Source organism: Amborella trichopoda, chromosome 2, assembly GCF_054954075.1.
Source record: "Amborella trichopoda isolate Santa Cruz 75 chromosome 2, AtrichopodaSantaCruz75HAP2 v2.0, whole genome shotgun sequence".
NCBI classification, from domain to species: domain Eukaryota; kingdom Viridiplantae; phylum Streptophyta; class Magnoliopsida; order Amborellales; family Amborellaceae; genus Amborella; species Amborella trichopoda.
This window is the reverse complement of record NC_142337.1, coordinates 60338461-60409289: the sequence shown is the minus strand read 5'-3', so window position 1 is coordinate 60409289 and position 70829 is coordinate 60338461. Positions and strand designations below refer to the sequence as shown.

Here is a 70829-nt window from a genome sequence, read left to right as displayed (position 1 = left end):
AAAATAATAGTAAAACAAGCCAAAAGGATTTTCTACTCCTGGGGGAGTATACTATCTATTTACTTCTTTGTGCAAAACACACATTTGATATATTTTTTAGGTCTCAATTTTTTAGATGTAACATCTACAACCCATATGATAATATCGGTAAAGTAAAATTCTGAAATAAGCTCTTTATGTAATAGAAAAATAATAATGCATCAGAATTGATACAGATCTTCCAAATTTTGAAGAGCGAGATCTAAATGTTGTAAAACTAAAAATTCAATTTTTTTTTAAAAAATAATCATCGGGCGATTATTATATGGTTTCAAAAATTTAGACCAAAAAAATCTTGTTAAATAGGTTTTCAAACAAGGAAGTAGAATCACAATATATTCCATACCCCATGGAAGCACAATATACACGCCCCCGCAAAACAATACTCTTTGGCGACACTGGAGTTTAAAGCGAATCAATTCTTTGGAGCAAGAAGGATTTATAAAAAATTGGACGATCTCTTTAATTTTGATTGTGATTTGTATAAGGCTGAGGCCCTAAACAATCAAAGTAAGGCCCACTTTTGTATAGCATTGAAAAATGTTGTTCAATACTGAAAATCTTTATAATAACCTAAAAATTTATTTTCATTATACTTTAAAACTTAAAAAAAAATAGGAGGGAAATATAGACTTACTGATTATCTCCAAAATATATAACTTATGTATGTCTCATTGGTGCCATCTACGAATAAGAGTTTGTGAAAATCGCATGTCATTAAACACTTCTTTATATTTATTTAGTTGAGATGAACAAATGGTTTGTGAATGAGGGGCATATGTTGGCAAATACTATCATCATAATCATAGCTTTATCCAATTATTTGGAGAAGGGCTCGACTACATAAATACTAGTATGTTATTCTACTTTCTCATGGGTCATACCCTCAGTAAAGCCATAAGTCCTCATATATTTTATCATTACTTTTAACTATGTCATTTTGGGCCTACCATTTATCCTTTTTTAGTCTTCCACTTGAATTACCTTGCACCTCATAACAGGTATTGTAATAGGTCAGTGTTGCATATGACCAGTCCACCTAAATCTACTTAATCTGATCTTATAGCTTATTAGAGCCACACGTAAGTTCTCTCAAATGTATTCATTTCGAATTCTATCTTTTTGTCTTTCCCCTCATCTATCTCAACGTCCTCATCTCAGCTACACTCACAGATCTATGGATATGTTGTTTCTTGACCACCTAATATTTTGCACCATAAAATACTTGGTCTCAAATCTTTCTTATAGAACTCCTTTAACTTCATTGGTATGCGGCGATCACATAAACCTCCAGTTGTACAACTCCACTTCTCCCACCCAGCTCTAATTTTATATACGACATCTTTCTCAATCTCTCCATTTTCCTAAATTGTTCACTCAAAATATCGAAATTGCGCTCTTTTTTGCATTTCTTGGTCAATCTCAACTAAGTTTGTGAAGATCTTCTATAAACTTCTTTAGATATACTTAAGTTTGTGAACATATGGTTATGTTGTGTAGGTTATAAATTATGACAATAAGATGCCTTAAGAATGTGACTTAGGATCTGCATAAACTTTCCTCGAAGGTAATCAGTAGTTATGTTAATTTTTTTTTTATCGATGCTGAGTTTCCATTGTTTCTTCACTATTGGACTTTATGGTGATATTTGGAGAGGAAGATATATTTGTATATTATTTGAGGGAGTACATCACTGTGTAAGAAAAATCGAACAGGAATAGTTAACCGGAGAGGTTCAACTAGCCTAACCGGTAAACTGACCGGTTCAATCAGCCCAACCTGGCAAAAGTGTTAAAAAAAAAAAAAAAATACAAAAATATTAACAAAAGATAAATTGCATATTTAAAACATTATTAAATAAAGCACATCAAAATATAGTTGAAAATTAACCAAAAAAAAAAAAAAGGATTTTAAAAAAATAGATTTGTGCACAAGGGTATTATTTTAATTTTTCAAAAAGAAGGAAAAATATAAAAATAAGTATTAATGGCCAAAACAATTTCCAATATTTTCCAAAATAATAAAAACCATTAAAATATGCATTACAAACAAAATCCCTTATTTTTTGAAATTTTATGTATTTTGTTTTGAATTTTTTTAAAAATACCCGGCTGGTTCACCAAAAACGGCCAAAACTTGAACCCGTTAGTGGGCGGTTCAGGTGGTTAGAATTCTAACAGCCCAATTTTTCCAATGTTGTACGTCACACACTTTGGGTGTGTATGGTACATGGTATACCATGAGGCCATATACTGGCTGCTTCCAATGAAGAGAGATGGGAGATGGTGGAAATTACCCGTAGTTCTTGGCGACAGATATTCACTGGTTACTGTTAATCTCCAATGGATGGTGGATTGCTCAGTTGTGCACCATGTACCAAGCACTGCTGGTCAGCCAGTGTATGATACACTTTCCTCAATCTATAGATGTAGTACTTCTTGTTTTTGATAAAACATTGAGTTGTAGCTCTGGAAGCAACAAACAGCAAGCCTAGAGGCCCATCCCCTTGGAGATGTGGTATTTATTGAGGATACTATATCTCTGACATTTTCTCCACTATATGATACAGTTTCAAATTTTCAATGATGACTAATGCTTCATCTTAGTCATCGATCTTAAAAGTGAAAATCTCTCTGGAGAATTTATAAAATTTGAAAACAGAAAATCTTCGATCAGAATGAATGACGACAAATCAAAGGAACAGTGTTACATCCGAGTAAATGGGAAGAACAAAAGTACTTGTTAAATCCATCCTTTTACTCAACTATTTTCTCACGAATTCTTTTTTTTGAGATATGGAGAAAGGAAAGAAGCAGCATCAATCAAGGATTAGCCCTTTGGTTCTCTTCTATGTATGGATGTTGTCGTTAAAGCTCTATTTGAGTATTGCATGTCATGCCCATCTGCAAGTTCAGATGCATTGTAAACTATGGAAACTAGTAGCTCTCTCACAAATTTCTTCCGCTTCTATTTATTTGCACCTTGATTTTCTACTCATTGCTTAGGAAACAATGTACTCGGTAGATCCATGCATATGATATCATAATTCATTTTAGCATGAATCCCACACGAAATGTGTACGACTTCTATCCCTGCTGTCAATTGTGTACAGTGGACAGGGTGAGATGACCTAACTCCATTGAGAGCCTCCATTATGGTTCATTGCTATCCATGGCAGGCCATCGAGGATGGAGATTGGGGTCCTACAAGTTTTGTAGTGCACAACCATATACAGTGATCAAAATTGTTAAACCAGGCTTAAAAGTCATACATAATGGAGAAAGTGGCATACATTTTAAAAGTCCACATACATGTAATCCGAATGTTTCAGCACTCTCAACAAAGCCAAGATTTCAAATTCCTTTTTACACAATCAATGGGGTTCTTCGTGTTCATTGGTGATCACAAACTGGTTCAACTTCTGTGCAGCAGCCTCTAAGGTGGCACTGCTCTTACAAAAAGCAAACCTTACATACCTCTTTTCATAATTCTGATATGGTTTTGGCATCTCTCCTGACACCAATGAATCTGAAGAAATGCCTTTTCTCAAAACTCTTGACTCATGGAAAAACCCGCATCCTGGGACAGCCGCAACTCCAGCTTTCTTGATTAATTCTGCAACAAAATCTACCTGAAGGAATGGGAATGTGCATATTTAATATCATTTGAGTCAAACAAGATCAGTAACAATAGAAGTCTTCTCAACCAAAAAGGAAAAATGCAGATTACTGCCCAAAACTCGTTTTGCAAGTTATGTAGCACGTAGCAACAAAATTACAATCCAGAAAAGGATTGTTAACATATTATGCATTGCTAATAACTAACAATGCACATGATGTGCTGTTACTATTTTCAAAAAAGGAAAAACAATGCTCATGATGTGTAGCCCCACCTCTGTAGAAAAATTGCAGACTAGTAGTCCCCAAGAATTCTGGAATAATTCCTTATGTCTTGAAATTTAGAAGGAGAAATTCCTCTCTGGACGCTACTGAAGAAACAACAGGAGTTTTTCAAAGAATCTCATTGTTACCATTTGGAATACCCAGCAGGGAGATTTACTAAGTTTCTTTTTCTTTATTTCTGTTTCACAGTTAAAGTTTAATGATTAAAGTTTATACTGATTCAAATTTGGGATTATTGCATGGATCCATTTTTTTTTTTTCAGAAAGATATTGATAAAAGTGAATCGATGGGGAAATTAAGAATCCCCATCTCATGAATCATACAAAAATGTACTATTTTCATATTCAAATTAAAAACAAATTCAAATGAAATATTCAAAATGAAACCCCTATATCTTGTGTTCAACCTCTTCTTCCTAAAAATTTTCATTTTTACAGTTAAGTTCTTTTTTTCGTCATTTTTTTTTTTTTTGCTGAAATCACCCCTTGTTTAACCCTTGGATGGTCGAACTAATTTATAGTTTTAAGTCCAGAAGCACCAATCCTTATGACTAGCTTAAGTTCGACCAAGAGTTGAACTTGCTTAAGTTCGGCCTTTCAAATGTTGAACTTACTTGAGTTCGATCTTTAACGATAAAGCTTAACAACAAATACAATTACTTCGACCGTTTAAGGGTCGAGCTTCTTAAAATTATAAGAATAGGTAAAATAGAACAAGATGATTTGAAATTGTACCAATGTCATTTATATAGTGGCAAAACTTGGCATTTCCACTTGGGTATCTAAGTTTGTTGAGAAAGGAAAACAAGCCAACCCACCCTTGTTTTGTTCAATTTTATGCCCAGGCTTTTCGATTTGGTCTAGTGATAGTAAAGAAATCAGATTTGCATAAGGAAAATCAACTTACAAACCTGCTGAAATTTTGAATTTGCATAACCAGGTTTGCATAACGAAAATCAACTTACAAACCTGCTGAAATTTTGAATTTGGTTCACACAACAAACGAGGCCAGCTTACTTCTTTTGCGCTTCTTGCATTTACCCTACAATGATGTATTCGAGGCTAGCTTAAGTTTGACCCATGAGCCAACCATAACCAGTTTCACCCTTGAAGGGTCGAACTGGCTTCTGGACTTTTTAGAAGCGAACGGTTGAACTTAAGCAAGTTTGATTGTTTGATAGTCGAACTTAACCGAACTGGGGCTAATTTTGGCAATTAAAAAACCAAAGGGAAAAAGGGACTTCACTGTAAAATTGAAAAGTTTTTGGACCATTTTTAAATTTAAAAAAAGGAAAAGGATCCGTACAATAATATCACCAAAAGTTTTGTACATCTTTTGCAAGTAGGGAATAAAAAAAGTTGATGCTCTTGAAGTTTGAATATAACCATGATGTAATGAAACAAACTATTGCAAAACGCCCCAGGAACAACAAAGGAGACTGCTTTCTCACTCAACACTCAACATCTCTGTAGTCCCTTTGCAAGAAACATGGATGGATATCCTGGTTTTGTCGTTGAACAGAGTCATTGACTACATATCTGGAAAAACTTGCATATATGAATATCGTTCGTGAAGTTAAGTATGAAGTCGCTTATTTGCAAAATATGGAAAAGCTTGCATTTATGAATGTCGCTGATGAAGTTAACTATGAAGTCACTTATTTGCAAAATATTTTACAAGAAATTAAGCTGTATCATATTTTTAACCGATTCTCTATACCGTACACATGAACCAGTAGCAAAACATCAGTGCCAATCAGGTCAGACTAGAAATTTAGAAAGCTGAATTGAAGCATGTGATGATTTTTATTATGATTACATAACTGATAGTACTCAAATAAGGAAAGAAAGATATTAAATTATTTATCATTTAAAGGAAATCGGACTTCTGATGACAATCCACCAAGTGCTTCCATGATGTATGCATGAAACTATGCGAAAAAAAGAAGTATAAGAAAAAAAAAGTTCAAGTCCACCGAGAGCTTACATCAGGGAGTACGCAATGTTCAGGAAGTTCTGCAAATACAAAAAAGGAACCCTGAGGCTTGAAGTGAACTTTGAAGCCAGCTTCTCTCAGAATCTTCACAATTGTGTCCCTCCTTTCCTCATATTCCTTTTGGGGGCGACAGTTATAATTACAATTTATTCTGCAAAATAACATGTGGGCATAAAGAAAATAACAAATTAAATGTGCTTACAGTTTTCAAGTGCTCAAAAAAGGATGGAGAGCTCCTTAGGGCAATCAAGGCAGCCTCTTGGAAAGGAGCAGGGGCTGAGTCAGTGAGCTTCACATGAATATTCTTGATTGCAGATGCAATGGGAGTAGAAGCAATCGCCCAGCCAACCCTCCAACCTGTTAATTATGAATTGTAAGCTTACAAATGATCTGTAATACAAATATTCGTGGTTTTCATAGCCTAAAACTATGCATTTCAAGATATTAATGGTACAGTTTTACTAGCAGTGAAGTTTTACTCTAAGAATCCACTTATACAGCTCGGGGGCAGCAAGACTAATTGGAAAGCACGATGGTTGCAGATTGGAAATTGCCTGCAATCGATTGGGAATCACCATTCTAGAAATGGGTGAGAAATCCTACATAAGAATTTTGTCTCTAATTTCCAAAATCTATCTGAGGTTCTAAAATTGTGGCCACTGAGTTTAGAGACTGTAAGGAAATAGTTCCTATGCTTGAGTATAAGAAATTGGGATGTATCATTCAAAACTATATATAACTAAAACATATCATTAACATCTTTGGGATGCTGGCAATCTTAACAACATGTTCGTCTTATTTGTCATTTGAGACCAAAAGTAAATTCAAGAAAGGGTGTTATCAATATCATGCAGGTACCTGTGACACTATAAGTCTTGGATAAGGAAGAAGTGATAATGGTCCGTTCTGCCATTCCTGGAAAAGAAGCAAGGGAAATATGCTTGGCCAAGTCAAACGTTATGTACTCATATACCTGCAAATTTTAACATTAAAGAAAGTAGTTAAGGACATTTATGGTAGGCAATTACAGCCATGGTTCCTATTGCTTAATTCAAGATGGTCCAATGAGGAAAACAAAGCAGATGATTGTCTAGGTTACAATATGGTGACTAAGAATGACAAACTAACAACTATCCACAACATGATAAACTACTTCTTTATGGTGAACTTGTACTATGCCAAGTAAACATGATAATGCAAAACCCCCATCTGAAGACAAAGACAAGGAGATCTCATCGAATAGTTCGTTAGTTTGTTACCACACCACAGCCATCTTCCTAACTTCCAAAATATTAATAGTTTGGATATATTCAAGGAATTTGTACTAGAAGAACAAATGTGTGTTATAAATCACATATAGATCTACTCGATAAAAATAAATAAAATCTACATGCATAATTATTCATAGTATGGTAAATCCTAAACGGGTCAAGTCGACCCGATCCAGGTCCAGGTCTGGACCCCAACCCTGGACCCGGCAGGTCAGGTCCGGGACCAACCTGAACCTATTTGGGTAGTGTCCAGGTCTAGGTCAGGGTCGACCCTATCTGGGTAGGTGGTAGGATGGGTGTGTCTATGTGTGTGTGTGTTTGTGTGGCCTACGCGCATATCTATTCATAATATTTGCCTCCAAAGTTATGTAAGGTTTACCCACCATGCTTTCCCTAAATACTCTAGGCAAATCATGATTTGTTCATGGCTAAGTCCCTCGAAAACAACTAATATTGGAATTTCATTGTAGTTACTAGTTATGTAATTTAACCATATGAAGAAGGTATATATGAAAAAGCTACCAATAAGTTGTCACCTAAAATGTATAGTAATTTCAGTTATGCTTCTAGATCTCAAATTTTGATTGGACAGTTAACAATGTATGTTGCTAGTTAAGTTTTAATTTTTTTTCTATAAATCGGATCAAACTATAATTTCAGGTGTGTGCTATAGATAACAGGGTGCAGAAAAAATATAAGTAAATATTTTCCAAGATTTAAAATGACCAAAATAGCATTAAAATAGATCAGGGGTATTTTAGTTCTTTAAGTTTTCGAAATATTTGGTTTATATTTTTCTCTAGTGTGTGATGGTGTCAAGTATATATGCCTAAAAAAGTCAGCCTAATCTAGTTTGTAGAAAAAGGATTAAAATTCAAATAGTACAATAAAATCTCAACCATTTGATCTGGAAGCAGAACCTAAATTACTATTTATTTAATGTGGCAGCCTATTGGTAGCTTTTCCCATATATGTATGCATGCATGGGTGTGTATGCGTGTGTGTGTGCATGCAAGTATTTTCGTGCATCTATGACCATTGGAAAAGGACCCATCTGGGGCTGTTTCCGGGTTGGGGCCCATCTGGCCCATTTGTAGGCCCATGCACACATCTATTCTTCATAATATTTGTCCCTTATATTATGTAAGGTTTACCCCCCATGCTTGTCCTAAATACTTTGGAAAACTCATGATCTGTTCATGGTTAAGTTCACTCAGCAGCAACTAATTGGAATACCCTTCTATTTATGTAATTTGACCATACTGAACGTAAATAAGTGAATTTCTTCAACTAGTTTACCAATTATACTGTTGAAAGATAAATAAAGCAAAGAAAATATCATGCTTTGTTGTTAATGTCATGCAATATATGTTGCGGCAAGGACAATAAAGCTAGGAGTACTCATACTTCATCTGTTATGGCCAAGCAATCCTTGTCGCAGCAAACTTGAGCAATAGCTGCCAGCTCATCAGTAGTGAATACTTTGCCTGTTGGATTGTGTGGACTGTGTCATCTTCTGTTAGTTACTTGCTACAAAATTTATTTTTTGAGAAATGGTTAACTAAACATGCTACAATATTGAATCCAGCTCTACATGTTATAGAGTTATTGAACCCTGAAGACAACATAATTCGGTCTGTTCAGTTTTTTCCTATTTCTTTTTATATTTTTTTGATAAGTAACATGTTCCGAAAATTAAGTTAGTCTTGATTCATAAAAGTTGAGTTCAAAACTCCAGCCTTCCGGTTGCACAAAAAGGTTAGAACCATTTTCTTCAGCATCGTTTTCCATTCATCACTAAACATTATGTACAGAAAGAAAAAAGGAAAACCAGGGATTGCTAGGGAAGATAGGCTCAGTTATAAACATACATATTGGTTGGGATGCACCCACGAGATAAACTTAACAAGCAGATTTTGGCCATGATGAACATTTATAGTTTTTTTCTGACAAGAATGATGAACATTTATCTTCTCATTCAGCAAACAGAATAATAACAGTTTTAACAGACATGCTTACCCCTAGTGCAGGACTCAAGTACACATACGCATGTCATTTATCGAAATAAGTAGTGTACTAGTTATTAAAATCTTTGATCTTTCCAAGGTCATCATAATCTCAAAATTAGAGCATGAACAAAATGTAGTTGGGCGTGTTTGTGAGTATATTTGATCACTCATTTGCTGTGTCTACCCAATCTCAGGCATGTGATACCTCCCATATTCATGATGAAAGCATCAGACATCAATCACATGTCATACTTCAAATTTTGTATGTTGTAACTACTCCCAGCTCTCCTTAGAAACTCTAAAAGTATAGCATGGCTGCTTGTAAACTCAAGAACTTATGGGAAAACTATAAGACTCATGAACTCCTATAAATAAACAATGCAACACATATGCACGAGAAAGGTATAAAGCATTAGTACATGCTTCATAACATGTAATTTCAATTAAGCAATTAACTAACCTGTTCACATTGATAAAGAGAGAACTGACCTGTTCACAACTATTGCTTTTGTCCGTGAAGTAAAAGACCCAACAAACAACTCCAAATTCAAAGTCCAATGAGGTGGATCCAGTGGTACATACACCTTAAATCATGGCAAGCAATGAGTGCTCTAAATATAACCACAAGAATATGATACTGAACTTTAAAAAGAACAACTGATGACTCACAGGGACTCCTCCAGCCATAGTTATACATGCCCCATATGTTTCATAAGCAGGATCAAACAACAAAACTTCATCACGCAGGTTGATTGCTGTGAAAGTGAAGTACAAAAAGAAAAAAAAGGCACAAAGTTAGAAGATGCAACCAATGCTATGCATTCTTATTTGAGAGCTCATATTAAATAAGGTTCTCAAACCCATATCACATTAGAGAAACATTTGTTGTACTTAAAAAATAAATGTTTCTAAAGAACCAATCTGTTATTTCTGTCAAATAACGTACTTGCAAATACGGCTGCAGCAAATGCTTCTGATTGACCACAACAAATGGCAATGTTCTTATGAGGATCAACATCTATACCATGTTTTTGTTTTATCATCTCAGCTAGTTGGTCACATATACCCTGCACATGTCTGGGATGCATCTTCAGATGAAAACAGTTCCTTCATGAATCAAGCTTCTCAACAGCAATCACTATAATGACATGTGTGCATGCACGACACGCTTAATACTTAACCCATGTGCAAGAAGATGTAGGTGGACAATGATGCCCATGTTTTACCAGTAAATTGCATTATATGACACATGCTTGGATGCTAGTTTGGGATGAACTAATGAGATAGTAAAGGAAAGACAAGGAACAATGGTGTAAGAAGGAAAAATCATGAAACATTGGAATAGTATAAAACCTATCATAGCCAACTTTTTTAATAAGAAATGTCTCACACATAAAATCAAATAATGGGAAAATCTGACACATGCACTAAATGGGCAAAACTTCCAAAGTAATACTTTTCAGTTTTAACCAAAATTGAAAGCTTATAACCAGTGTTCTGAAATTGGTGAAAACGGTCGAATCTGGATTTTTTATTTTTCTTTCACCCATTTTGGCCTGTGTTTGGTCATACATAGTTTGTACTGTTGGGTACTCTGGATTGTAAAATCCCTCTCAAAGGAAGAGGAATACAAAATGGGATTTCATCAAATTCCCACATTTCAATACATTCCCTATTTTCCCCATAGTTTCTATAATTTGTTATTTATTCATGATTAGATAGAAACAAAGAGAAGAGAGAGAGCCAAATTCCATTGCAAATTGTATTGGGCAGGAGACCAATTTTCAGCTGGTGTAATTCTGAAAACCAAAACAATCGCCTACATAAATCCAGATACATTCATACTCGAAACTGCACTTCAAGTAGCATATATTTAATACCCATCAATCCCTTTAGCGTTTGGGTTCCCAAAATAAAGACCATAAATTGACTGAAAAGCATCACCACCAACTACAGATTCAAATTCTGTAGAAATGGAAAATGGGTTACTAAATTTACTCAGTAAGATTCAAGATGACATAGAATTTGGGGAAAGATTGGTGAAACCTGTATTGGTTGTAGTCTGCATTGATAGCATTAATGGCTGCAAGTTTAATATCATGGGGTGCTGGAAAATCAGGAAAGCCTTCTGCAAGGTTAATGGCGTTGCAGCGCTGAGCAAGATGGGATAGCTCTTGAATGGGCGATGGTTTTAGAGATAGAGAGAACTTTGAGAGCTTTCCCTCCATTAAATGGTGGAACTCTTTAGTTTGAAACCTTCAACTTTGTACAGATGATGGCTAGAGCGAGAGACGAGAGATTTCAATGCAAGAAATGGTAGCCTGTGATTTTATCATAATCACCGTCCAATAGATTCACTGACGTTGATGGAGCACGCGACAAAACATGATACTTTTCATTGTATCATCACCGTTTAGCTTGATGATTGGATGGCTACCAATTAGAGGCAATTTTTTTTTTTAAAGAGTTAAAATCGAACTTCGATATAATGTTGCTAATGTCAATTGCTAATGACTCAAACCCAATTATCAATAAGCAATATTCAATATTAAATATTGCAAGAGTCTATTATATACAATTCATTGCCTTACTAAAATGCCCTTTCTATCCAAAATTCACTTTAGAGATGATTTTCACAATCTATTTCGAAGATGGATTTTGGACTCAAAATCTATGTAGTTGGTAGATATGGATTTTGGACCTAAAATTAAATAGGTCAACAATCTAGGCAATCAAGATCTTAAATTTAAAAATAATTTAAAAAGTTTGTACAAGGAATCAAGGTTATTATTGTAAAAGTAAGATGCATATAAAAAATCCATAGAAAAAATTGTTTTATACTAGAAAACCCTCTAATTAATCATCTTGATATTGAAATGTGTTGATATGACAAAAATATTTTTAAGTCCTAAAAATAGTGCATTTTCTAACATGTTATCTTGGGTGCTTATAATTATACAAGTTTTTATGTTTCTCCTACATCATAAAAATTTTATCCTCTCCCTACCATCCAGTCATCTAATTTTGATCAAGAGAGCCTCTCACCGTTTGATCTTAGATCCGACGTCTCAAAGTATTTTATTTTTAATTTTTTTTATACAAATTGTATGAATATGAAATTTGGTACGTGTCATCTTCTCATAGGGGCACACATATAAAAATTCTTAAAAATAATTTTTCAGTAAAATATAATGAACAAAAAACCCCTTGAAACTTTCAAGGATAGTTTGATCATTTTATTTTATTGAAAATAATTTTTTTATATTTTTTGCTAGTGCGAGTTTAACAGAGGAATGGATGTCAATAATTTGGTGTCAAAATAGTTTATAGAAAAATAAAATAAAAATAAAATAAAATAAAGGCGTGATATTATGATTGGAATAATCTTAGTCCTCCATTCATAATGGACGGTTGAATAAAAGGGAGGATAGAACTTCTATGCCTAAAAAAAGCATAAAAAGCTTAGCCTTAAATTTATAATTGAGCGAGAAAAGAATTTTCAGGCATCCGCAGGAGTTTTTTAAACTAAAACTGCAGCCGTTTGCTGATGTGCCTTATTTTAATTGTTTTAATGTTGATGCCTTACAATTTTTATGATTGTAAACTTTGTTGGGTCGAGTTTTTTATGAGTCCGTTGAATCATATATTCATGTGGTCTTCCCTCTATAGTCTATCTTAGACATGGATTTCAGAAACAAGTTTTTGGGGATCCGTAGTCTCCATCAGGGGGCTAATGAATATGAAAAACAAATAATTTTTGAAACTTCAAAGTGTTTTTTTTTGTGTCCTTTAAATTTCTTTTAGGCCGTTAGTTTTAAGGATATATGTTGAGTCAAATAAATGTTTGATGCCTACCACTAATGCATCAAATACTTTCTCACGGTAGTAATGAAACCCAAGATGTTATATTGTGGTGACCCACCACCCTGGCGACAAGTCTTTCATTCTAATTCTTTTAATATAATACCTTTTAGGTTTAATTTTGAAATTTATTGTATTTCCATTTGATGGCTTACATGCTTACTCTACATCTCCTCTTACCGTTCTCCTCTTAATTAAGACCAATAATATACATGTGTGTTGCACGTGTACTAAATATTAATTATTAAAATAAAGTTTAAAGCTTAAGTTGGCATATATTTGATTGTAGACAGATATAGTCAGAAACATGAGAGAATGGTGAGATAGTCCAAGAATTATCGATTAGAGTTGAAAATTCAACATATATTAAAAAGGTATGTTTCAATTCATTTAGGTATTAATTTTCTCATATACAAAATTATCATTCTTGCATAATGATAGTTATACAATAACTATATCATTTTATATTTTGTAATAATTTAGTGATCATTATTGAAAATTATAATAAAATTAACTTATTTTTGTTACTATTTATAACTAAATAGTTATCATTATAGTATTAAATATATTTATTACCAGGATATTATTATTTTTTAAAAAAATACATCACTTATATGATCTATATATCAAAAAAATAAATTGCTGCAATTAAAGGATGAGTATCATGTAAAAAATGAAAATTTGTTTATGCAAAGATGATGATGCACATTCACTCATTTTCATGAAATTTTGCATGGGTCCGGGCATGGCAACTAATACATTTTATTAAGGTTTATTTTATCATCTATGTAAGCACCTCACATAACTTCATTGCATATGTAGAAGTACAATTGATTTTCAGAATAAAAAATTATATCAATATTTGCATACACTTAAGATCCACATAAGCAATTAAAATTATTTGGTTCTTACATTAAACACTACACACTTCTAATCAAAAGCAATACCAACAACTCTAATATCCAACCGAACAACTCTAATATCCAATGAGCTGCCAAATGAAGATTCATCTAGGTTCTCTCTCAAAGGATCCAATGATGCTATATACTTCTTTTGTGTTTCCTATATGGCGTCTAGCTGGGCTTCATTTATGGGTTCCTGAAAAAGAAAAGAAAAGAAAAAAAAAACATAAATCCAAACAAATTCAATATCAAAAGAAAATAGAAATTAACATATCTATTTAGAGGGGAAAAAAAACATGATTGTCTTGGAGAGAAATAGCATAGTCACATTTCTTGTGTGTGAAACACGGGTTAAAAGTACAGAGAGAGAGATGAGTGCATTATCAATGGAGCAAGACAGAAAAAGTTGTGGTGTGCATGAGAGAGGGAGTGAAGAGAGAGAGTTGTGGTGTACATGAAACAGAGAGTTGTGGTGTGCATGAGAGAGAGTGTGTGAATGACGTGGGTAGGAGAATTGTGAAGGAGAAGAAAAAGTAGGAAGGAGAAACATGGGAGAGAGATGTGAGACTCGAAAAGACTAATGTAAAATATGGGCAGGGAAAAGAAATGTGGGAGGGAGCGAGAGTAAACCATGAAGAGAGAGTGACATGAATTTACTTAGATTTGGGAGAAAAAACGATTTACTTAAATTAGAGAAAGAAAAGATAATGCATTACTACACTAAAAACCTAGTTACCTTGAAGATGAGGTGTCATCATACTAAAAAAAAAAAGAGTTATCTATTTTATGTCTATGCATGTAGGGAGGGGAAGTGAGAGAATGAGAATGTGGAACGTGAGAGAAAGGAAAAGAAAATTAAGTTTACATTAATTGAGGAGAGAGAATATGAGGTATTATCAGATCACACCACTAAAGGAGTTACCTATTGAATGTATTTTCAAGTATGTAGGATGGACAAAGAGAGAGATAATGGAGAAATGTATAAGAGATTGAGAGAAGATGAGGTGTCATCACACAATCAAATGAGTTACGTATTGGTATGTATTTGCATGCACGTATGATGGAGATAGAGATATTGTATCTATTTGCATGCATATAGGATGGAGATGGAGATAATGGAGAAACATGGGAGAGATGGAATGAATAGTAAATTAAAAAAAATTAAGAGAAATAAAATAGATAGAGAGAGTGTAGAAATGTGGGAGGGAAAGAGGAGTAAGAATTGTGTTTTGCGTGGTTTAGTAAAAAAGCATTGCATGAATAATCAAATAATCTTATAAAATTCTAATAAGGAACCACCGAATCAGAATAATATATAGCAAATCACTACTCAATTTTTTGTTGTAAATCTTTGTTCTATATTGCTAATCTTGAACATAATTTGGCTTGAGCGACATAATTGGGATAAATTACTGGCCAGGCTGGGGCTATGCAATATTAAATCCATCTCTTATGCAATTTTAGAAAATATTCAAAATTAAAAAACGAGTCTCCTTCATGGCTACATGCTTAAGCGTTTTGGGTAGGGAGGAGACAAAGAGTCTTAAGCTTAGTTTCAGAATGAGAGAGAGACTTAAGCTTAGTCTCGGAATATTTGACTTAGGAATTGAGAGAGAGAGAGAGAGAGAGAATTTATACAAGAGGGGGGAAGTTGTATACAACAAGACTATTTGTATAAAGAGGTTAAAATGACCCCTAGTTATCATATGTGAAATCTAGCCATTTTCAAGGTACCACAAAGTTTAGTTTTTTTTAGAAATAACTTTGAGTGCGATCTCATATGTGAAATTTAGCCATTTACAGGGTCCCACAAAGTTTAGTTATTTAGAAATAACTTTAAGTGTGATCAATGCCGCCTAATTTCTCATCCAATCACTAAAATTGGTCATCCCCTTGTACTAAGTGTTATACATATAATTTTCCCTAACCCATTCAAATAGTTTCAACCATTCTTTTCTTTCAATGGATATCTTGGAAGTTCATGGCACAAACGACAACAGCCAAGGAAACTCTAAGGATCCACTTTAAAGTCACCAAATTGAGTATTTTCATTGAAACTGAAAGCCAATTAATTAAACTTCAATTCATTGAAACTACTCCATGGAAAGTACCAATTAATTGAAACTTAATCTCATGGAAAAGCTTTTCGTTTATGGAAAGCCATAACTTCTATATGCTCATATAGGCTGCGAGTTTATATTAGGAAAAATTGGGCTATTCAAATTCTAACCGCTCGGTTAGCCCAGTTAATTTGGAACCAGCACTTAGCCGGTTTTAGTTTTTGTGAACATGTCGGTTATTTTTTACAAAAAATAAGGAATTTTATTTGCAATAAATTTTTAAATATTTTTTATTATTTTGACAAAGATTTGAAAATAATTTAGAATATTTTATTTTCAAAAAATTTCAAAAATACCCCTAAACACTGTCAATATGTGGACGTTGCATGTAAGCCGACTTCAATCATACCTCACACTCACTAACGGGACTTCAATAATATCTCACACTCACCAACGGAAACTGTGCGCAGTAATGGGAATCATCATCTCTCTCTCGTATGAAAATAATGTTTTTCTCTCCAAAAAACTTGTTTACCTTTCCTCTAAACCAGCTATTTCCTTTTCCTTAGGTTTCTTACACGTTTCTCGTTTTGAAATGTTGGGAAAATAAAATGTGTAACTGTTCCTTATGTAAATTAATGCACACGAAGCTCCATCACAGGGATGATAATCTTTTATTAATTTAATAATAACTATCCAATAAACCTCATTTATTATATATTTATTATGTTGTCCCCCACACGTATATATTCACCCACGACCTAGTTTCTCTCTGAACCTGTTAGAGAGAGAGAGAGTGACGAATTGAAAGAGAAGTCCATTAATCTATTCTGCAACCTTCCATTTTTTCTCTTTCCATTTTCACAACCTTCCATTTTTTCTCTTTTCATTTTCAACTGTTTTTACAGACTCTGCAACCTTCCATGTTTTCTCTTTCCATTTTCAATTGTTTTTACAGAGAGATGTATACGGTTGAGCCTGAAGCCGTATTTTTTGAAAATCCACGCATGATCGATTGGTATTGTGAAGACTTATTGCTTGAAGATCCACACATTTTACAGCAAAATAATCTCAGATGAGAAAAAAAGTAACCATCCATATCGTCTTCTTTCTTGGTTCGCTTGTTTTTTATTTTTGAATCGAAGGCTTTTTCCTACTTTTGATTGCAATTTGAAGTGTTAAGTGCGGTGCAAATTGAAGTTTCAGCATGCTTTGGTGCAGTTTTCCTCTTCTAGCTTTGAGCGAGGAGGAGGCGTTGATGAAAGAAGATATTGATTGCACCAATGCTTAATTCCATACAACGAAATTGAGGAACTCAACCCCATATTTTCCATTCTGCCCAGCCCACCTATGGACATCGTTCCTTACAGCAACAAATACCTTGGTATCTCTCTCCCTCTCACTGTAGGAAACGCACTACTCGGCCCCAGAACCCGGCCCTAGGCCAGGTCGAGTCCGAGTAATTCGGCTAGAGTTAGCCCAAAAAGTGTTAAAAGAATTTAAAAATATAAAAAACCCAGAAAATAAGAAAAATACGATTAAAGTAAAATTAAACAAAACATATCTAAATAGGTTAAAATAGTAGTGAAAAAATGGATTTTTTTTTAAAAAAAGGTGCAGTTGGCATACAGATGCATCTGTAGAAAAAAAGGTGCAGGTGGTATACAGATGCATCCGTAGGTGAAGAGTCAAGGTGCACCTTCAAATTTTATCATGGTATATAATTTTGATGTAAAATATTTTTAGGATTATCTCAAAATCTATTTTTATATCTAATTATAAAATTTTAAAGTTAAAAACTGGTTAAAATCAAGTAGATCTACAAACATATGAAAATCTTGAGAATGGAAGGTGTAGATAATATGTTGTAAAATGCACTTTTTCTGAGACTTAAAATCTTTTTATTTTTCATAATCTGTACATGTCGATGTCGAGATGATCAATCAAAGGGTTTTTCAATATTAAAACTACCTTTTCGGATGGATTTTTGAGGGGCATCCGTAGTTATACGTTATAAGATAGTATCCTTATATAAACCTTTTTCTTAAAAAAATCAATTTGTGACCGGGAGTATTTTAGAAATAATTCAATTAGAAGGGAAATTGTAAAAATTAAGTATTCATCACCATAACTCTTTCTAATCTCTGCCAAAATGGTAGAAAACATTAACAAAAATCAAAATCTTTTTCTTATTTTTTGGAATTTTTTTATTATTTTATGAAACTTTTTTATGTTCCCGAATTCAGGGGAGTCCGGGTTGGCATGCCCGAGTATTTGAACACTGCTCTCTTTCTCCCATGGGGACAGAAAGGCAGAAGACCCATGAAATTTTTTTTCGAACTGACAGGATTTTCTTCCTTGCATTTTTTTTTGCAGAAGGGTTCGAGAATGCATTCAATGGTTATTATGACAATGGTTATTCGGATAATAGTATGGGGTTATCTAGTGATTATGCTTTAGGGTTTTTGCAAGAGGAATTCAATGATTTGCAGAGCACTGAAGTGACTTTGATTGGAGATGTTAGTAGTAGTTTTGATAGTTGTGAGGGAAAATGGCGATAATTTTTGTGGGAGTTTAGAGAGAGAAGAAGAGAGAGAAAGATCTCTTTTTTACAAGGAGGAGGGTATTAGGAGGGTGGAGAAATGTAGTGGGTATATTACATATGGAGAACTGTCAAGGTATTTCTACATGCCCATTACACAAGCCGCAAAGGTACTGAAGGTGGGCCTCACTGTTCTTAAGAAAAAGTGCAGGGAATTTGGTATTCCTAGATGGCCACATAGGAAGATGAAAAGCCTTCAAAGTCTTGTTCAAAATGTTCAGGTCTCTCTCTTATTCTCTTCAAAGTTCAACTCATTTCGTGTATATTTCTTATACACAAGAAGAGAAAATTCTTTAATATTTGAGTGATTTACATACAAATCTTAAAATTTTAGGTAAAATGTAAAATGCTATGCTTATACGCGGAAATTACTCAACCCGTCTTTTTTTTATTTTTTCCAAAATTGTTTTTCTATCAAAATTTTTTCATTAGTAGGTTAGTGCTCCAAGCTTTTAGGCACGGCCCTACTAACAAAAAAAAATAAACGAAATTTAAAAAAAAATAATCAAAATTCAGGTTGACCGAGAGACAATTTTGAAAAAAATAAAAAGAAAGTGGGTTGACCAACCTTTGTAATTTTCACCTATAATTAAAGCATTTCTTATTTTACCTAAAATTTTAAAGTCAGTACATAAATCACTCTCAATATTTTACATTTATTTTTTGATTCATTATAAATGATTTATATATTTGTTTTCATTAATTCAGGAACTGGGTAAAGAAGATGGTGAAATGGGTGAAGAGAAGATCCGAAACGCCATTAAAATACTTGAAGAGCAGAGGAATTTGATGGAGAAAATGCCAGGAATGCAATTGGCTGAGAAGACAAAGAAGCTTAGGCAGGCTTGCTTCAAGGCTAACTACAAGAGGAGAAGGCACTTGAATTCCTCTGCTCTCTCTTCCTCTTCATCCAACCCCATATTCTCCATCAAATTAGCCCGGAACATAAACTTGTAGAGGGAAAATCCCTAAACTTTGACTTTAACAAAAAAAAGTACATCATATGGACTACATTAACATGTATATAAATCTTAGTACTCTTTGACAAGCAAATATATATGGTTTCATGTAGTATTAGTTGATGTTTTTTTAGTTGATATATCTTTCTTCTCTTATCTTGCCATGATGTTACTGATAAATTAGGGTTTTTATATAAAAAATGACACCCTTAATGGTAGTTCAAATCCATTTTTTGCCCCATGTATGTGCGAATGTGTTTTTGTTTGTGGTGAAAAACTTTTTCTGTGGTTGCACCATTGAGAATGGGGAATGCATGTATATTTTGTGATGAAAATTTATATATTGAGTGATTTATGGATGAAGGAAGTTCTTACTTTACTGAACTGAATTGGATGACACCAAGAAAAGGTAATAAAATATTTTCCATAGAAAATTTGTCTTTCAATACTCTAAAGACTGGCTTATATTACCTCTTTTTTTTCTTTTCTTTTTTGTCAATTTTGTCTACTATGATAAAAGAGGATTGTGAGTGTTATTCTACCATCCAAATGGAAATATGGTTTCTTATTTTGTGCTGTCTATGGCAGCGAAATGATGTATTAAGCCTTTTATCATCTCAGAGGCATATTTGGGTTTGTTATTTTACCTTTAAAGGCATTTAAAATTGATTTTTCTTGCGTTATGTCTGTATTGTGGTACATTTTTCATACCACCAATATTTCAAAGAGAGGGGCATCGAGAGCTTTGGATTTTTCAATATTCATTTGAAAGTATGATATTTATTGGACAAAAAGAGTCAAATATTTCAATGTTTAGAACCATAGAGTCAAAGTTGTGTTCCCTATGGTTTTTAAAGGATAGAAGTCAATGTAAATAGAAACATGTTAGACCTGTATGCTGAATCAAAGGTGTCCCGAGTGTAGGAAAAATCGGGTGGTTCAAATTCTAACCTTTTCGTTAGCTTTGTTAAATTTTAAAATCGAAACAAGTCACTGGTCGGTTCTGATTTTGATGAACAAGCCGGGTATTTAAAATAAAAAATAAAAAATTATATAAAATCTCAAAAAAAAAAAAAAAAAAAAGGTATTTTTAAATGTTTTTTTTTTATCATTTTGGCACAGATTTGAAAATATTTTTGGCACTTTCCAATTTTTTGGGGAAAATTTCAAGAATACGCCTGGCACAAATCAATTCTTTAAAATCAATTTTTTCATGAATTTTCATTAATTAGTTTTTAAATATGCTTTTTGTATTTTGTTAGATTTTATTTTATAATATATATATATATATATATATATATATATATATATATATATATATATATATATATATATATATATATATATATATAACATTTTTTTGACTACTCGGGATTTGCCGATTAGGCCAGTTGAACCGTCCGGTTCACTAATTAGGCTCGTTGAACCGCTTCCAGCTTCATGTTCGGTTAACCGTTCTGGTTTGATTTTTCCTACACTTGTGTGCCCTATGGGTTTTTAAACATCCTTTAACCTAATATCATAATAATCTAAATAAAATAATAAAAGATAAATTAAGAGAAAAATAGGTGTGTGAGAGAGAGATGCCTATGAGTGAATAAGCATAGCATGGAGTATAAGAAAAACTATTAAAAAAAGAAAAGTTATTGAACTAAGTTTTTCCTTCTCTCCTTTTTCTTTTCAGTAGAAAACATTTTCAGGGTAAGAGCGCCTTCATTTGATTTTCATTTAGGTACAAGTACAATGACACATGCTTCGTAGCCTGCTCAAGGCATTTACATGAATAAACTATTTGATAGGGCCTAGAATCAAAGCCTTCCATCAATGACACACTTCTCTCCGCACATTTTATTGGCGTGAAAATGTGCTCTTCATTCAGCACAACCTAAATATTTAATGGGGTTTCGTCCCCTTCTACAACTTTTCAGGTTTCATCTATATCTATAACGTTTTTGCGCTTTTCTGCGAAATCATTAATGTTCATTTCTGATTCTCTTATGGAGCCTCATGACTGTAAATATACAACTCAGCTTCACCCATCATAGGGGTCACTAGGAATCAGGTTTGTCACAGCCAAGTTCATTGAGAAACTACTATACATATCTTCTGGGTTAACACCTGCATGCCATAAAAGAAAAACGGAGGCAACGATGAGATGTAAAGTTAAGAACAAGATGCAAAATTCTCTCCCTCTTTCTTTCTCTCTTTCTACAAATAACTAGTTTATGTCTTTTCTAGTATAGGAAAAATCGAACTGGAATGTTTAACTGGACATGGGGCCAGAAGCGGTTACTAGGTACTAACCGATAAAGTGGCCGGTTCAACTGGTCTAACCAGACAAGTCCCAAGCAGTCAAAAAAATGTTAAAAAAAAAAAAATGAAAATACAAAAAAATTAATAAAATATGAAAAATGATATTTAAAGTATGATTAAACAAAGTACATCCAAATGAAATTGAAAATTAATAAAAAAAAAAAATAGATCTTACATAATCGATTTTTGCACAAGGGTATTTTTGAAAGTTTCTAAAAATGGAAAATGTAAAAAATAGTACTAATGGCTAAAACAATTTCCAATCTTTGCCAAAATGATGAAAAACATTAAAAAATGCATTACAAGCAAAATCCCTTATTTTTGGGATTTTATATAATTTTTTAAATTTTGTTAAAAATACCCCGCTGGTTCACCAAAACCGGCCGAATCCAGAACCGGCCAACGACCAGAATGGTCGGTTCCGATCTAACCAGGCAGTTAGAATTTGAACCGCCCGATTTTTCCTACAATGGTATTTACCTTGCTGAAATGTTGCAATTCTGGTTCAAGTTCTGTGGATATCATTTGGAAGATCTCGGAGGATTGCGAGTTTTCCTCACCCAATCTGAGGATCTGTAGAAAAGCAACAAAGGCATAATGGTTGGCTTTGCCTGAATATGGTTACAGAACACACAAAAACCCAAGGTGAATGTATAATAATAGATATGCAGATGTACACAAGCATGCATATACAGCTTATCTATGCCCGCATGTCTTACATAGTTTTACCAATGCATAACTACGAGGAAACCATAGATGAGCACACAGATCCATAAAGACATAAATACGTCAACATGTGCATTAGTATAGCTGCCTGCATGTACCATCCATCATCCATGGCATTGGGATTGACATTCATGGCAATAACTTTGAGAAGCATACTCAAGTTAGAGGGATATAATAATCCTTTGGCAAACAAATTGTTAGAGGGACATAATAGTCCTTTGGCAAACAAATTGTCGTAATCACTTGCCTAGTTCGATGCATCCATGATGGTTCGATAAGAGAATAAAATAGGCATCACATAACTAGTATCCTCTAGCTCATAGTAATCAATACGGCTTCACTAGATTACAGAAGTTGCTTAAGACAAAACTGTTGACAAGAAATCCATTCTCGTTCCCGTGAGATAAAGAAAGCAAAAGTAGGAATTGACATTAAGTACTTACAAGTTGGTAACCTTCATGAGACTTGCTAATTTCTATTCCCCTAATGACCAAAAACTGGCACCTCTGTAGAGCAAGAGAGATCCGAATTATAGCACAAAGGACTCCTATCTTCAGCTGTACCTGCACAAGAAACATGATGCAATATTGAAGGGCACCTTTGTGTTTGGCAAATAATGTTGGCAAACCTAACCACTCTACTCTGCAATAAGTGTAAAACACCCCTCCAGTCTTTAAGCAGTTATGCCCAAAAGCGGCTATTGCATTATAAGTGGGGCTGACATATAGTGGATATCAGGCCCAGCACATAAAGTGGCACTATTAGCGACTTATACAACACCCAAACACGCCCAAACAACACCCAAACACGCCCAAAGAGTATAACTATCAAAGAACTACATAAAATAGAAGAAGTGGTACCTTTATTAGCTTGCCTACACCTAAAAGTACACAAAAAGTTGCATAAATGTACCCGGCTGGATTGGGAATAACTTCTCAAGGTATGCTTGCATATTTAACAGGTGTTATTGCCCCAAGAATAGAACTATATGAGAACATGACAAAAGGACACACAAGTTCCCATACTGTGCTCTTAAGCTACAATGCAAGATAATACTTAAGACTACAAGTATGATAGGAAATGTATGCTATAAACTAATGGAGTATCATATAAGGTATTCCAAAGGGACATCCACCATCTCTACTCCATAAAATGTGGAAATTAATTGTACGGGAGTGAACGTCCTGGTGGGCGTTACTGTAACTGATCTCCAGTGCCCATTATCAGGGACTCACATACGATGTTCTTGAAAAATTGTAAACCATATTCCTATGGATTATGGTATATGTGTCTTGTAATGTATTCAAAGATGTATGTGATCTATAAGTTAATACATAGATAGGAAGGCACCTCTCTTGGAAATGGCTCAAGCAAAGATTGTCCATATCTTGGATACTTCTTCCTGTGATATCTAGCTAGTAGTGCAATCATCTGCCAATTTATGAACCATGAGAATTTTAAACAGAATACCATAAAGTACGAACATGGAAAGGGACTGTGAATATGAAATTCTGTAAAATAAAAGTGTAAAAAACACCATATGAATGTTTAAGGCTTGGGAAACCTACATACCTCTCTTTCTTCAGAGTTGTATCCGTATAGGTGCTTACTGTTCTGTAAAACATATAGGATATAGTGAGCACAATAATTAATGATATGGAAAGAAAATTGCTAATTTAAAAAGTAAACGTCTTATAGAGAACAAATTTCTAACTCAAAGGAAAAACAATCATTTCCCCATAATAAAAATGGGGTCTTTTAAACAGAGAGTGAAGAAAACCAGTTAACGAGTACTTAATGGGATGGAGCTAGAAAGTAAGTTGCAATCATTTTGAATGGCAGAATGCACCTTGATCAACCTGTAGGAATGTTTATGATAACCTTTTTTGCCAATAAAATGTCCAATACCATGAAGCAAGATTGCGGCTTCAAGATATTCATAATCTTTACCATCAAAGCAATAAACAGATCTAGTCTGATAAGTGTCACTCATTTCATAACAAGTCTTTAGGCCTTCAAAAATCTCCTGCAACAGAAGAAAAGATAGAAGTAAGATAAGCTTCAAGGGTACAAGTCAAAACACTGAAAGCATTTCTTTTGTGACCACACAAACAATTCCACAAAGAGAACTACTTTTATAAATGAGATCTTGACAAGGGACTATTAGAAAGTGAGCAGCAACCTACAGTATCCACTTCTATTCTTCTATCCACTTATGCTCATGGAATAAACACCTCCAGTTCACCTAAAAATCTACCTCACTCATCAACCTTCTCACTTCTTAAAGCGCACTAAAACAAGGACAACATACACTTTCAGCCCCTCCATTTGATGAAATCCTCCCCAGATTGGATATCATGCCTCATAACATGTAAAGAACAAAGGATCTTTTGTAAATTTCCAGAATATCAGTTCAACTCATTTAATGACCATTGATCCCATGGATTTTATGTTGGATTCACATCCTAATAAGGTGAACCATTCTCGACCATCTTTCTTTATGTTTGCTGGAATTACTATACTTTCGTTAGTTCCATATTGATAATGGCAAACTTTAACTCATATTTACATAGCTTTTTGGAGTTCATCCCCTGCTCTAAGTGGTTATTGCCAAAACGGCAGCATCCAGCAATCAGAGCTTAGCCACCAGCTAAGAAACATGCATCCGATTTGTATTTCTGATCTTTGAAATGCATTTACTCAATGAGCAGATTACATCAAAACTCCAGGAGCATTCTAAATTGTCTACCATAAAGCAGATAGTTAAAAACTTTTAAGTATGCTATTTGTGTATAAAAAAATTAACAGTTAAACGGCCTCGTAAAAGGAATAAAGAAAATATTCATGTATATTTACCTTAGCCAGACCTGAACAAATTATAGCAGTCCTCATCCTCTTCTTTCCATTAAATCTATACGCAAGCCTCATAACTGAATGCCACCTGATATTGGCATTTACATCATAATTCAAGCAAGTACTTGCCAAGCTCTCGGCAATCACACCTTCTCCAAGCGCATAAGGAGATACCTCCATTTCATGAATACCAAGAACTTCAAATATTTCTAAGAGCAATACTGAACCGGCAAGGATTGATTCAGAACGCTTCAAAGAGAACCCAAGGGCTAGAGCATCTTCTTGTCCACTGCAAAGTTTCTCAATGATGGAACCCAACTCTCTTTTACCGAATCCCCATTGCTCAGATTCCTCAAAAAGTGGGAAATTACAGGCATGGCTTCTGTAGATTGCCTTCGCAATTGCTTTTATTGTACCCGAGGTTCCGACCACTCTCTCGATCTTGGAATTCTCAACAAACTTAACCAAAGGAGATCCCTGGAGAACCAGACGCACTTGCTGCCTCAAATTCTTGACTTTATCTCTCAGCCCACTTAAATTCCCGATTTCTTTTTTTTCTCTTAAACCAATTGAATTCCCAAGCCCTACTGTCTCTCTCAACCCAATTGATTTCCCAATTTCATCTTTCTCTCTCAACCCAATTGAATTCGCAATCTCCACTTTCTCACTCGGCTCAATTGAATTCTCATTTTTTATGAAGGTTTCTGTTAAATCAATGTGCCCAAGCTTCAGAGAAGTGGCAAAAAGCACTTTTCCTTGACACCCAACCACAAATTCAGTTGACCCACCTCCAATATCAACGGTGAGAATTGTCTGTTTATAGAGTGGGAGAAATTGAAGCACCCCAAGATAGATTAATCTTGCCTCCTCCTCACCTGATAAAAGGCTGATTCTTACTCCAGTTTTCTCCTCTACGTTTCTCAAGAAAGCTTCTCTGTTAATAGCTTCTCTAATGGCCGCTGTCGCAACAACGCTCACTTGGGCACTGTAATTCTTCGCAAGGCCCATGAAATTGTTCAAGGCTTCAATGGTTTTGGCCTCTGGTCCAGGTCCAAGAGAGCCATCACAGAGCCTATAGCGCCCAAGACTTACTGGTTCTTTATGGCGATCAATTCGAAGGAATCGGCCACTGGGTTCAGCTCTAACCAGGACCATCTTGAAGGAATTGGAGCCCATGTCTACTGAGGCCAAGAGCTTTGGGTGATTTTCAGAACTCAAAATCATGGCGCTCGCCGTATTGGTGAAGTTTTTCGCCATTGATTATGGCAGAAAAGGAAATAGGTATCGGACTATTAAGAGACCTCAATTAAAGTACCCCGGCTAATCTCTCTCTTTCTTATTTTCTTGTTTATCTCTCCGAAATCTTTTCACATTTTCAAAGGGGCCCTCTCTAATTTCTCTCTCTTATTTTCCTTTGATCTTTATCTACTGTATTTCTCCCTAGATTCAAACACAGCCGCACGCATGAGCCAAGGTGCGGACTCTCTCTATCGAATGAGGTTGCAACCTTATATAAACTTTTTCCACACGTTGGAATCACCTCTGTCCGGTGTTCATTACTTCTCCATTCGTGTATGCCGTACTCTTGTGGGACTTTTAAAAAAAAAAATTTCAAAATTTACATCAATCTAGAATTTTGGTATCTGCCTAAGGATATTCTCAACAAAATTTAGATAACTCTTTTCACACAAAAAATAAAAAAATAAAAAACAGAAGAAGAAGAAGATTGTTAGGTTTTAAAACAACTAAAACAGGACTTTGAGTTCTTAGGATTTTAAGTTCTTAAATACTTAGACCAAAGGGCAGTGATTTTATGCAACAGTTGCATCATAATATAATATAATAATTTTTAAAAATGATGTTATGGCTATTTGTTTGATTCAAAATTTGAAATATACATTTTTTTCATTTTAATGAACAATCATAAAACAGAAAAATTTAAAAACACAACCTAAAAAGTATTTTTTTAGCCCAATTAATATAGGCCGTTCATTTTGATGAGATACTTGGATCTAGGCTTTAGAAATATTTTTTTTATTTCCAAATTTTTTGATGGCTTTATTATTATTAGATAAACGATGTTAAAAAAACAAAACAATGATTTTGAGTTTATAAAGGCTAAGATTTTAAAATTCACCAAATGAATGGTCTAGATTTGTTTTTGGAGGTGACCCATGTTTCAAATTGAATTTTTTTTTTGTTGGATTGATTATTAAGATGAAAAGAGTGTGTACAAAATTTTAAGTCATACAAATACCACAAATGGATTTCTAGAAGTGTTGTTACATTATACTATGATGCAACTATTGCATGAAATCATTGCCCTTATCTAAGTAATGAGACCAAGTGCCATTGTCTACAAAGAGAATCATATTAAATCTCACCACATTATTTTTTCAAGAAATCGTATTTCTCAAGTACAATCGTTTACAAATCGATTATTTATTTTTATAGTCATAATCATTGTTGTTCCTTAAAATTCAAAATAAGTGGTTGTAAGATTGTTATTGAATACATACAAAGCTCCAAAAAAATATGTATTGGATTTCGTGATTCATCCTAAACCATCCAATTTGACATCTAATGGATAATAGGGAGTTCAGCTCTCTTTTCTCTACATGTCTAGCGTTCATTACTGGCTGTGGATCAATGACAGACGGATCGTGATCACAGTACTAAAAATGAGCATATTACGTTATGTTTGGGAGGACTTTCTTGCGTTTTTACAAGTATCATTTTCTCCAATAACTCCAAAATAACTATTGCACCGATGAGAAACCTAAAAATCACCAGGGTTGGGAATGGATCGGGTTCGGTGGACTTAGTCCCGACTTAGACCCAAGCCTAGAAAATAAAAAATTAAAAAATTATTTTATATATTGTTTAACATATTTTGTATATCGTTTAACATATTTTATATATTATGATAAAATTATTTTCAAGATTTTTATTTGGTTATATGTCTATTTGATCTGTCCTATTTTTTTAATTTTAAATTTCATAATTAAGATAAATATGGATTTTCAAGTCATTATAAAGTTTCTAACACTAGAATTATATCTTCCAACAAAATTTAAATGTGCGGCTTTGCTCTTATATTATAAGACGGGCACCTTATAATAACCTCACCTCAAAAGAAAGGATATGAGCGATTATTGTTATGTCCAAACAAGGCCCAAGTGGGAATGGAGTTGAGGTCTGTTAGCACCATTTGAGCCTCAACTATCCGTCTAGGTTTTCATTTAAAGTATTAAAAAATCACTAATTATTTATAAAAACGGGTAGGGCTGCATTCCCAGTGATCAACCCATTAAAAAAAAAAACAAAAAAACAAAAACGAAGCCTTAAACGACTCATTGCAAGCAGCAACAGTGCGATCCCGCGGAAGCATACTGGTTTGTGCTTTTCTTGCGTGAACCTTCTTTTTGAATTTATTATCTTTTTCCCACGCTCTTTCTGTTCAGTTTCCCGATCTTCCGAATCACCCAAATGTCAACCCCAATTTTCTCGCTCCAAATTTATACGAGCTCCCTTTTCTGCAACTCTCCATTGCAGAGGCAGCTGATTAGGGCTTTCTGCTGAATCAGTACCCTCGGAGGTATGGCTTCCGTTATAGGGCCTGTTCATGACCGAAACCCTCTGTTACTTGAACATCAATTCTCGTCTTCTTCTACTTCTCCGCACCATGAGATAGAACCTGAAGCTTCTACTGAGGAGAGAGAAAAAGAAAACTCAAATCGAAGGATTGCCTCTGTTGATGTTTTCAGAGGCCTTACAGTCGCTGTAAGTCCTCCGAGTTTCCTCTATTCTACATTGTTCTTTCTTGTTAAATTGGATTTCCGATTGTATGTGGAAGTTCCAAAGTTTGTACTCTAGGGTTGAGAATTGAGTTTGTTTTGATTTGAATGGTATTTATGGAGACGTTGTTTGTACGCATGGGAAATGGACTTGTTTCTTCCTTGGAGTGGAATTACAGTTGGGGGTTGGGTTCGGAGGATTAGTTAGGGTTAATACGTTTTTAGCTTGATGAGCATAGAGTATTGTGATTTTCTTAGACATTACAGGAAACTCAAGTGTGGCCTATCTTTTATGGGGAAATGTTTCATGCTATCATTTTCTTAGTCATTTGAGAATTTGAGGTTGATTGCGAAAAGTTGTATTAGTTTCCTAATAGAGATCACTGGCAATGGGAACTGAAGAAAACAAGACCAGATTTGCCTTCTTGTCAGTTCAATGGTCTTTGTGGTCTGAATAATATCAATACTATGCATAAAAGAAAAAGTAAAATAGCGATGCATTGTACATGTGGCAAGACTAAAAAAATCAAAGTGAACAAATCAAACTGTGCTGTTCTCTGAATGAAGGGAGCTTCTTTGTATTAATTGCCTTTTCTATCATCCTGACAACGATAACCCAAACGGACTTTGTACCTTCAAAGTAGACTCTGGGCACATAATAATTCCTTTTGATTTAGATGGATGTTTATAACAATTTAGAAGTCTCACCTCGATTTGTCTCATAACCTCAAAATGGAAAATGGCAATATGTTGGTTTTGATTTTAAATATTTATGGTGCATATCCTGAAGAGCTGACTTTCTTTCCCTTTTTTTTTTGGGTCTTTGGGAGTCCTATGGATTTCATGAGATGCATGTATTAGGAAATGTCAGCATAGTTGCCATATAGTTCTGTTTGGTTTTCGCATAATGGCTTTATGATGATGGGGTTTCTTTAACAGCTTATGATATTAGTTGACGATGCTGGAGGAACTTTTCCTTCTATCAATCACTCCCCCTGGTTTGGTGTGACACTTGCTGACTTTGTGATGCCATTTTTCCTCTTTATTGTTGGTGTTTCAATCGGGTTGGTATTCAAGGTACTTCCTTACATATATCTCCTTACATTTATTTTATTTTGAAGTTGCAGTTTTTTCAAACATAATTCTCATTTTCTTTGAAAATAAGCGTTTTGAGCTTCAAAGTTCGAACCATTGGGGCAGCTAGAACTTGTAGCCTATAGTATGAAACTAACAGTACTCTTTAAATAGTATACATAGCCTATAGTATGAAACTAATAGTACTCTTTAAATAGTTTGCACTGTTATCTATTTGAAAGATTTTTTGTTCAACATACTGTGGGATTGAAGTGTTTTTTTTGTTATTTAGTAGAAAAATTCATGAAGAACTAATTAGGACTGAAAAAGTAATACAGCCCGTAGAACACCTTTGTGGCCACAAATTCACCTTCCTGTCTCTCTACTACTGGCTCCAAGAATGCTTGCATGTATGACTTGATTGATGTCCACGGTATTTTCTGAATGTGGTCTTATGCTTACAAGTACTGTTTCTTATTATTCTATTGCAATACTTCCCGTGTTTGTTACTTTCAGGTTGGTGTCCGACCTCAGTTAATTTTATTGTAGGATCATGTATGTACTATAATCTCGTATTTGTATGTTCCATGAGGTTCCTGAGTTTTTAGTTTAGCTTAGGCTAGGTTTTTGGGCTTTTTTGTATGATTCTAATATTTATCCAAGGTGGTTATAATACTAGTTCTCATGCTTATGGCGAATGTGCTTGTAATACATGATGCCACATGGTCTGAATCTTGAGATTTGTTCTCTTGATCTGAAAAAAATAAAGCAAGATAACAAGTTTCATCTTATATTTAAGACTTAATTCTACTTCAAGCTTTAATTACGATTTACTTCATGGAAACTAATATCATGATGTACGTTGAAACAGTGACAACAATATCATTTTCAATTTCTTGCAGAAAATGCCTGCTAAATTAGCAGCCACACGGAAGGTCTTAATAAGAACCATTAAGCTTTTCTTGTTGGGTGTGATTCTGCAAGGTGTGCGCCTCTTCCTCCTGGAATGAGATTTGTGATGAATCTTTTTATAAGCTTACATTACTTATGATGTTGCTACTTCATTTGCAAGAATTTTTAATGACCGGAGTTTCTATACATGGCTTGAGGACTAAAACTTTTCACCCATGATGGCTCGTTCTTTCCTATTGGAGATTTAATAAAAGAGAATTTGTAAGAAATTATATAATATGTTTATAAAAGCTTCAAATCCTTCACTGATATTGATTCCTTGATCATAGGAGGATACTTTCACGGGCTCAATGACCTAACTTACGGAGTTGACTTGCAACAGATACGGTGGCTTGGTGTGCTACAGGTAGCATGTAATCTTGTGATGAACCAATTGAATGTTGTTTGCCTATGGATCTGGTTTGTGTGACTTAGTTTAAGAGAAAAAATGACTCTATTCTGTTACACTTCATCAGCAAAACTTCTTTGTTTCTTTTCCCATAGTCGATTTTTCATATATGTAATTTGTTTTCTTTGTTAAATGATGGTGGTAGCATAGATATCCTTGATTATTTTTTATACATGTTGCAGTTATGTTTTGCATCACGAGTTCAAAGTTCACAACTCATTGAAGCAAGTGGATTTGACTTGGTTTGATATTGTATGATGTTATACAAGTTACGTGAAGTAGGTCTGCATGGCTATGGGAACTGATCTGAAAATCCTAAACTTATGATGCCTCATGAGAAGTCATTTCCAGTTCTTCTAATGACGAGTTGTTTCTTATTATTATCTATTCACCTATCTTCTATACAGAAGTTACATAGATGATGATTTCGTCTTTGAAATGAAAACTTATTTGGATAATGATGTTTTCAGAACTCAAAAGGGTGATAGGTGCCAGGCCATTGAAAGGGGGCTTGAATGGTGCAGGTGAAGTTAATGTTAGAGACTAAGACATTAGAAGAAATCGAGCCACAAGAAGGAATGTTTTAAGATAAGGGTGACCCAACTTGATATGGTGTATGTTTGTAAATTTATGTGCTGCCGTGTGTGTTTCTAAGTCAGGAAAACTGGGTGCAAAATAACAGGCAAACTTTGCCTCTACTTAATCCAAGGGAACACTTTCTCATTTGTATAAGCTTTAAAAAATAACTTCAATAGGGTTTATGTTGGTGATTAGGGAAAGAAGAGGTAATTCTTTAGAGGCATGCTGATTTCAGTCTTTGAGAGGTGATCCTTGTTGTGGTAAAATGGATTTAAGACCACAGCATAGTAATCAAAAGACTCAATACAATTAGGAGACCAGGAGTTCTTTGAGGTCTGCATGGTCTATATGCACAGCTGAGCATTGAGCGGTGGTCTAGGCAGGTGCCTAGAGTTGCTGCCTGAACCAACCCTGATCTTGGTGGTATTCTCCTGGAATGCCTCCATGCTGAAGCTCATGTGTCCATTTGGGGGCTTTTGACTACAGAGAGTCATGGCTTGTCTTGAGATGACTTGTAGCCTGGTAGTCTACTATTGGCTCAAAGAGCAACATTGGCATTCTTACAACTATATATTTGAGGAAATGCTGGACTTCATTTGGGAGCTGGCTTTTGCTTTGGGAATGGATGTGGCTGCTTGGTTGTACTTGTTCTCTATCATCACAAATAAAGTTTCTTCACCATAGCTCTGTTGTTATACATAAGGTATAACTTTTAATTCTTTGTGGAAACATATATTTAACTGGTTCTTCAGGTGTTTATTTCTTTTTGTCTAACCTAATTTTACAACCCAACAAGAAAGATCAAAATTGTTATGAGCATTGACAATGTTTAAACTTATTGAATGGCATGTCTTTTGTATAGTTAAAGTTCGATTTTGGTTGCATTGAAAGTTGTCTATTATGCATGTGGCCTGCTGGATGATTGTTTGGAAATACCACATGATGGGCTATTGACCTATTGAAACACATCTATTATTATGTAAGAAGTGTTTTTTTTTTAGTATGTTAACCTTTATTATGTAAGAAGTGTTAAATGTGCAGTTTTTTATGTACCAATCAGAAATAACACGCAAAGTGTTAAATGTGCAGTTTTTTATGTACCAATCAGAAATAACAAATTCTGCTCTTTACATAACTAAGAATTTTTATGAGTTCCCTGGACACAGAACTATGGTAGTGATGCACAGTCTATCATATTTTGTAGAGGATTTCCATTGGCTATTTCTTGGCTGCAATATGTGAAATCTGGCTTGTGGGAAACGTTCGAGCGGAATCGGCATTGGGATTTGTAAAGAAGTACTTCATGGAATGGTTAGTAACTCTCTTTTCTTTTTCGTGTTTCCGGTGAATCAATTGACTTTGGAAACTCGATTTTCTTGATCTCTAGTACATTACTTCTACAATATTTGTATTGCCTATGTGATGGGTGAATTACCGTTCAATTGTGGCTTAATGCTATAAAATTGACCTTAAATATAGAAATCGTGTTGATATTATCTGTTGCAATAATCTTCTTTTGTCATATTTGGCATTAACTGTTGCATTACTGATTCACAATTCAGGTATGGGAGCATGAGGATCATGTCATTTTGTCTTAGCTTAACAGCATGTCTTTTTAAGCAGCCCTCAAACACATGCACATGTGTGTCAATTAAATCTCTGAGCCACTTCACCTTAGAGACCTCTCTGAGAAATGACTTGAATGAGATGCAATTGAATTGTCCTACTTCCACTAGGCTTATTAACCAGCACCTAATGAAGCTATAGGAACTCCAGATTATCCAGGAAGATTCATATTAATATATTATGATCCTGAGGTTCTGCCCTAACAAAGGACACCATGCAACACGACCCTTCTAGATTCAGTATAGTTTTAGTCATGGATTTCCAGATCAAGAGTATATGTTGTGCTGCCTTGCTCTTCTAACCTATGGCTTACATTAGTTGCTTTCATATGCTATTATCCCTAAGTGGTTGCTTTCTTTTCTCTTTTTTTCTTTTGTTAATCAATAGCAGGCACCATTGCGATGGGCTCTCAACATAAACTCTGCCAGTGATCCTATTACCCCTCTGATCGTTAGGATTGAATTCTTCAATGTTTTTTCCGATGCCTACTTTACATACCTTTAGTTCGGATTGATTCATGGTGGGCTGATGTACATTTTATTGGAGCTCCATTGTTTACTTAAGAAGAAATCACAACTTGTGTATTTTCTTAAGTTTAAGTAAACAATCATCATTGAACCAAATTAATGGTGAATAATATTACCAATAACCTGATAATTATAGAAAACGGAAATTTCTCAATATCCTACTTGAGACTCTTCAACTCTTATTTTTGTTAATGAAGTTTGACTAAGAGCATGCCATTGGAGAATTATCATTTCGCTTGAAGCTTACAGTGCTAAATTTTTCCTTAATGTGAAGGTTGGTTGCTGTCTTACTGTGTTCACTCTATGCGGGATTGTTGTATGGGCTTTATGTTTCCAATTGGGAGTTTGAGGTGCCTGGCATGCATTCTAATATGTTCAGTTCCAACTATAAATCTGAAACTATTGTGAGTTGTGATGTCCTATTCACTCTTGCAGCTTACATCTTGGACAGTTGTAATATGAAATTATGTGTTCCTAAAGTATAATGAAAATGGGGAATTATCAAATTCCATGAGAGGTACAATATTTAACACTTAACACATTTATAACTATTTCAACTCATGATCATGTGTCTTTGCTTGGGTATTTTAAAATAAAATAAAATCATCATCATCATTATCATCATCATCATTTTAGCTTTTCCCAATTAATTGGGGTCGGCTACATGAATCCTGGTTCTCCATTCTGCTCTATTAAAGGCCATATCATTCGTGGGGCCAGAAGTCCCCATATCTTTTCGAACTACTTCCAACCACTTTATTTTGGGCCTACCCCTTGCCCTTTTTGGTCATTCCACTTGAACTAACTCGCACCTCCTAACAGGTGTTTGTATTTGGCCGGTGCCACTCATGACCAACCCACCTAAGTCTATTTTGTCTCATTTTATATCGCCTATTGGTGCCACGCTTAAATTCTCTCGAATAGATTAATTTTGAATTCTATCCTTTCTTGTCTTGCCACTCATCCATCTCAACATTCTCATCTCCGCTATATTCAATCTATGGGTATATTTTTTTTTGTCCACCCAACATTTCGCCCCATAGAGCAAAGCTGGTTTCACCATTGTCCTATAATACTTGCCCGTCAGCCTCATTGGTATGCACGATCGCATAAAATTCTAGTTGCACATCACCACTTCACCCACCCAGCTCTAATTCTATGTGCGGCATCTTCCTCGATCTCTCTATTTTCCTGAAAAATCAAATAAGAGTGGTAAAGTGTTAAATAGTGTATCTCTCATGGGTGTATGTTTATAAATTTCCCATAAGTGATTATATTGCTTAAATTTTGCACTGTACATATTGTGACTTCTTGAAATGTGTCATGCCTGATTTGATTGCACTGTACATATTGTGACTTCATGAAATGTGTCGTGCCTGATTTGATTAGAGTTTTTTTGTTTTTCCATCAGTTGGCTATTATTTTTTATTGCTTCTATGCATACTTTTTATGATATCAGGTTCATTGTGAAGTAAGGGGCAGTCTTGGACCTCCATGTAATGCTGTTGGCTTGATTGATCGCTTTCTTCTTGGTGAGAAACATCTCTATCAACATCCTGTTTACCGGCGAAAGGAGGTTGTTGGGCAATGTTTTTTGTGTTTTGCTAATGAGTTGGTGGTTGTATATTTGGGTTTGAATTTTGATGCTGCATGTTTTGTTTTATGTTGAAAGGAGTGTAGCATTAACTCCCCTGATTATGGACCTCTGCCACCAAACTCACCTGTGTGGTGCCTTGCTCCATTTGACCCAGAGGGAATATTGAGGTTTGTCCAGTTGATATAATACTTCAAGCATACAAATTTTCTTTTTTCTAAATTTAATCCTATGTAATTGCCGATCTCTACATTGCACCATGAAGAAACTCATATACATAACATGTAGTTCATGGTTAGTGTCATGTTGAATGTTTTAGATGACAAATTCTTTACTCTCAGAATTGCGCATGACACATCTTTAGATGTAAATTATTTGTGCAGATAGCCGTGGATACTGCTTCTGTTTTAGCTAGTTCTAGCTTCTGGTTCCGATTTTTCTAACCTGTTAGACGACTTCTCATTCTTGTTTCACAAGAGTTGGCCCTGAATCTTTTCTCTCTAAACTATTATGTCATTTATATGGAAAATAGTACAAACTAAAATGCGAATTCATCTATGCGTAATTGCGTACAATTCAGGAAATGAATGCAATACGTGTAAATTTAAACTCTCCAAACTTAATAAGCTTAAAACATGGTTTTCTTTAGAAAAAAAAGGATGAATGTCCTGTACAATGCAAGAAGCAAACAAGTGCTATAAAATATTGATTTAGGGGCCTGATGGCTTCTACATTCATTTCTACAATTGAATACCTGTTCTTTTTTAAAATTTTTGGCTTTTATGGTTGAAAATGTGAATTTCTCAACAATATTTTATAATCTGAATGGAAATTTGGAATAACATTATCACTAATAAATATTTCATATATTTCATTGGCTCGAAGTATAACATTAAGTTTTGGCAAGAAATGTTTGTGGGCTGAGATTTGTAATATGAGTTTCCAAGCTGTTTGTTAGGTTGGGCAGATTTCAATTGGCTGAGAGCATGTTTGCATTAGAACAATTAGATATAAGTGCAGTCATTCAACTGCCTAACCATCTTTCATTCTAAAAATTCAGTGGGGTATTATAATTAATTGATGATGCAGTATGTGTTGAAAGCTGTAGCAGTGGATAACCTTTCCTATGAACTGCCCTTTTAATGGAGAGATTTGCAATCCTTGTAGATCTCTTTGAAGATGTCATTCGTAGTTCTTGTGCAATGTTGAAAAACTTCATAATATGGTGAGAAGCAGTGAAAAACATTATGAAACTCAATGTTTGTGTTGAAATCCATCGGAATCCACGCATTTTAGGTGCCATAAAAATCTCTAAAGATTCAGATTGGAGTTTTGCAATTACAGTCCTCCTCCATGGGCATGAAAACCTAACTGTGAGAAGGTGTATTTGTTATGTGTGAGAGAATTGTTGCTGAATTATACATCTGGCTTCTATAAATTGAATAGGATTCAGAATAAATTATGGTGGTCATGCAACATTCTATTAGTGCCGCTTAATTTCTGAATACAAAGATAAAAAAGTGTGTTCAATGCTTTTGAATTCTGCTTATTAACATTCCGTTTTATCTGTATTTTTTAAGTAAAAATACCTGACATACAAGGAAGGAATTGGTAGTGCTGCAGACTAGCCAACAGGATATCTACAATGGAACATCTACATTCTAAAATTCATGAAACTCTGGCTTCAACTTGGCATGGGAGAAATTACAGATATGCTCTATTACCATTTACCTATTAGGTCTCCCGTTTCTCTTAATTGTATATTTGAGGTGACAATTAAGGGTCAGATTTGAATCTTTGATATGCTGTTTCTTCTAGTGGACATGGCTATTCTGAGGTGTTAATGTATATTGCCTTTTAGGAACCACGCATTGTGCGTTTTCATAATTGTCCATTTATTTCTCTGTTTTGGTTATCCACTGAGAAAAAAATAAAAGAAAACATTGGTCGGTTCATAGGTTGCATCTCATGTCTCAAAATATTTATCGTCCCATTACATTAGGCTATGATATATGTCGATTGTCTTACTGATTCCCTTAATAATTTAGTGATGTAGCAGAGTATGCCTTGTCTTTCAACTCATTTGAATTCATTTTGCATGGAGATTCCTGATTCTCAGTTTACTTTACTCTAAATACAGTTCAGTCTCAGCAATAGTAACATGCTTTGCAGGACTGCAGTATGGACACATTCTTGTGGGTTTTAAGGTATGACTGAGAGATGATGTGAACACAGTTCAAATTGTTTTTGGGAGACACTAACCAAATAAAACTGTAAAGCCTGTCTTTGGTTTTATTGTTGTGCTTGTGATATTTCACTTCCTTTTGCATTTTGTACGCATGATTTCGATTGCCTGATTATTCCTTTCTGCAACATCAAACTGTTTTGTGGTATTGCAAGAGATGGTGTTTGATGAAGAATCCCATTTTCTTGGAGATATCTGGACATTTATTTATTAGTAATTTCTATCCCCGTACCTGACCTAAGAATCTTTAGTTTGGTATCAGAGTGGGTGGCAATTAATTTATGATACCGCCTAAAATTGTCAAAATTTGATTCTTGAATTTCTTTAGAAAAATCCAAGTAACTGTAGGACAATCATCATTAAAAGACACAAAAAGACGAGAACCATAAATAGAAGAAACTAGAGCTGGAGTCCAACATCCTGAATGTATTAAAGCAAATGGCTTATGACATGACTCTTGTTCAGAAGGTGGCCAACATTGTTTTGATACTAACACATTTTACAACTCCGAACATGCCATCACTAACACTTATTACCGGTAACAAAAAGTCAAGAACTTTTTAATATTAACACGAGGATGTCCACAACAAGCATGCCATAACTCGCCTTTCAATGTGGTTGGTACCCATCATCGAGGGAGCTTTATTGAAATGGGATTTGTGTACAAAGAAACTATTTACCTTTTGTACAAGGAGGTCACAACTATTCGCACTCATTAGATGTCAAATTGAATGGCTTGAAGTGAGTCACGAAGTCTGGGAGTTTGTTTTTGGAACTTTGTGTCTAATTAATGACATTCTTACAACTGCCCTTTTTGAAATCTAAGGGACAAGAATGATTGTGACCTCCTTGTACTAAAGATAAACGGTCTCTTTGTAGACAATCCCTATTGAAATAATGGAATCCATTTTTTTTTCAAAATGTTTCGAATCATCTTCCAGTCCCACATTGATTGAGGAAAATTGAAGAACAAAAAAACATTAGTAATTTAGGCCAAGCACAAGCAATAATAAGAAGAAACCTAGGGTTTCTTCCCTAACCCATCTAGGGTTTTAAAAGCCTAGGGCTTTTGCTTCCCTTTCCTGAAATAGAGTGACATGAATGACCACTCAAGGACCCCACACAATAATATTTTATCTCTATGCGCTTTCTGTAATTCTGATGTTTTGAGACTCAAATGTTGGTGGAAAGGCAGCTGAAAATTTTGAATCGCGAATTCTAAAGTTAATAAAGAAAGTTTGAAGTTTCTAATCTTACTGTCATAGTATGAAGTTAGTTTCCTTTTCTTTTTTATTGGAAGTGTTTCAGAAGATATTATCTACCTAATTTTGTAAAAGCATAGTTTCCTAAAAATTATAAAGGGATCTAGGTCCTTATATTTGGTAAATGAAAATTTGTAATGAATTTATGAAGGTTTTATCTTACTTGAGATTCAAGTTTGGTAAAAATCAAGTGGTGCAACCTCATAAATACCATGTAAGGCCCTAGACCAGATTTGTTGCAAAGATTGAAGTTGAATCAAAATGTTTGTTCCAAATTGTGGTGTTGACTCCAAATAAGGTGTTGATTCCTCTCCCATGGTGTTGAAGCCTACTTAAACCTTAAATTCCCCAACCCCATTCTAACTAGGAGATCCCAATATTCGCAAAGCCCTGCTGTCTCATATACTTCTTTAGCCCACCCTTTGTATTACACTAATGTAGGAATCAAGCCCCTTGGTCCTACATCAAGTTTTCTATTTTTCCTTCCATATACACAATATTCTTCTTTTGTTTTTTTCATTAATTTCTTCATATTTTGCATTTTTTTTTCTCAGAATTATAAGCTATTTTTTCGTTCTGTTTTGGGGCGACTCAGGCCAACCTGCCGCCGGGCCATACTCAAGCCTGCACCTGGTTTCGGCTTTTCAAACTCTGCATAAAAATCGAGAGTGACCAGTGGCTTGATGAGTCTAGAGACCGTGAAGTTAGCATGTATTTAATAACTAAAAGCTCATCCATTAAGTAGATGTTTAAGGGTAAAGCAGTGGACTATTAAGAAATTATTTTTTGCAATAGAAGACTGCAGCCCTCGTATTCAGTTTCATATTTATGTTATCTAGACCTATTTACCTCATCTGCATTCCCTTTAAACAGTTTCAATCTATCTGAATGTTTACATATTTCTTTTGCAATTTTTTGTGTTCTAGAGCCATATGACACGGATACTCCTGTGGACTATATCTTCCTCTGCTCTTTTAGGTGTTGGGTTTGTCTTGCTGGCACTTGGTAAGTCATCCTATCAGAAATCAAAGTTATTGCTTCTGTTATTTTGGGATGTATATTCTTCAGTTGGCTCTATTCTGACTTGCTTTTAAGTGAATTATTGGTGATTACTTTTTAGGCATGCCGATAAGTAAGCCACTGTACACATTAAGCTACATGTGCATCACGGTTGGAACTGGAGGCTTCCTCTTCATTGTAATATATTACATTGTGAGTGATTTTCTCCTTATACATTAACCTTAGATCATCCTTTCTACATTATACTTGGATTAATGTTTCAATTACCTGATTTTACCTTTTCCCATGGATATGTTACGTTTCTTTTCTTTCTTTTTTTAATGAAAGATGAGTGACACTAATTTGATCTTCATTTTTCCCCAATGCTTCTTTTTATGTGTGTGTGTGTGTATTTGTAGGTTTTCACTTGAAACATCGCAAAACTCAAATCCGGAATGGTCGTGGTTACTGAGGATCCTAAAAGTATACAAATAATTGATTCTATACAAGGATTTGGCTTGGATCTCAAAATTCACGATCTGCATTGGTACTGGATTGCAATATAAATCGAGTTGGAATCATAATAAGGGAGTAGGGCATTGGCTTGATTGTCTAGGTGTTGGAGTTTGCAACTCTACATCCGTGGTTTGAATCTCGCAATGACACAGTTGACCTACCCAAATGAAAAGTTAGAAGCATAATCTTCCATTTTTGAAAACTCTGGAATTGACATGTTCTTGCTATCAAATGATAAATGCACAATATCCATTTAAGGCCTTGTTGGATCATAACATTTGGAAGGGTTTTAAATTATTATTATACACCAAGGATATTCATGGGGTCCAAAAAGATACCAACATATGAATGTTCCCAATCAGGAGTATCCAGGTTTCTTGTTATTGAAACATAAATCTCTGCAGCATATTCAGGAATAAAGGCCGTGCTTTGACTCTTTATTATTAGACCGTGTCAAACATGCCCTCAGTGTCTATACCATTGTCGAGTTGTGAGCCTCTATACCATTGTCGAGTTGTGAGCCATACCCTGTCTTTATCAATATCACAAAGCATATTACCAGCATGCTAACAAAGTGAACTCAAGACATCCTATGGACCAATCAAAGATACCTGACACGTAAATACTTCTCTGAAGAGGCTGAAGATACTTGACACATAAATATTTCTCTGAAGAGGCTGAAGATACCTGACACATAAATACCTCGTTGAAGAGGTTCATATAGATTTCATGTCACCATGTCATAGTAATACAAGGAAACCACACTACAAGAAAACCATGTCTGTGGCCTTTTTATGGCACCAACAATTAGACACACCCTCTCTTCATCCCAATTATCAACCCCCAAAAATATAAAATTCAATTTGCATACTAAAGATGATAAAAATGAGTTTCACTCCAACATTGAATCTAGACCTTCTTATTTGATGAATTTCAAGATCTAGGCTTTTACGAACTCAAAATAGTTTTTTATTTTTTTAATCTTATGATAATAAAGCTATCTAAAAAATCCTCCTAAGGCTTAAATCTCATTATTTTACAAAAATGGATGGTCTATGTTAATTGGGCTAAAAAACACTTTCTATAGTGTGTTTCTATTTTTTTATTTATTTATTTACATTGGAATAAAAAGAGTGTATATTTAAAACTTAGGGTCGAACAAATGGCTCACATAGTTTTTGGATATTGTTTCATTATTTTACTATAGAATTGTTGGATGAAATCACACACACACACACTCTCTCTCTCTCTCTCTCTCTCTCTATATATATATATATATATATATATATATATATATATATATATATGTCATGATATTCTCTGTTTAGTACTTAATTCATTCCTTATCCATTGTCCGTCGATATTTAGTAGCCGTATCCTACATTCCATGATCATCAATGTTGTCATATACTCAATATTGTAGATTTTGCAAGCTTGTGGACATTTGAATATGGCAGTTTTTTTGTGCAGGTTGATGTTTGCAACTTTAGAAGGTCAACAATCTTACTTGAGTGGATGGGGATGAATGCACTCATTGTATATGCTTTGGCAGCTTGTGACCTGTTTCCAGCAGCCATCCAAGGCTTCTACTGGCGGTCGCCTGCTAATAACTTGGTATGCGTAACTTCCGTTTTATATGTGGTCCATGTCCCATTATATTTTCTGTGCATGTTTGATCTTACGTATGAGAACTAAAATTACAAGGTCATGTATTTTAGTGGACTTTTTCCTTTTTTGTTTCTCATATTTTAACGACCATGTGAGAGTGAAGGGTGATTTTAAAATGATGACTGGCTCAAAGCATGGGGTGGTCAGTGTGGTGGGGTGCCATAAGGCGACGTACTGAGTTCCATTCTTACTAGGTCTCAAGTTAACATTAATTTTTTTTAAAAAAAAGAAGGGTAATTTTAGAACTTTTTTCTCTATTGAATTTCGTTTTACCTTCACATATTTTTGCAATAATCAGTTTCCTTAAACTCTCTCTCGCTTTCTCTCTCTGGACTTGATATGCAGGTCAGTGCTACAGAATGGCTACTTGAAACTCTACTTCACTCTAAAAGGTGGGGAAAGTTGGCATTTGTACTACTAGGAATTTTATTCTGGTGTATAGTTGCAGGATTTCTCCACAAGAAGCGTATTTATGTGAAGTTCTAAATGCCACTGGCATGTGCGCCGATTAAATCTCTTTGTAAGTTTGTTTTATAATTTTGTATATTGACGTTTTATTTGATTAACTTGGCAAATGAATGAAGTTTCTTGCAATTTCCATTAACAGAGTATTCTGTCCCTTGGCAATGCTGTCTGAATTTGCCTTGCAAGCTATTCGTTTCTTCTATCATTGTGCGGGCCTTGAAATCACAATTGATGAAGTCGCCTTATAACGGCTTTGAATTGATCTGATTGGGTAAGTCAATCATTAGGGGAAGGGGATCCCACTCTGCAAGTAAGCTCATGCTCGTGCCTAGACTACCCAAAGTGAGAAAAAAAACTAATACTAAAATGCAAATAGAAAAAGAAAAACGCAACGTCTGTAATCCTTATTCAGGAACCTACTTTGCTATGCCATAGTTATCAAGACTGGAATATTTCAACCACTAATCATTGCATGCCTTAATCGGTCTGCTCCAAAATAAAAAATGGGTTTGTTTGATATCCAGGATAATGTTTGATCAATTATGATTGCCTGACCTATTAATTTTGAGTGGTTAGAAATTTAAACAAAGTTGGCATTTATATATATAGGGTGCGGTTTCTATAAGGTCGAACCTTAAACAATTCAATTAAGGCGCACCTCAAAATTTTATCTTAACATGTAATTTTGTTATAAAAAATTCTTAAGATTATCTTAAAATTCATTTTCATGTCTAATTATAGAATTTTAAATTCTAAAAATGGTTAAAATCAAGTAGATCTATAAATATATGAAAATCTTGAAAATTGACGGTCTAGATAATGTGTTGCAGGATGCACTATTTCTGGGACTCATAATTTTTTTTTTTATATTCATACATCTCGATATGGAGATGATCGATTAGAGCATTTGTCATCATTAAAACAAAATTTCCCATAGATTTTTGAGGTGCATATGTGATTCTACATTCTAAGGTTGCAATTTTATATAAACTTTTCTTATATATATATATATATATATATATATATTTTATTCAGTTCAACTGGTTTGTCCCAAATTTGTGTGGATCATAGCCCTCATCGATTTAGTGAAAATTATGATTCTGGTTGAAGAGGAATTCACGCACACTAAATCGCATTTAAATTTGGAAAATTGATCGAACAGCACATTTTAACATCTGACCCATTTCTTGTGATTTAGTTTCGAAGAGCCCATCAAAGATCAACCTCTAGTCTATTGGTGGAATTTATTTAGTTAGTGGAACAAGAGTACCAAACCACTTGAATCAGGGGTGGCCTACCTGGCATCATGGTTAGTGGCAGCTGATAAAATGGAAAGTCCCCGAAAAGACCATATAGGAATGGGATTGGGGCATTCGTGGTTAGGGGGCCGATGCGGTCTCACCCACCATTAACATATATATACATAAATAAATAAAAAGATGGGTAGTATCTTCTATGATGAGCTCATATGGAGAGACTGTGCGGGGTGTATTGGTAATTTCTTGTGGTGATTGGCCTTCTTTTTTTTTTTTTTTGGTAGATAACAAGATGTATTGACCTAAGCCAATTGTGGTGTAGTTGAGCCCCGGCTCATCTGCGCTATTCATTTGATGAGAGGAACCATTTGGACTATTACAATGAAAAGACGTGCCTTTTCACAAGCATGGATAAATTGTACTCTTTATTTTTTTAACAATATTAAAAACTTTTATTGCTAACGGAAAAGGATTACAGCAGATTTACACCACTTGAAACTAAAAGTGAAGACAGAGAAACTCCCCTTAGCCAACAAATCAGCCTAAGCATTAGGCTCTCTGTAAACATGCTGAAAAGAAACTGAGACCTCCTATCAAATTCAGAATTTCACATCGCATTGACTTAAGGGTCTAAGGAACTCTCTGCTTATTAGACACCAATTGACCACATTTATTGACTCTCCTTCCACCACGCAGTAGGTACCCACATTTTTGTCCCTAAAAAGTTTCAGACCTTGCAAAAGAGCTGCAAGCTCTGCAAAATTAGCAATGACTTGACCCAGAGGCCTTAGTAACCAAAAACTATTCTTCCATCAGCCCCTCTCACCACACCTCCCTAACCTATTTTTTCAGGATTCCTAAAAGAACTTCCATCAAATTTTAGTTTAGAAGATTCCTCAAAAAATGGAGCCTATCTACCCACGAGCTTATTTCTGATCACTCGAAGATAAATGAGATTGTGCAGACTTCGTAAAACATCTATATGAGAAATTCCTTGACATTCTTTGGTAATACTAAGCCAACTCTAACTAGAATGTAAGACATTGTTCATCACCCTCTCTACATATAAATATTTACCTTCAAATACTCTCCTAAGACATTGTTCATCACCCTCTCTACATATAAATATTTACCTTCAAATACTCTCCTATTTCGCTCTTTCCATGCTTCCCATAACACTGCCCCTTTTACAACTTTCCAAATGACAATATCACCATTTGATAAACAAGGGAAGCTTAAATGGGAAACTACACCCAAAACATTTTGGGGGAGATTCGTACTAAAGCCAAAACGATTTAGAAGACGTTTCCAAATCTTATCCGTAAAAAGACTATGAACAAGGAAGTGGGCACAAGATTCCCCATCCAACTTATAAAGTAAACACACATTTGGTAGAATCTTACTTCTCTTGATCAAATTATCAATAGTTAGCACTTTCTCTTGTGCCGCTAGCCAAATAGAAACTTACACTTTGTGAGGTATGGGCCTTTTTCAAAGCTGACACTTGAACCAATGACTATCTTCAACTGTGTTGGGTTTATGTGGCCTTTAAAGGCCTTATGAGTGCTTGTAAAATAAAATGATATAGTAGAACATGAACTCAGTGGGAGTATGGTCTCTCGTGGACCATACTAAGGGAACGATGGTTTGCTGATACCAATGGTTTAAAAAACGGATCAGTAACCCGGATCGGGCTTCCAAAAAATCGATCCGGATCGGCGAATCGGCGATCCGGATCGGGAATCGGGTGAATCGGTCAGAATAAAGCTTAAAAAAAATTCGAAAATTTTTTTAAAATTCATTATAAATATTGTTTTTTAGGAATTCAATAAAAAATGAGGGTACTCCATTAAGAATTTTTATGTTTTTGAATGAATATGCGAATATTGATATGTTCTTTCCCTGCATGAACCGCCATTCAGCATTTAATTTATAGTATTTCGTGCTCATCCCTACACTGTTGCTGTTGGGACTCGATATGTGAATAATATGGCTGGGATAGGGTGGCCTCAGAATCATCATCTCTCTCATTTTCTCTTTGAATAATATGGATTAAAAAAAAAAAAACAAATTTTCAAAAAAATCGATCATGGATTAAAAAAAAAATCACAAATTTTCAAAAAATTCTATCATGGATTACAAAAAAGAATTCGATCATGGATTAAAAAAAAAAAATCACAAATTTTCAAAAAATTCAATCATGGATTACATAAAATTCGATCATGGATTACATAAAATTCGATCATGGATTACATAAAATTCGATCATGGATTACATAAAATTCAATCATGGATTACAAAAAAAAAAAAACAAAAAAAAACAAAAAATTCAATCATGGATTACAAAAAAAGAAAAAAACAGTTCGATCATGGATTACAAAAAAATCAATCATGGATTACAAAAAAAAAAACAAACATTTCGATCATGGATTACAAAAAAAAAACAAACATTTCGATCATGTATTACAAAACATTCGATCATGGATTACAAAAAATTCTATCATGGGTTACAAAAAAAAACAAAAAAAGCGATCATGGATTACAAGAAAAGAAAAAGATCATGGATTACAAGAAAAGAAAACAAACATTTCGATCATGGATTACAAAAAATTCTATTATGGGTTACAAAAAACCAAAAAATTCGATCATGGATTACAAAAAAACAAAAACAATTCGATCATGGATTACAAAAAAATCGATCAAGTATTACAAAAAAATCTATCATGGATTACCATATAAAAAAATAAAAAAATAAAAAAAAATCCGTACGGACTCGCCGATTCACTGTTCGGACTCGTCGATTCCGTACAGTGAATCGGCGAGTCACTGTGCAGAATCGTCCGGTTCTCTCTAGAACCGGACGATTTCCAATTTTTCAACCTATCCGGTCCCTTTTCGCGAATTCCGAGTCGAACCGGGCGAGTCCGGTTCGACTCGGCGTTTTTTAAAACGCTGGCTGATACCAATCTGTGCTTCACAATCTAGGCCAGTCGGTTGGGAAAAACCCATGTTACCCGGGCATGAAGAAAAATCCGATGAGGGTTTATGAGTTAGCCCTTGATGACCGAGAACAATGCCCCGATGAGTGAGCGAAAAGGCTGTGTGACCCTTGTGTGTGATGGTGGCCGACAGAGACAGGGGCTAAAACCTCATCCATGTACCATCACACAACATGTATATCGATAGATCGTTCGGAAAAGCCAGAAATCCACTTTTTAAGGTGAAACGTATGCATGTACGAGATATACCCGTATGCGCCATAGAGCTGTGGTCGCATAAGGTCTTGGTGACCTTGATTTGTTTTTAAGGGAGGACCTGTAATCCACAGACTAGGATTGCGACCCTTGGCTCATCTGTCAGACTTTGGTGACCCGCTAATGAGCCCATGTTTGGACTGTGGGTCATGGGAAACATTGGGTCGGTTCGATAAGGCAAATGTGGTCTGTAGTCCACAGTTGAAGGTGAATTGCCCCATGATTGCAGATTAAATTCCTTAACCATATGGATCTATTTCCCATCAAGTTAATTTAATTATGTTTGTTTTATGATAGAAAATATTTTAGAATTTTTATTTGAATTTTTATTAATCATTTAATATTTTATTTATAATTTTTTTGGACTTATAAAAATGAAGATATTGATTTTACAAAATTATAAAATTCAAATAATATTTTAGAATTTTTTTGATAATTTAAAATTATATAAAATATCATGGAGGGGCCCATAGTGTACATGGGCCCACCATGTGTCAAGTGGGTGGGGCTCACATGTGCCACACATGGGTGGCACGCCTCACCCATTGGATTCTTTCTTAGAGTTTAAGTTACTTCATGTTTTGGTAATATTATGTTATGGCATGTGATCAAATAAGATATGAAATATTTTGACCACATATAGACCAAATATTGAAAGTGTATATTGACTTGATATATTTTTGAAATATTTTGTGAAAGATTATAGAATGCATAATATTTTAATTAGATTTAATTTATCTAATTTTTATTGACGAAAAAATGGTTAAGGAAAGGGAGATAATGGTTCATGCACCTTCCATAATGTTGATGGCGTTTTGGATGGCTCAGATCTCTCACCCCACCAGCCACCCTTGATCGACAGTCTATGTTCAATCTCACAAGAAGAGGCAAGTCAAGGAAAACCCTAAAATCTTGTTCAAGCCTACAAAAAAGAGAATGTCTCTACCCAAAATCTTTACACCTTATCTTTCTATCTCTCTCTCTTAAGAAAGGTTTTCTCTCTCATGTTTGATCTCTCTCTCTCACATTGTGAAAGAACCTAAGGGTTTAGGTTATGGAGTTCTTCTCTCTCCTATCTCGCAAATATGGATTTATGACTAAGGGTTTTAGGATTTAGTAAAAAGATAATTCATCTCTCTCAAACTAGGTTGCTAAGATTATTCACTTAGGGTTTGAGTTTGTGATCAAAAGGGTTCATATTCCATTGGTGTGGCTTGGTCGAAATTTACTTTCCCGGTTCAAGATTGAAATTAGACCGTTGATTCCGCGTCATCGGATGGTGGTGACTCGGTGTGGGGTGTAATAAACCCGATTGAGGTAATCTCTGGTCCTATTCCTTTTGTTTCTTGCAGTCTTATCTTTTATTCTCAAGCATAGTGCACAATTGTTTCAATGACATCAAGTTGTTAAGATATTGGTTTTATTGTTATGTTGATTTTATTTTTAAAATTTATCTTATTATAATGTAAGTGATATTTTTCCAAAAGAAAAGGGTAAAGAAAAAAAAAAATGTATTCCACGTAAAAGATCACATAAGTCTTTATTTCATTGGTATCAAAGCTATTGATACTGGATGTCATTAGTTATCTTTTTTTTTTATTGAGTTTAAATCAAGCTTGTGAATGAGATATAAGAAAGTTAATAACCTTTGAGGTCAAGAAATACACCTACGGTTAAGAATTATTGAAATATTTCAACACCAAAAAGGCACTTTGCACAATGAGTATTCTAGGCTATTTTGGAGTAGTGATATAAAGAATATAATGAGGTATTTTTCTAGTACATAATTCAGTGATATTTTGTGTCTTTAATAATAGGATTTACCTACAAAATTTCAGTGGGAGATCCTTTAGGAATTGAGAGTTATGGACTCAATAATGAAGGGTGTCAGTTCTGTCCATGCAAAATTCAGGAACTGTCTATTGAGTTCCGTGATTTTTCTTACCAATCATATGATTTTATTTCTAGCTGAAATTGGACTGTGACTCATAAAATTGAGTCTACTTTAAAAAAAAAAACGTTTCATCGATAAAGTCCTTGTGGTTTGAAAGATAAGATCAATTTATTGAAGAATGCGCAAGTGTTGTTTTCTGCAACAAAAATTATTTTTATGACTTGGAAGATAAGATTTAATGTCTATTCTTAACAGATTGTTTTATAGTTCACACTAAGTTTTTAGACTTCCATTTTGAGTCTAATTTACAATAAAATTTATTTGAGAGAAAAATATCTATGGGAAGAGAGAAATAAAAATTTCGGATTAAAGAGAGGTCATTTTGAATTTTCTGTAATTTGGTATGTCCTTCATTGAAGACATGAATAGCTATATTTATCAAGCCTACTTAACAGAGTGATATAAGGCTTGTAAAAATATATGTGTTACTATTATGTGTCTAATTCCAAACAAAATTGGTTTGAAAATGAAACTCCATGACGGTAAAGAGAAAAGACAGTTTTACTAGATAGTGTTCATCCTGGAATTCTGCAGTATGATTTATTTTATGACGTGAATGTCACTTATTTATTTATCTGAAAAGAGGTATTATTTGGGATTCAAACTATGATGTTATGCATTATTTTTTAGTCTAGTTTTCAACACGAAAGATTTCAAGAAGAAGTTCTTTGAGGATTGAGAGAAATAAATTTTTTATTGAGAGGTTTTCAATTGAAAAGATTGCATTGTGTTGTAAATATCACTAAAATGAATATTCACTAAATGGTATGATTTAGGGATGGAGCTGAGCACTATTTTATATTATTTTCTAAAGGATTCGAAGATTAACTCTTTATGAGTTGAAAGATATCATATTGTTATCATGGGATGCTCAAATTCTATTATGCAATAAATTAAAAAAACGCGGCATGTTAAGACACTTCTTTAGATTCCTAACTATGAAGACCTTTTTTTTGGGCTCATTTAAAAAGGTTTTATAATGTGCTATGAGTATGGTTTATTATAATAAAACTTCATAGAGAGGTAAGACAGAGTTGACAAGATATGACATTCTATGTGAATAATATTCGATCTGGGAATAACAGAAAGAAGAAAAAACACAATACCTATAAAAACATCTTAGTTTATTCAAAATGAAGGGAAATATAGAGAGACTTGGTAATAGCATAGAAACGCTGATCAGTGGGACAATCGAAATTGTGATATTTGAAATAATGAGATGAAAAAGATATTTTCTTCACGGTGTAAGACAGGAGAATCCAAGTGTCGAAGAGATGGACACTTCGTGACATTTATTACCAATATATTCTCAATCAGTTGTATGCACTTTCAAGATCACAAAAGCTTGCTAAATAAGTAAAAGAGATGAATCAAGAAAGCCCCGGTACACAACTACATAGTTTTGAGGTATGAAATCTGTCATACATTATATGGTAAGGTCATATAGAGAAAGGTCATATAGGGAAAAAGGATTCAATAACTTTGTTAACGTGTTTTGATTATATTTTGGCTAATTGTTTTATGAATATGTATGAAGTGTATGGACATTAAATGATAAGTGCTAACAAGTTTGAAAGTGCCAGTTTTGAATACCTTGTGTTTTTGTGCCTCTTTGTGCTTGAGTATGAACTACTTAAGGTAGTGATACACATGAAGATGTGATTTGATCAAGAGCTTTGAGCCCTAAAGATGAAACACAAGAGATGGGTGTGGCTCATTCAAATATGTAATCACAAAGTGAGTGTTCTGATGAAACTTAGTCTTGGTGGCCATCCTCTTAATAATATCTATAATATGATGTGTTACATGTAATGATGATCTCTTAATAAATTCTCCATAATTGCCAAAAAAGAAGTATTTTGTCAAGGCTTTAATAAATATTATTTGGTCGTGCTTTATTTTAGATAAAATTATAAGATGGTATATATGCTTTGTTTTTGTGGCCATGAACTTGATTTGGTAGGAAATTAAAGGTGAATGCGGTAAAATGATTCATGAAGGCTAAACATGTATTTTATAATAGAATTGAATGATTTGAGAAAAGCCTAAGTCTATGAATATGGTTTGGAGAAAACCACATTGTCTTGCAAGGTCCATTAAGTCTTTATGAAAATCATTTTAAATTGTCAAACTATTATATAACCATTGCTTGTAAATGCATATATATATATATAAAAGAAAAATATTCTGACTTGAAGGTATTTTATAAAGGTGGGAGAAAAACTATCATGCACTGTTTTTTTTTAAATACTTATATGCCTTGACCCATGTTTCTACTTATTTAGAATCATCGATTATCTAAGACTTTAAACCATATGAAATATTGTATGAATGCTATCATGTTGGGCTTCCCTGACACATATTGTGTTGATTAGATAACTTGATTTGTATGAATTTACTATCAAGATGTCCAGTGTGGTTGAACCTTTGCGGTTCATGAAGGTTTTTGTATATTATGAAACTAACGGGTATTGAATTACATATTGCATGAGTCTTGATATGCTACCTCATGATATATGCATAAGAATGTTGAGAATGTATATGTTGTATGTGCAACAATTGAGTGAGAGTTGCTACAGTCCTATGTTTTTTAGCTGCTTGGATATTCAGATATTCAAGTGCAAGCTATCTCACAGATCAAGATGATACGAAGTCTACATCTGGATATGTGTTCATGCTTGGAAGGGGAGCAGTTTCTTAGAAATAAAAAAAAACAGGATGTGAGGAAATTGTCTACCATGAAGGCAGAGTACGTGGTGTGTTGTTTGGTGATCGAGGAAGCCGTATGGATTAAGAAATTTCTTAATCGACTTGACTTTTACCTCGTGTGTTGTGAGGCAGTAATAATTTTCTGTGACAGCACGTTGACGATATGCGTGTCAAAGGAGCCACAATTTCATAAGAACACCAAGCATATAAAACCATGTTTTTATCACCTGAAGAATGAGGTGAGATTGAGAAAGATCGAGATCCAGATAAACTAAATATTCCAGTGCGAGCACCTGCTAGTATTTGACATGCCAAATGGAACAATAGACTATAATGTTGTTCACCCATGGAACCCAAATGTTTGGTGCTAATTGTATAGCTACAAAAGGGAGCAGCTTATTTGAAAAACTCTTTTGAGCCCATGAACATACGACCACATACGATGAGGGTACGTGGCGGTCTTTTACGATAACAGGTTCATGATTCGCGATGCGATGTGAAAGATGAGCTACGACCATTTTTGGGATGAAATCCGAGCAGCAAAGAGAAAAATGTGTTGCCTGTATAAATCCTTTTGTGAAAAGATTGATGATGAAAGCCATGATTAATGTAATGAGAGAATAAAAAAAAATTTCTTGAGAGAGATTGTAATTGGGAGAGAGAGATAGAAATAAGAGAAAGTGAAAAAGAGAGAATGTAAGACGTTCAAAAGCCAAGTGGAAGATATTGGGTTTATGTGGCCTTTAAAGGCCTTATGAGTGCTTGTAAAATGAAATAATATAGTGGAACATGAACTCAGTGGGAGTGTGGTCCCTCGTGGACCATACTAATGAAACGATGATTTGCTGATACCGATATGTGCTTAACGATCTAGGCCAGTCGATTGGGAAAAACCCATGTTACCTGGGCATGAAGAACAAACCGATGATGGTTTATGGGTTAGCCCTTGATGAGGTTCGAGAACATGCCCGGAAAAGTGAGCCGAAGGGCTGTGTGACCCTTGTGTGATGGTGGCCTACAGAGACAGGAGCCAAAACCTCATCCATATACCATCACACGATATGCATATCGATAGATCGTTTGAGAAAGCCAGAGATCCACCTTTTAGGGTGATGCGTATGCATGTGCGAGAGATACCTCTATGTGTCATAAGAGCTGTAGTCGCATAAGGTCTTAGTGACCTTGACTTGTATCTAATGGAGGACCTGTAATCCACTGACTAGGATTGCGGCCCCTTGGCTCATCCGCCAGATTTTGGTGACCTGTTAATGAGCTCCTGCTTGGACTGTGGGTCATGAAAAACACTGCGTCGGTTCGAGAAAGCAAGTGTGGTTTGTAGTCCACAGGTAAAGGTAGAGTGCCCCATGATTGCAGATTAAATTCTTTAACCATATGGATCTATTTCTCATCAAGTTAATTTAATTATGTTTGTTTTATGATAGAAATTATTTTAGAATAATTATTTGAATTTCTATGAGTCATTTGATATTTTATTTATAATTTTTTTGGACTTATAAAAATGAAGATATTGATTTTACAAAATTATAAACTTCAAATAATGTTTTAGAATTTGTTTTTTAATTTAAAATTATATAAAATATCATGGAGGGGCCTATAGTGTACATGGGCCCACCATGTGTCAAGTGGGTGGGGCCCACATGTGCCACACATGGGTGGCACGCCCCACCCATTGGATTCTTTTTTGGAGTTTAAATTATTTCATGTGGTCAAATAAGATATGGAATATTTTGACCATATATTGACCAAATATTGAAAGTGTATATTGACTTGATATATCTTTGGAATATTTTGTGAAAGATTATGGAATGCATAATATTTTAATTAGATTTAATTTATCTAATTTCTATTGCTGGGAAAATGGTTAAGGCAAGGGAGCTAATGGTCCATGCACCTTCCATAATGTTGGTGACCCATCTATGGAATAGATGGCTCAGATCTCTCACCTCACAAGTCACCCTTGATCGACGGTCTATGTTCAATCTCACAAAAAGAGGCAAGTCAAGGAAAACCCTAAGAAACCATAATCTTGTTCAAGCTTATAAAAAAAGGATTGTCTTTACTCAAAATCTCTACACCTTATCTTTTTATCTCTCTCTTAAGAAAGTTTCTCTCTCTATCCCACATTATGAAAGAACTTAAGGGTTTAGGTTATGGAGTTCTTTTATCTCCTATATCTCAAATATGGATATATGACTAAGGGTTTTAGGATTTAGTAAAAAGAGAATCCATCTCTCTTAAACTAGGTTGCTAAGAGAATTCACATAGGGTTTGAGTTTGTGATCAAAGGTGTTCATGTTCCATTGGTGTAGCTTGGCTAAAATTTACTTTCCTGGTTCAAGATTGAAGCTAGACCGTTGATCCCACGCCATCGGATAGTGGCGACTCGGTGTGGGGTGTAATAAGCCCGGTTGAGGTAATCTCCGACACTATTCTTTTTGTTTCTTGCAATCTTATCTTTTATTCTCAAGCATAGTGCATAGTTGTTTCAATGGCATCAAGTTGTTAAGATCTTGGTTTTATTGTTATGTTAATTTTATTTTGAAATTTATCTTATTATAATAAAGACCACATGTAAGTGATCTTTTGTCAAAAGAAAGAGGTAAGGAAAAAAAAAAATGTATTCTCCGATAAAAGATCACGTAGGTCTTTCTTTCAACCTGTCATGAAATAACAAAAAATACATAGATTTAACAGTAAACTGCCCATCAGCTGCTACATCCCAAATAATCTCATCCTCCATTGTCCGAGATAGATAGAACTCCTCGAGTTCCCTATGCAAAGCCGTGTACTGAGACAGTCTACTATCATCAAGTCTGTTATAGGGAAACTGCAAATTCCAAACCAGTGGATCATTCATAAGAGAATAACCCTCATTCACGGTAGCCTCTTTGTACATCACCTTCTCAAACAGTTCTGGATAAGCTAGCTTCAACGAAGATTCCTCAACCATCTATGGTACCAAAAGGACACTTCAGATCCATTCCGTACACACCAACGAATATTTCTAAAAACCAAAATTTTGCTTGGGAAGATATCTTTCCAAAAAACATATCTATTTGAGCTTCTTCTTCCCCTTCCAATCCAACTTAATAATGAAGGGGAAAGACACGCATCTGATATCATAAAGTGGCCCTCTTTCGGTGACCATTGGTAGATAACTTGTCCTTGAGTTTGGCCATTTGGGTGTTGTCCACAATATGATTCTTCTTTCACTTTGTTCCTTTAAAAGAGCATGGGTTGTTTTATGAGCTTTCATCTGTGAAGCAAGAAATGGTGGACTTGTGTGTGCTCTCCTTCTACCTATGAAGGCTCCTTTAGGTGCATGCTCCATAGGAACATGGCTTCCTCCATGACCATAAAAGAGGCAACAATTCCCTCTAATCAACAAGATGGTCTTTTTGTGGTCTGGAGAGCCTGGGATAAGAAACCGTGTGGTGATGAGTTGTCCTGTTAGAGGCATCGTCGCTAAGAGGGCCTTGATGATGCCCCAGCAACTTCGTGTCAGTCGGGACAGGGGTGTTGCCGATGATCGGAAGATGCTGCTGCCAAGTAGGCTTAGCAATGTCAATGTTGCCGATGACTGAGGCGCACACCGACTGTTGTAAAAGATTGTTTCTTAGTTCGTTCATGGGATGACAAGGAGTGTATGTCGTTAAAAGTGTCAAAGAAGTAACACATGTAGAGCATTTTTTGTGAGCATGGTTTTCATTCTTTAAAATGCACTTGTTTTCCTTACTCTCCCTCTCTACAATGGTAACATGTCTTTGCAAATGCATGGGGGGCATTATAATCTCTTGGTTAATGAGTTAATAAGGCAAAAATCCCACTTGGCCCTGCACGTTTAGATGCAGGTATCAAACAAAGAGGTACAACTCTGTTTTGCTGAAATGATAATAAAAACTACTTTAGAAGTTGGTGTAAAGTTTAAAAACTGATTAAGAACAAAACATAGGGAGGTTAAACGCTGGTTATACATTGGAAATTAATCATTATCAAACAGTAAAAAGTTCAGAAACGCATAAAACAAACTACTCCAAGGGAGGGTAAAATGGGTTAACATTGTAATTAATGGAGTCATAATCAAATATTAAATTGTTAAAAAAAGGATTAAATAGGCCCCAAGGAAGGAAAAAACGATTAAATATGCCCCAAGAAAGGTTTAAAAAAATAATTAAATAGGCTCCAATAAAGGTTTTAAAAAATGAACGACTAAAAATGAATAAAAAAGAAGGATTAAAAATGAATAAAAAAGAAGGATTAAAAATGAATAAAAAAGAAGGATTAAAAAATGAATAAAAAATAAGGATTAAAAAATGAATAAAAAATAAGGATTAAAAATAAATAAAAAATAAGGATTAAAAATGAATAAAAAAATAAGGATTAAAAATGAATAAAAAATAAGGATTAAAAATGAATAAAAAATAAGGATTAAAAATGAATAAAAAATAAGGATTAAAAATGAATAAAAATGAAGGATTAAAAATGAATATAAAATGAAGGATTAAAAATGAATAAAAAATAAGGATTAAAAATGAATAAAAAATAAGGATTAAAAATGAATAAAAAATAAGGATTAAAAATGAATAAAAAATAAGGATTAAAATGAATAAAAGATAATGATTAAAAATGAATAAAAAATAAGGATTAAAAATGAATAAAAAATAAGGATTAAAAATAAATAAAAAATAAGGATTAAAAATGAATAAAAAATAAGGAGTAAAAATGAATAAAAAAATAAGGAGTAAAAATGAATGTCTCTTATGAAACGTGAACGGCAGGATTCGAACCTGCGCGGGCAGAGCCCACATGATTTCTAGTCATGCCCGATAACCACTCCGGCACGTCCACCTACTGTGCTTAAATGTGTCTTGTACGTAATATTTAATAGTATTAACTTTCCTTTTACTTTTCTTCCACGTGTATCACTTAAACTAATTCTTTTTACTTTTCTTCCACGTGTATCACTTAAACTAATTCTTTTTGTTTTTCTTCTACGTGGCTAATTTAAACTCTTTTTGTTTTTCTTTTGATGTGTCTGACTTAAATTATTATTATTTTTCCTTTAGTTATGTCTGACTTAAACTAATTCTTTTTGTTTTCCTTTCAATATGTCTGACTTAAACTAATTCGTTTTTTTTTTTTGGACATGTATGACTTAAACTGATTTTTTTTTTGTTTTTCTTTCTATATGTCTAACTAAAACTAATTCTTTGATACGTTTGACTTAGAAACTATTTCTTTAAAAAAAAATTTATATAAGGTTGACACTTTAAATCACAACTTTATCGGAAAGGACTGTTTTGAGATTGGAAAAATATTTAATTGATCATCTTGATATAAATATGTATTGATATGGAAAAATAAAATAAAATTTATCCCAAAAATAGGACGTCTTGCACCTCACTATCTGAACGGTCCATTTTCAAGATTTTCATATGTTTATAAACATTCTTGATTTGAACAATTTTGGAGTTTTTAAAATTTTATAATTATAAATAGAAAATATATTCTCAAACAACCCAAAATTTTTCGATGCCAAAACTGCATCTTAAGACAAAATTTAGAGGTTTAAAGTTGCAACCTTATGCAAACCTCATCCCCTTCTTTTTGATTTCTTTTAATATGTTCGACTTAAACTAATTCAGCCCAGCAATTTTTCAATTTCACCATCAAACTTGATGATTCTTCTCCAGAAAAATAGCTTTGGCATATTGGGGAATTGAGAAAGCATTTTATTGGTGTGAACAAAAAATGTTAAGTAATAGTGAACATGGGCCGAAACTAGATGGTTAGAGTGATAGGGTGCCCCAACGTTATACATTGAGTTTCATTCCTATCATGGATATATAATCTCTTCTCTGCAGAACTACCTAAAAAACAACACGTGTGAAAACAAATTATTGTAATCCTCATGACTACATGGGATAAGTAGTCCCATGTAGTCATAAAGGTCATTAACAGCTAATCGAACGGTTGAAATATGATGGAGAGGGTAGGGCCCACCATCATGATCATGTCATGTTTTGGCAGGTTGAAGAAGATGGAGGTGCTCTGTTTGGTAGGTCAGCCATGGGAATTGAACATTAGATGTGGGGTCATGGTTGTCACCACCATAAAGATTAGACAAGTGCCCAAATGCCACTGAATATAGGGAAATTTGTGATCCTTGATTACTATCTTAAGAGAGACTCCTTGTCAACTTCCAAAAGAGCCGATAAACTTTTGGAGAAACACTAACTAAAACCAATGTTTTTATAATCGCCTTTAGCCAGGAACTCGCCACTAGCCTTGGGCGAGTTAATATATACCATGGAAAAGCTAGTTACTTGGGGAAGTTAATGTATAACCTGAAAAAAGTTGTGAAAAAAGTTAAAATGGTTAAAAATAGCTAAAAATACACAAAATTAAAAGAAGTAATAGAAATCATGAAAAGACTACAGAAGATAATTAATATTGGAAAACACTACACAACGCCTATAGGCGAAAATGAACAGTGACGTCACTTACCCCCATCACCGTCTAAAGTTCATCGCACTGTCATAATTGTTAAGTAGTGTTTCATTTTTCATTTTTTTTTCTACAAATCGAAATGACTTGAAATTTGGAGCGTGTATTTATCAAAAATAGGAGAATCTTTGAGAATTATAAAAAAAATATTTTACATGAAAAAAATTGATTAAAATACCCCCAAAAAGTTTCGAAGATATTTTGGTCAATTTATTTTTCATGGATAATTGTTTTTATATTTTTATTAGATGCGCCTCAGTAAGATGTACATACTTTCCAAATTTCAGATCATTCTGATTTGTAGAAAAACAATGAAAAATAAAACACTACCAGACAATTATTACCGCACGATGAAATTTGGACGGTGATGAGAGTAGGTAAAATTACTATTCAATTTCGCCTATCAGACTTTTCCATATATATATATATATATATATATATATATATATATATATATATGGAAGATGGATAATTGAAAATTTTGATTCATAGGATGAATATTTTTTTTTAAAAAAAAAAGTAAAAAAATTGGATATATAACAACTAAGGTTCGCAAATCATCTCATAAGCCATCAAAATCATAAAAACATGTTTCCAAATATTTTTTATTTTTAAATAATTTTTTTTCATTTTATACATATTCTGTGGTGCTTGGCCAATTGGGTTTGCCTCGCCCTAACTTGCCTCGCCCATATGGCGAGGCTTAGTAACTTGGCCGAATCCAAGTTGACTCGTCTGAATCTTAAAACACTTTGATGACTTAATGCTTTTATAATCACTTACGGTCAGGAACTCGCCATTGGCCCAAGGCGATAGGTCCACATATACTTAAAATTTATATAACAAAAGTAAAAATTATTAAAAATAGTTTAAAATAACAAAAATTAAAAGAATTCATAAAAATCACTAAAAGACTATAGAACATGAAAAAAAAAAAAAAAAAAAAAAAATCTGCATACCCCCTTTTCTTATCATTTCTTTCACAATAAACTTAAAGTTTTAAAAGATATATTGGGACTTAAAAATTATAAAAATTATAGATTTTATTTTTTCTAACCCTGAGTTAATTTAAATTTGTTTTTTCAGGCCAAACAAATCTAAAAAGACATGTATTTTTTTAAAAGCCATCCTCCCAAACTTCTTTGGGAAAGCTTTTTATGTTCCCCTACAACATAGAAGTTCTATGTCCCCCTTATCCAACTGTCCATTTTTTAATAGAGGGCTAAGATTGTCTCAATCACAATGTCACGTCTTTATATTGTTTTATTTTTAATTTTTTTTTATAAACTATTTTGACACCAAATTTGAGATGTCCATTCCTATATTAAACTCGCACTATTGAAAAATATAAAAAAAAATATTTTTAATAAAATAAAATGACCAAAATACCCTTAAAAAATTTAAAGGGATATTTTGGTCTTTATTTTTTATTGAAAAATTATTGTTAATATTTTTTATAGGTATGCCCCAATGAGAAGATGACACGTATCAAATTTTATATTAAAAAAATTGTATTAATAAAACTAAAAATAAAATATTTTGAGATGTCGGATCTAAGATCAAATGATGAGCGGCTCTCTTGATAAAAAAAATAGATGGCGGGATGATAAAGGTAACATAAAATTTCTATGTTGTAGGAAAACACAAAAGGCTTTCCCAACTTCTTTCTATGCACGCTTTCTCTCTCTGCATCTTTTCCATCACTCACCCCTCACTCCCACTCCTCTTGCTCTCTCCCTCCAAGTTTTCCATCTCTCTCCTCCCAAATAGAGAGAGAAAGAACATCAATAGAGAGAAACAAGAGGCCACAGAAAAAGCTACTCCCACATAAACCCGATCAGCTCTCCCTAACTCTCTTAATCTTATGGATCACAGTTTCTTCAAGCAAACCTGCGCCTCTCTCATGAGATCTGCACTTACAAAACTCTTGCTCATTTAAAGCTTCATCACCGTCATTGTCTCCCTCTCCAACCATGGCCATGAGTTCTCTGGGATAATCTAAACCCAAAAGAGTACAATTTTTCTTCAAGCTCTCAAATGTTATCAAACCCTTCGATGGGTCAGCCAAAAGCTTGAATCCATTTAGCTCCGCCTTGAAAACATCGGCTTCGAGGTTTTCGACCATGATAGGAAGCAAATCTTCATACTCTATTGCCTGGTTTTGGCTCATTTTTGTCATTTTTTGGCTATTTTTTGCTTTTATTTTATGGAGGTAAGAGGTTACGGGAGGAGAGAGAGGGGTTTGAAAAACACGGGAGGAGAGAGAGTAAAAAACACAGTAAGAGAGAAAAAAGAGAAGTTTGGAGCACGGGAGGAAAAAGAGAGACCGAGAGAGAGGCAGAAGGAGAAGTTTGGAGTATACAAGTAAAGAGAGATAAATGATTGCGTTTAGAAAGAATACGTCTTTCTCTCATTTATTTAGGTTTAAAATTACGAGAGGGTTAGAAGATATCTTTTACTGCCTAGGTTTATCATTAAACTTAAAAATAGAAGATATGAAGATATTTTTTCAAAAAATATATAAAAAATGGATTATTAAAAAATTTGAGTTATACAATAAATATTTTAGAAAGAAGAAAAAAATAAAAAATTAGATCATATGATAAGAAAATTTCCTTAATCCGTCTTAAAAACTATCAAAATCATCTTAAAAACATATTTCTAAATAATTTTAAAATCTTTACATTTTTTTTATACCTAACACATATTTTTTGATGCCTGGTGACTTGGGCACCCCCAATGGCCTAGCCTTATAATAAACAAGCTGGTTAAAAACAACTATTTTTACATTTGAATCAATAATTCATATTTGTATCTGCAGTCATCGGCAATATGCTACAACTTTGAATGTCCAAAGAGAAAGCATCACAAGCAAATAGAAGCAACTGGTTCATTAATTATGATATGGAATCATCAAATAATGCAACTCTTTTACTACAATGGATCTTTTACATTCTCTGTAATGATAAAGCAATCTGGTAGAACAAGCTCAATCTCAATAAAATGAATGATACATTAATACACAAACCAATCAAAATAAACATTACCCAATTCTCCTTCAACCAAGACATTCCAACCATCCACCATTATGTGAGCTCAGTGAGCCTTTCTTTCTGCCTTGAAACTGCGACTATACCACTTCTTCTTGTTAGACTTCTTCCCATCATAAGAAACATTTTCCACTTGGTAGTCGTCCGCCACTGAGCTTCCATTGGATGTTGTTCTGATGAAGGTGCCCATTGAGAATGACGATTGTATCTTGTCTCGGAGCTTTAGCAGCTCATCAACCTTAATGGAATAATTGGGAAAACATTAATAAATGGAACCATATAAACACTGGTATAATGTAGCATAAAGTCTAGGAATGGAATTCTTACAGCTTGCTTCTCCTCCGTATATCGCTTCATAACCTGCTGAAACTGGGCCAAAGCCTGGACACATCATTGAAATCTCATTAGACCCACATGAGTTTCTCAGAATTTTTAATCCCCTGTGTGCGTGTGTGTGTTTGTGTGTGTGGAGAGAGAGAGAGAGAGAGAGAGAGAGAGAGAGAGAGAACCTTGCGATACTCGCACTCAAACTCGCGCAACTCATTGCGCTTCGTCAAAATCTTAGCTTCAACATCCTTGAGCTTCTCTGTGGTCTCCTTGAAAGCCTTGGCACATAGAGCTTCAATTGTATATGTCCCACTTTTGAAGAAGTTATCGCCTAAGGGGAAGACGAATGGAGAAGATGATCAAGGGACTCGCATACAAAATGTTTGAATTGAACTGATTATAAAAATAATAATAAAGCAGATGGTTACATACCATAAACAGCAAATATATGGGTTCCAGCTTTAAGTTCAGATATTTCACATGGTTTGAGACCTTCTAATCTTTTGAAGGATGCAGCATCAGGATCCTTGGCCATTGCTAGCTGAACAAAAATTTCATGAAAAGTTTTATGTAGCATTAGCTGCCAAAGAAAAAAGATATCTTTTCGAGAACAGTCACCTATTATAGAGGAAGATATTAATGTGTAAGTTATACCGCATTCACAGTTGAATCGAGCCGATACACTTGAAAATGTAGAAAGTACATCCCAGCAGATGTCACTCTACCAGTCTTCTCACTGTCTTCCTATACAAATAACAAACTCTCACAATCGATGTGATGTATATATGGTATCACATTACCTCACTGTCTGCCAAAGAATATTTTCCTTTCCTCTAACATGCCTCTAAACAAGAAGACTCATTACTATAACAACAAATGGAAACCAAGTATAAGCTTGGATAGCTTGACATGGGTAGGCATGTTTAAAACAAATACTTCTTGCTTTAGAATAGATTTAAGAATGGTGAAATGGAGTGCTCTGTCCAGGGAACCAAACTTGGTGCTTTGCCAACCTCAAAAAGAATTAGTGAGGTGTGGGGACACCCAAAGATTTGAAACTCCTTTAAGATCAGCTGATTCTAAGTTTGGTTTTTTTGCAGCCTCCAAATCTCCTCGATTTGTTGTCCATTGAAATGGATGATCACGATGATATTTAGAATCACAGTAAATTTGAGTATTTGTGGCTCCAACTTTCTTTCTTGAAAATGTTTTTGGGGTGTGAAATAATAATTTGAAAATTTTTAGGTCTCTCCCACGCCTCAAAAGTGATTTTTGAGGTGGCAGAGCACCAGGATTGTTGCACAGGGAGAAGCATGCTGGCATTTCCCTAAGAAAATAAGAACTCAGTAGACTTTACATACAGACCTGTAATGCCAGGCCATAGCCCCCATTGGCTTCCCTCTCAAAGTAAAGCAGCTGCAAAGAGAAGACCATACATAAATAATGTAGATCTATCTAAGGGCAAAAACCGCTAACCAATTGAATAAGAACCTTGCAGACAAGTCTCCCCAGTGGTAATTCATTTTAGACCAGAACGGGAAAATTCCAAGGTAGAAATAGGAAAAAAGAAAATTTTCCAGATTGGTATTTCACCTTGAATTTGCTTTGTGTAGCTGAAGTGACTCTCACTACAATTCCTGCTTCTGCTTGCTGATCATTGATGGTGACACTAAAAAATTGAGCAGACTGCTTCTCAACCTGTATCAAAAGAATAACGAGAATGTTAGGATTTCATCATAAAAAAATAAAAAAATAAATCATTTCAAAGCCTCGAAATGTTTATCCACCTTCCCGCTAAAAGAACTTCCAAGAGGAAGCGGTCTAATGTTTACAGTTCCATTTAGAGCTTCCTCAAGAATGGTAGCTGATATTGTTGTCTTGATGGGAACACCAAGCTTGCTGTAAAGTAAGAAGTGCATAAATTTGAATATAAGATCTCATATAAACCCCATGTAATCTTCATAGGAACGAAGATTTTCACCTGAACAATGCAGCGAACATCGTATTCATAGTTCCCAAGTTGGACAAATCAATCTCCATATCCAGGCCATCAGCTTCAAGTGCCTGTGTCACCACAACAACAAATTTTTGCATTCATAAAATCACAAACGGGGTTTTAATATGGATCCAAGGAGTACAACATTAAATTAATAGGTGTAAGTAACACGAGAGTAAACATAGAATACTGCACTCTTTATGCATGATCAGCTAGAAAGTGTAGATTTCTTGAAAGGGGAAGTATATTATAAGCTAATGGGTTATTCAAAACTTAGAGTTCATTATTGTAATCATTGTTCATTGAAATGATGGTGGCGATGGAGAGGACTCGTAATCATTCTTAAGGCCATGTCCTGTTTTGGTCGATTCCACACCCTCCATCACCATCCATGACAGTGATGACTGTTGATTATGATGATATCCAAAATCACCCACATAAAGAAATCCCATATTATCTGGGATTGAAATTGACATTGATAAGGTTCCTAAAGGAAATAGAAATCCAAAAAGATTAGGACACTTTGATATATCTCTTAGTTTTTGAGATATATGTAACATCTATAGGAAGTTTTCTATTTAATGTGGATTTCTAGTCTTATATATATGGAACGAAAGATGGCCCTATTTGGATCACCATATAGGAAAGGTGGTTTCCTCTAGAGAGAGGGGGGCAGAGCCTCCTGTGCATGAGATGCAAGGTCTCCCTTGGATAGAAGAGAGTTTCACTATTATGGTGCCTCTTGTAGATTGAGACTCATATAGATTGAGAGGCTGGTTTCTTATAGAGAAGAAGTTCCCATAGAGAATTGAGACTCTTACCGATTGAGAGGCTGATTTCTTGTAGAGAAGAAGTTCCCATAGAGATTTTAGATGGTTTCCCATTTTAGTTAGAGAGAAAGTCAGCTTCTCGTTGCTCTCTCATTTCTATCTGGTGTTATCAGTAATGGTTGCCAGAAGTACAGAGAAGGAAAAAAGACATGTGGTGTTGGTCGGGAGAGTAGCTTAAAAAGATTTGTTGAACTGGGTTTTGTCGAGGGTTAGAGAGGTAACTCTATGTCCCAAAATCTATGATGTAACTTTCATTGGAATAATGGATTTCAGTTTATTGTGCCCATGGATGCAGCCCTTCTGGGGTGAATTACGTAAATCTTTGTACTCTTGTGGTACGTGTTTTATACTTATTTGCTAAAAATCAACCGATGGGATATAGAGCTTCCGTGCACAGCAATGACTCCATGAACTAGTTCAATTCCCCTTCCTGATATAGAGAAAAGCTTTCTGCATAGACTTGTAATAAATTATAGCAATTATGATCTGGTATTTAAAATCCTTAGCTAGTGATGCTATAACAGTCAAGAAACCCAATGTTCTTCTTTGACAAATCAACCATACCTTCTTCCGAAAATCTTTATTGGGTGGATGTTTCTTCAAAACTAATAACTTGAAAACTAATCCATCATCATATTTTTTATATTCATCATAAAATAATATGTAAATCTCTGCACCACGCAATGGTTGTTTGCGAAAATCACCCTTCACAATTGCCAGCGCTTTATAACTGTTGGGAATAATTGTTTTATCATTGGCTTTGCCTGAGAGGTAATTTAATGTTTTCTTATTATAGAACAATACATATTGGTCTTGTTGCCTAGTATAGTTGAAGAACTGCATTTTCCTCAAATCCTTTTGCTAAATATATCATGGTGCGCATGACAACAATATCTGAAAGTAAAATATTGAGTTCCAGTTGAATCTAACCACTAACTGTGCACAACCACATTCTAAAACTCAACCTGAAATTTTGATTCTAACATAGAGAAATGTTGAAAATTCTACAAGGGGAGCGATTGGGGCAGAAGTGACTCGTTGTGCTAAGTGTGCAAATGGCTGGAGCTTCTATAAAATACAGGGGATGCTATGAAATATACAAGAACCATGATATTTGAATCAAACACAGGTTACCATCCAACGGAATTCCAAATCTTCTTGAGTACTACCATCAAGTGTGCATGATCATAACCTTTATAAGGAAGAAAGCAAAAGGATATGATCCATCAAGACAAGGATAAACCTAATTAAGTACGATTTTATTCAACCCCAACAGCACACTAAACGGTCCTACTATCATAACCAGAAAAGTAACAATTCAATAAGCTCCATTTTACTGCCGAGAGAAACTCTCATCTCAGAGGAAATTCATTTATCTGATATAGTTGTTAAATAACAAACACAACTTGTAGAGGAAGTGTGAGTAATGCTCAATGGACAGAAAATAAAACCATGGAATATGTCACCACTGTCAAAAGCTCGAGTGAGGCTTCAATTCAATATAAAGTTAATATGCATGATTATGTTCCCATGAACCACGCACAAGCATCTACTTATCAAACTATGGTTTCCAAATCTTCTAAACAAGCCAAGGAAATGTCGAACCAATCATTGAATACATGCCTATATTCTCATAATTTCTGAACAAGCCTAGTTTTTTCTCTCTTTCTTTTTCTTTCTTTTGTAGCAATAATTCAGAAATTAAAAAGGCATAAATTACCTGATATCCACCACTGTCATATTGCCTCCTCCTCTCTGGATCAGACAGAATGTTATATGAAAATGCCACCTCCTTGAAAAGCTCTGAAGCTTCAGGGTTGCTTGCATTTTTGTCAGGGTGGTATCTGTTAAGAATTCAAATTATTCAAACCATAGATTCAAAACTCAGTTTTAACTATAACAATAAAACCCAAGGAATGAACTACTTGCAAAATTGAAGACAATATGTAATGTATCAATTTCTTAATCCCCCACTTCAACAAGTCACATAGGAAAATATTGGACCCCATCAATCACGAAACTCTTAAACTTTAAGGTATCAGCCAAGAAAGTACATTGTGTCAAGTAAGCAAAAATGGAATGGTATCTTTTTTGAAGAGAAGGTTTTCACAAAAGAATGAGCAAATTTCTTTGCAATCTTTAGAGCTTTGCTTCTTCTCTTTCCTCCAACATAGAGAGCTAACTCTTCATAAACAGATTCTCTTCTCCTCTTCATTACATCCTTCTTGCTTCTATCCCCTGACCTTTTCCTTTTCATTCAACTCTCTCACTCCCAATTTATACAAATTCTTTTTTTTCTTTTTCTTTCTTAAAGTCAGTTCCTAGCTTTTTTTTTTTTATACTCTCCCTGTCGCTCCCTCCTAGAATTTTCTTTTTTCTTGTTCTTTTTAAAACATCCATAGATTATTACATTCTCAAAAAAAAAAAAAAACATCCATAGTTTTTCTTATTGTATTCTCTCTCTTCTCCTTCATTCATGCGGTTTCTTATTTTCTCTCTTTTCTAAAGCCATCCACATTTTTTCTTATTTTATTTTCTTTTTAATAATTTTATAAAACTAAATAAAGGTCGAAAATTTTCAACTCATGCACCTCATGTCTCCTACTCCAATCTTAGTTCCTTCGGCGAATCTTCAGCATATGATTCTGATTGATGAACAATGTGAGAGTACAATGCAAGTATTATGTGCCCCGCTGGAGCATTTTATTTACCCCTTAGGGTAAAACCTGTCTCTTAAAACCCGGCAATCAGTTATCGCCAATCTAGACCGGGATTCAGCTGGGACTTAACTCTTCCGAGAAGGTATCAGTCCCTACTGTATATGCATATCTAAAACCTCTTTTTTCAATTTTTTTTTTTTTTTGAGCTTATCTTATGTTTTTTTTATTCCCATAAATCCCTACTCCATAAAGTATTATTTTAATTTTATTTTTATTTTTAATTTAAATATTTTTTTGATCACCCATTCAAACTGATCTAGACCATCAATCCAGTGATTTGACACAAATGGATGATTGCTTCACCAATCCAGGTTATGAAACATTGGCCATAAAACTCAATCTAAAAGCATGGGTTTAGGGCAAAAAGATGGTGATTAAAAACAGAAAAATTTTCTTTTTATATTTCCCCTTTCTTGGAATTTTCTGAATTATTTTCATCTACAGATAATTTTTCTGAATTCCATCTTTTATAATTTTCATTGCTTTTAGATTTCTAGTGTTCTTTATTGTTTTGTTTGGTTTTTAATATTCTTAAAAAAAATGTATACAATGATACCACTTATCTTTGATACAAGGTAGTCACAATTAATCTTGACTATTGGAAGTGAAATTGGGTGGCAACATTTATTGCAATAACCAAAGTCAATGTTCAAAAGAAATTTTGTCGAACTTTATGATACATCCAAGCTATCAGATTTCACATCTATTGGTTTTAAGTATTTGATCTCCTTGTATAAAAAATAAATGGTCTCATTGTATACAATCCCATTCTTAAATTGTTAACAATTTTTGTAGGTTTTTTCTAAAATCATGACTTATATATAAAATATAATCAGGGGCTCAAGCTAGGGCTTAATCCAGGGCCTAGGTCAATATCAAAACATTATGTTTTATGTTCACAATTTTTTTGGAGATGTAACCTCTTCAACCTACCTGAAAAAAGTACGGTTCTAAGTTTGAACCATGTCTCATATTTTGGATGGTAAGATTTACGTTGTTAGAGTGTAGTATACGTAGTCTTATGTATATTAAACACTTGGAAATCCAATTAGTTAACCCTAAATAATGCAAGGGGGTGGTTTGATAAAGTCGTAACTTTAAACAATCAAAGTAAAATGCATTTTTTATTAGATGCAATTTTGGTGAGTTTGGCAATCTATTTTATCTGTAATTAAATAATTTTAAACTCCAAAAATATTTCAAATCAAGTAGATTTATAAACGCATCAAAATCTTGAAAATAGACAATCTAGATAATATGTAACAACATTTACTATGTTTAGTACTTGAAATCTTATTTTCTCTTCCTATGTATAAATCTCAATATCTAGATAATTAATTCGTTGTTTTTAAACATTAAAACAACTTTTTTCGGAAGATTTCGGAGGTGTACCTTAATTCTATATTTTATAGTGAAACGTTATGTAAACTTTTTCCATAAATAAAACTATATACGAAAAGTCAAATGTAGCCAAATGGTATTCGTCTTTTACGTTATAATAACTGACTCCCTCTTTTACATTGTAATAACTAACTCCACCTATTTTGCACCAGAGGCTAAATTTAACTGGCAATTTAATAACCATACAAATGTCAGGGCAGAGTGGAATGCATAAAAAGACATGATTTTAGCAAGTGAATTTTCTCAGGAAAAAAATTTTTTTTATTGAAAGCATAATGAAAGCCATTTTTATTATTCATAAGTGAATGAATTTCATCTAAAACAATTTATATCTATAAAGAAAATATAAAGCAAAGAGCAGTCTATGTAACTCACTTGAGAGCAAGTTTCCTGTATGCCATTTTTATCTCCTGGTCAGATGAATCTCTAGAAACACTTAGCACATCATACGGGTCTCTTCTTGAAGCGCGAGGAGGTAGCATTTCTCTTCTTGAAGATGCCATCTCCCTTTTTTCTGATCAAGAACTGGAAATAGAAGCTCAAAAAAACACAATCATATGCAAGAAAAATACCCAGATTTCTTAATTTAATCTGCCATGACTAGCTGTAAGAACCCAAATTGGAGCATTACTCAAGATCAAAAACAGAATTCATGATAAGATGACGGAGACGTAGAGGTGATCAAATTGTCGAGAAGCACCGGTGAGAAGAGCCCCACCTTCCACACCAAAGAAAAGCATGCAGGAAACCGGCAATACTTGACTGAGAATGATGTAGAGAGAATCATGAAACTTTTGGACATGTCACTTGCCAAGATGCATATGTTGAAAAGATGCAGGGGAGTGGAAACAAGAGTGTTTCCAAGGTGTAAACAGATGGGCTCGGTGCCAAACACCGCATCTCTCTCTAAAAGAGTCTCTCTTTCTCTCTCTAAAAGAGGAAAGGTGAGTGTTTGTAGTAATGTGGGGGGGCCATCATCATGTTCTCCACAGGGCTATTGTCTCTCGTGGACCTCACTTTTCTTCATTCTTGCACCTCCTCTGTGGCTCAGAAAAAATACTACAATGTACCTGAAAATTTATAAAATAGCTAAAGTACCCTTCTCTGCTTAACTTATAACGGCTAATGACGGAGACACGCACCGACCACTTAAAAGAAGCCCGTTTTGCTGAGTCAGCTCACTCATCTTTCTTTTCTTTTCTTTTCTTTTCTTTTCTTTTTTTTTTTTTATTTATTTATTTTTATTTTTTTTAAACGATCAAAAGTAAAGCGCATCTATAAAAAAATGTTGTTTTAGTAGTAAAAATCGGCCTGAATATTTATTATTATCTTTAATTATAAAATTTAAATGTTGAAAAACAATTTAGATCAAGCATATCTATAAACGCTTGGAAATCTTTCCATTGACGATTTAGAAAAAACATTTCAAGATGCACGCTTTTTCAAAGCTTGAAATCTATTTTCCTTTTGTCCATACATCGTAAGGTAGATATCATCGATTTGAGGATTTTTGGACATCAAAACAATCTCTTCTAGTAAATTTTTGATGTGCACCTTATTAATTTGATTATTTACGGCCTCGCCTTTATATAAAGTTTTT

The 70829-nt window shown here is 34.3% G+C and overlaps 6 protein-coding genes and 1 non-coding gene across 37 annotated transcripts; 2 read left to right on the top strand and 5 right to left on the bottom strand.

Annotated features, from left to right (window-relative positions):
• Window positions 1–3283: 3283 nt before the first annotated feature.
• Window positions 3284–11761, bottom strand: LOC18445130 (uncharacterized). 10 transcript variants are annotated; one of them, XM_006855274.4, is made up of 9 exons: window positions 11264–11761; window positions 10164–10294; window positions 9887–9972; window positions 9707–9801; window positions 8616–8712; window positions 6796–6910; window positions 6140–6294; window positions 5929–6054; window positions 3284–3670 (listed from the first exon to the last, which is right to left on the bottom strand). In XM_006855274.4, exons 1-9 carry the CDS (start codon window positions 11443–11445, stop codon window positions 3413–3415), a joined length of 1245 nt encoding a protein of 414 aa, XP_006855336.1. In that variant the 5' UTR covers window positions 11446–11761; the 3' UTR covers window positions 3284–3412. The 10 variants fall into 10 exon arrangements, with proteins under 10 accessions (XP_006855336.1, XP_088715204.1, XP_088715203.1 ...); XM_088859078.1 differs by having other exon boundaries at window positions 10164–11182; window positions 11264–11498; XM_088859077.1 differs by having other exon boundaries at window positions 10164–10305; window positions 11264–11498.
• A 5059-nt stretch (window positions 11762–16820) lies between these two features.
• On the top strand, window positions 16821–19904 carry LOC18445129 (protein RKD1). Its single transcript, XM_006855273.3, has 4 exons — window positions 16821–17127; window positions 17262–17424; window positions 18417–18863; window positions 19351–19904. Exons 3-4 carry the CDS (start codon window positions 18558–18560, stop codon window positions 19597–19599), a joined length of 555 nt encoding a protein of 184 aa, XP_006855335.2. The 5' UTR covers window positions 16821–17127; window positions 17262–17424; window positions 18417–18557; the 3' UTR covers window positions 19600–19904.
• Window positions 19905–21294: 1390 nt separating this feature from the next.
• LOC18445128 (Ppx-GppA phosphatase) lies at window positions 21295–26811 on the bottom strand. Its single transcript, XM_011629074.3, has 7 exons — window positions 25497–26811; window positions 24490–24666; window positions 24213–24254; window positions 23991–24071; window positions 23084–23203; window positions 22395–22487; window positions 21295–21719 (listed from the first exon to the last, which is right to left on the bottom strand). The coding sequence occupies exons 1-7, from the start codon at window positions 26748–26750 to the stop codon at window positions 21681–21683; spliced, it is 1806 nt and encodes a 601-aa protein (XP_011627376.1). The 5' UTR covers window positions 26751–26811; the 3' UTR covers window positions 21295–21680.
• Window positions 26812–28790: 1979 nt separating this feature from the next.
• Window positions 28791–43726, top strand: LOC18445127 (uncharacterized). 19 transcript variants are annotated; one of them, XR_016049878.1, is made up of 15 exons: window positions 28791–28888; window positions 29049–29276; window positions 30230–30367; window positions 31267–31348; window positions 31606–31682; window positions 33508–33614; window positions 34731–34860; window positions 35916–35988; window positions 36129–36220; window positions 38191–38257; window positions 40484–40562; window positions 40678–40769; window positions 42543–42686; window positions 43086–43260; window positions 43348–43726. XR_016049878.1 is itself a non-coding variant. In XM_088859069.1 (14 exons), the coding sequence occupies exons 2-14, from the start codon at window positions 29094–29096 to the stop codon at window positions 43224–43226; spliced, it is 1449 nt and encodes a 482-aa protein (XP_088715195.1). In that variant the 5' UTR covers window positions 28791–28888; window positions 29049–29093; the 3' UTR covers window positions 43227–43344. The 19 variants fall into 19 exon arrangements, 9 of the variants coding, with proteins under 9 accessions (XP_088715195.1, XP_020529784.1, XP_088715200.1 ...); XR_016049880.1 differs by lacking the exon at window positions 43348–43726 and having other exon boundaries at window positions 38223–38257; window positions 43086–43344; XR_016049877.1 differs by lacking the exon at window positions 43348–43726 and having other exon boundaries at window positions 43086–43344.
• Window positions 43727–57164: 13438 nt separating this feature from the next.
• TRNAS-AGA (transfer RNA serine (anticodon AGA)) lies at window positions 57165–57246 on the bottom strand. The gene has a single exon. It is a non-coding gene; the product is annotated as a tRNA-Ser (tRNA).
• A 3496-nt stretch (window positions 57247–60742) lies between these two features.
• Window positions 60743–61075, bottom strand: LOC18445124 (calcium-binding protein KIC). Its single transcript, XM_006855269.1, has one exon. It carries the CDS (start codon window positions 61073–61075, stop codon window positions 60743–60745), a length of 333 nt encoding a protein of 110 aa, XP_006855331.1.
• A 708-nt stretch (window positions 61076–61783) lies between these two features.
• Window positions 61784–70047, bottom strand: LOC18445123 (chaperone protein dnaJ 15). Of its 4 annotated transcripts, none has more exons than XM_020674056.2 (12): window positions 69861–70047; window positions 69605–69754; window positions 66829–66952; window positions 64264–64346; window positions 64070–64181; window positions 63876–63980; window positions 63648–63698; window positions 62937–63026; window positions 62715–62823; window positions 62465–62613; window positions 62283–62336; window positions 61784–62193 (listed from the first exon to the last, which is right to left on the bottom strand). In XM_020674056.2, exons 2-12 carry the CDS (start codon window positions 69730–69732, stop codon window positions 62002–62004), a joined length of 1197 nt encoding a protein of 398 aa, XP_020529715.1. In that variant the 5' UTR covers window positions 69733–69754; window positions 69861–70047; the 3' UTR covers window positions 61784–62001. The 4 variants fall into 4 exon arrangements, 3 of the variants coding, with proteins under 3 accessions (XP_020529715.1, XP_088715194.1, XP_006855330.1); XM_088859068.1 differs by having other exon boundaries at window positions 69948–70047; XR_016049874.1 differs by having other exon boundaries at window positions 62937–63022; window positions 69605–70047.
• Window positions 70048–70829: the final 782 nt, after the last annotated feature.

What these genes read in the sequence shown, in the direction of transcription:
- LOC18445130 (XM_006855274.4), bottom strand. Translation starts at nt 11,445, where the DNA reads ATGGAGGGAAAGCTCTCAAAGTTCTCTCTATCTCTAAAACCATCGCCC. An exon ending in AAAGCAATAGTTGTGAACAG is followed by an intron (nt 8,713 to 9,706) that starts GTCAGTTCTCTC and finishes AAGATGACACAG; the next exon opens with TCCACACAATCCAACAGGCA. An exon ending in AACATTGCGTACTCCCTGAT is followed by an intron (nt 3,671 to 5,928) that starts GTAAGCTCTCGG and finishes CCATTCCTTCAG; the next exon opens with GTAGATTTTGTTGCAGAATT.
- LOC18445129 (XM_006855273.3), top strand. Translation starts at nt 18,558, where the DNA reads ATGTTAGTAGTAGTTTTGATAGTTGTGAGGGAAAATGGCGATAATTTT. An exon ending in GTCTTGTTCAAAATGTTCAG is followed by an intron (nt 18,864 to 19,350) that starts GTCTCTCTCTTA and finishes TCATTAATTCAG; the next exon opens with GAACTGGGTAAAGAAGATGG.
- LOC18445128 (XM_011629074.3), bottom strand. Translation starts at nt 26,750, where the DNA reads ATGGCGAAAAACTTCACCAATACGGCGAGCGCCATGATTTTGAGTTCT. An exon ending in ACAACTCTGAAGAAAGAGAG is followed by an intron (nt 24,072 to 24,212) that starts GTATGTAGGTTT and finishes ATAAATTGGCAG; the next exon opens with ATGATTGCACTACTAGCTAG. An exon ending in AATTGCAACATTTCAGCAAG is followed by an intron (nt 21,720 to 22,394) that starts GTAAATACCATT and finishes TATGGCATGCAG; the next exon opens with GTGTTAACCCAGAAGATATG.
- LOC18445127 (XM_020674125.2), top strand. Translation starts at nt 29,094, where the DNA reads ATGGCTTCCGTTATAGGGCCTGTTCATGACCGAAACCCTCTGTTACTT. An exon ending in GTTGGGTGTGATTCTGCAAG is followed by an intron (nt 31,349 to 31,605) that starts GTGTGCGCCTCT and finishes CCTTGATCATAG; the next exon opens with GAGGATACTTTCACGGGCTC. An exon ending in GGTGGCTTGGTGTGCTACAG is followed by an intron (nt 31,683 to 33,507) that starts GTAGCATGTAAT and finishes CATATTTTGTAG; the next exon opens with AGGATTTCCATTGGCTATTT.
- LOC18445124 (XM_006855269.1), bottom strand. Translation starts at nt 61,075, where the DNA reads ATGAGCCAAAACCAGGCAATAGAGTATGAAGATTTGCTTCCTATCATG.
- LOC18445123 (XM_006855268.4), bottom strand. Translation starts at nt 69,732, where the DNA reads ATGGCATCTTCAAGAAGAGAAATGCTACCTCCTCGCGCTTCAAGAAGA. An exon ending in ATGACAGTGGTGGATATCAG is followed by an intron (nt 64,347 to 66,828) that starts GTAATTTATGCC and finishes GTGGTGACACAG; the next exon opens with GCACTTGAAGCTGATGGCCT. An exon ending in GAAGTTCTTTTAGCGGGAAG is followed by an intron (nt 63,981 to 64,069) that starts GTGGATAAACAT and finishes CTTTTGATACAG; the next exon opens with GTTGAGAAGCAGTCTGCTCA.